The 72,089-nt window shown below is 37.6% G+C and overlaps 2 protein-coding genes and 1 long non-coding RNA gene across 7 annotated transcripts; 1 reads left to right on the top strand and 2 right to left on the bottom strand.

The window, feature by feature from the left end:
* Positions 1-11,223: 11,223 nt before the first annotated feature.
* Positions 11,224-27,988, top strand: LOC122304121 (probable galacturonosyltransferase 15). 5 transcript variants are annotated; one of them, XM_043116202.1, is made up of 7 exons: positions 11,224-11,455; positions 11,623-11,916; positions 12,136-12,179; positions 14,863-15,012; positions 25,562-26,140; positions 26,241-26,543; positions 27,418-27,587. In XM_043116202.1, exons 2-7 carry the CDS (start codon positions 11,697-11,699, stop codon positions 27,436-27,438), a joined length of 1,317 nt encoding a protein of 438 aa, XP_042972136.1. In that variant the 5' UTR covers positions 11,224-11,455; positions 11,623-11,696; the 3' UTR covers positions 27,439-27,587. The 5 variants fall into 5 exon arrangements, with proteins under 5 accessions (XP_042972136.1, XP_042972134.1, XP_042972133.1 ...); XM_043116199.1 differs by having other exon boundaries at positions 11,225-11,455; positions 11,596-11,916; positions 27,384-27,988; XM_043116198.1 differs by having other exon boundaries at positions 11,225-11,455; positions 27,384-27,988.
* On the bottom strand, positions 25,432-27,501 carry LOC122304122. Its single transcript, XR_006240918.1, has 2 exons — positions 27,372-27,501; positions 25,432-26,852 (listed from the first exon to the last, which is right to left on the bottom strand). It is a non-coding gene; the product is annotated as an uncharacterized LOC122304122 (long non-coding RNA).
* Positions 27,989-50,729: 22,741 nt separating the features above from the next.
* Positions 50,730-53,043, bottom strand: LOC122304123 (glycerol-3-phosphate acyltransferase 1). The gene is made up of 2 exons (XM_043116203.1): positions 52,218-53,043; positions 50,730-51,834 (listed from the first exon to the last, which is right to left on the bottom strand). Exons 1-2 carry the CDS (start codon positions 52,944-52,946, stop codon positions 50,947-50,949), a joined length of 1,617 nt encoding a protein of 538 aa, XP_042972137.1. The 5' UTR covers positions 52,947-53,043; the 3' UTR covers positions 50,730-50,946.
* Positions 53,044-72,089: the final 19,046 nt, after the last annotated feature.

Here is a 72,089-nt window from a genome sequence, read left to right on the forward strand (position 1 = left end):
TTTTCGGATTGTGCAGTAAATAAATTGTTTTGTCAGTATCCCAAATGCTAGGATGGGAGAATATCCTAATAGAGCTCCTCTATCCTCTCTGGAGTGTTTAAATTGGAGTATTAATTCCATAGATTATGAAGTACGGTCAATAGACTTTGAATTAATTCTTTTTAAAGGATTCCAAAGCGAAGCAACAACAAACGCTATTGGATGCAATACATTGGAAATGTAGGGAAGTAAATTGTGAACTACTATATCGCATGGTTTCTAAATTACTCACACCCAGTCAAGAAGGCTAGTAATGTGATGTGTCAACTAGCAGGGAGCCCACGGTGCATAGGGGAGTAGTGAAGTGTCCATCCACATTGTTATATAGATTAATGGTTATAAGTGATTTATATGAATTAAAAAAATGATATTCTAATTGGATTACATGGTCAACGTTTTGAAAAGAACACGCACAAGAAAGAAATAAGTTTTGATCAAGTTCATGTCCATGCATTCCTACCCATGGTTTGCCTATACATGCTCATATTATCTTTATGTATGTTATTAGTCTAACTTGTTGAGATGTCTTGAAATCTCACTACGGTTGTTTCCACTACCATTTCCTTAGAATGGTAGAAGTTGTAACAAGTCTAGGAGAAAGTGATGGGGATGCATAAGCGCCTAGATTCCCCAAAGATTAAAAATGAGTTTAGCAAGGGAAACACTGGTAAGGGCGAATGTAGTGTAGCTTGTAGCTCTTAGCATGTTGAGGGAGATAGTCTTAAAGACATGGTCATTGACTTGACAAGGCTACTTGAGCGTATCAAGGAAGTCTAGGAACTGTTGGATCAGAAAAGACAGTGTATTTGAAAAATTGAATAGCTTACAATGTCTTCCATGACTTTTAATTGATTTTGAGAATGTGATATCAAGGGTTGTGGTTTTAAACCCTTTGTTTTTATTGGGAGATATTTTTAAAAAATACTTTTGGGATTAATTTTCTTTATTTGGTACTTTACTTTAATTGCTCAATCTTTACTTAGATTTGAACTTTTTATGCTGCGATTATTGCATACTGCTAGAAACATTCTAAGTGCATTGCATATTAAATGTCATGAACGTGGGGCTGGGTGACCGTGAGTTGGGGTTTGGGGTGTCACATATTTTGCCTTAACACTGGATCAAGCCACTGTAGATTGCTTGTTACCACTCCATGAAATGTAGTTGCTACCAAAGAATATATTGAAACTTATGGTTGAATGTCGACTAGTTGGGCACCCAGCCCAATTAGTGTTTAAAAATGAATATAGGTCAAGTGTGCTTCAAGAGAGAATACAAATGCCAAGGGTGGTAGTGTCTTGAACATAACGTAAATCTCTTTGTGATAAGCTAATAATCTCTCCCCCCCCCCCCCCCCCTTCTCTAGGTGAAAACATGAATTGGTATATGTAATTCATACAATAGGACAAGTCTGATCTACTAAATGTTAAGTGCTAGAAGCCTCCAACAATATGCCTGTAGTGGGTGGGATCATCAAACATGCCATCAAATAGAGGTAGGTGACGTCCCTTGAAAGCTTGAAAGGCATAGAGGATGAAATTGTCTTGCAATTCTACATGCCAACCATAGTGAGGAGGTTAACACCGTAGTGTCCTTGAGTAAGAAACAAATATGTCCCAAGCTTATAGACTTCGATTCCAAGAAAGTGATGATAAAACTCAAGGTCCTTGATGGAGAATTGGCTGGCCAACTCTATAATAAGCCAATTAATCCAATAAGGGTCATCACTTGTAACCACCATGTCATCTACATGTAGTAACAAAGTGAGCATGCTATGGTTTGATTGACAAATGAATATATTAGAGTCAAGTTTGGTGGAAAAGAAACCAAGATGATGGAGGAAGTCACTTAGTCTACCTAACTAGACTCTCGGATCCTATTTGAGACCATATAATGCTCAGCTTAATTGGCATACATGGTTGAAACAAGCTTGATCAAGATAACCTGCCAGTTATTGCATGTAAACGTGAGTGGGCAGATGGCCATGAAGAAATGTATTTTTTTTACATCAAGTTGGTGAAGCTCCCATTGTTTACAACAACTATTATGAGTACAAGTTGAATTTTGGATGGTTTGGTTACAGGGGAGAATGTCTGAGTAAAGTGTAGCCCATCGATTTGATTAAACCCTTTGGCAACAAGTCTAACTTTTGGTCACTAAAGAGAACCATTTGGCTTAAGTTTAGCTTTGTAGACCCATTTACATTCCACTACATTCATGTGTGGGCAGTAAGGAACTGATACCCATGTTTGATTTGATTGTAGTGTGGCTCTTCATCCACAGTTGCGAACTTACCTGGATGGTATTTTACATATATTATGTTCCTTGCATCTATTGGAATATCTTGTGAATTATATAAGGCAAGCAAATATCCATATTTGGGGTTAGGCTTTCAAATACCAACCTTGGCACTAGTGATCATGTTATGTGGATGAGAGATAGAGCTGCAAGGAAAAAGTGCAGCAGCTCATCAGTCACAGGAGTCCATCAAGAAATATTTTCTCAGTCATGCATGGATACTCATGACGTAATCACTATGATTGTCTGAGTACCTAAATTGATCATTCATAAAGGTACTTCTAGTATAATCATTTTGATTGTTAGAGTATATTTACTAAAATGCTCACGTCGTAATCATTTTGATTGTGAGAGTATTTTCATTAAAGCAATTACTAGGTACTCCGTGCGTAGAATGATTATTCACCTATTTCTAACGAAATAGTTGGTGAAATTATTTTGATTGCTAGGACATTTCGTATTCATGTCAATTTTAGTTCATGTCAAGTATTTTCTATTCAAGTTCAGTTCATGTCAAGCTTCTTTCAGTTCATGTCAAGTTTAATTTAATCACGTTATTTTTCAAGTCAAGCACATGTCTTGTTATTTGCTAAATCATGTCACGCATTATTCATATTTATGTCATAGTATATTTATGTCATTTTACTATTATGCATGCATATATGTATACTGTTAGTAAATTAGTACTTTACTTGTCGAGATTTAGAAATAAATCTTACTTTATAGTGCTAACTACCTTCTCCCCAAAATCAGAGACATTGTTGTGTCAGAATATTGAGAACCTACGCTTGGATGAGGCTGACTAGTTCACAAAGAAACGATAAAGAACTAATAACTATGGTTATATACTTTTTGGATGCGATTTTAGGAGATCATAGCGGAGTTGCATGAGCAGCTCAGCAATTTAGTAGAATATATTCTATTTCCAGATTGTATTTATTGAGAATTGTCTCCAGTACTTATATTATTACATTCCTTTTGGATAAGTGCTATAACCTTTGGATATCTGTTATCATGTGAAGTTATGAAGTATGTTAATGTTTTTGGGATATATTAATTTTGGTACATAATATTGCTCAAAGAAAAAAATTATCCACTACGAATATTGCATAGTATTAGATGCATGCTAAGTGCATTACATTTTTAATTGTTATGAATGGAGATATGTAATCTTGTGATACATGACCCAACACTTCAAGCTTTATCAAATCTCAAAGTGAAATTTGAGGGCATCACATAAGCCATCAAGGTTTGTAGCTTGTACATAGTTTGATTTAAGCATATCAGTGTCTTTAGTATATGCAACATTGCACGAATATTCGTCTTATAAGTTGAATTGTTGTCCCGAATAGGATAGCGGTAACAATTCTCGATAGGAGCATTATTGCTTAAATACAAGTAAATATGGAGTGCCCTATAGAAGTAGGAAGGTAGATATGGAGAGACAATTTGATAGTGTTAAGCATAATGGAGTTTGTTTTGATTTTTAGTGTGCCTTGTTTTTCCATGCTATGTCATTATAAGCATCGATCATGAATATCTATCACATGTCACGATTACGATGTCATGAAATATTTATAAGTCAAGCATGAAAAATTTATTAAGCTAAATTGTATTATGGTCAAGGGGTATATGATTTACCTGGTACCGTGCTGAAGGCATATGTGCTGTAGGGTACTATGGCGAAGAATAAAATCTAACATAATATAAATAGTACTCAATGTGAAGGCATGCTAGCTACCTGAGTATTCCCATTCTTAGTTAGAATGCATGAATTTAGTTTACATGAGCAAGCATGCTATGTTCATGTCAAGTCATGTTGTTTCTAAGCACGTTCATGTTCATCAAGTATATATGTCATATTTAATATCATGCATACTTATTTATATTATTGGTAGCTTATTAGTTTTACTTACAAAGATTTTATAAATCACACTGTAGTAGTCTCAACTATCATTCACTTTGAAATGGTAAACGATGTGTTAGGCAATGGAGGAACAATACATACCAGATTGGACGATGCCGAATAGGCTGAGGAGGAGTGATGGACCCTAAGGCGGACCAAGTCTTAAGGATCAATTACAAGATTAAGAGCCACGAAGATCAAGAGAGCAATGCAAGAATTGGTGCAATCCAATTGGGATCAAGCTAGCAAGAGCCCAACACTCATGACGGGTTTGAAAGAAAGAGAACCAGTTTTGCTCCACTTGATCCAAGCTATAAAAGACCCGACTTGGGCCTATTGTTATGTAAGGCCATGGGTTTATTTATTTCATTAAAATGGCTTAATTTATTAGTCAAATGAATTAATCAAGAATAATTGGGCTTCGGGGATGTCCAGCCCACACGTCTTATTTCTAATGAACTAGGGTTTTGGGGAAGGCCTTGTATCTTGACCAAGGGTTTATTTGGAAAGTTATAATTTTATGTCTCACTAGGGTTTCAGAAGTTACTGTAGCGCGGTGTATGGCAATGTTCACGCTACAGTACCCGAGGCATTGTTTACTTAGGGTTTTTAGGGATTGTCTATTTAAACCACTTGTAATCTCATTTGAGAGGCAGACTATATGGAATTGTCATTGAGAGTTGAGTTATCTCCTCTTATTCTTCTTGAACTTCTGAACTTATCAAGGGTAAATCAAAACCTTTGTGGCATTCTTCCTTTGTAATTTAGGTTCTTGAGACGGGTTCTTCAATGGGTCTAGATTTTGATATAATCTAGGTTCTTTGAACGATTCTTATCGGGTCTAGATTCTCCATCCATATACCTGAGTTTGGCTTTCTTGGGGTTGTTTTTCCAGTATTGTTGTTAGGTCTCAAAGCAAGTCTATTGGGGTTCACATCATTTGGTAATCAGAGCAAGGTTTCCAATCAGGTGTAATTCTATCTTTTATCTATTGCATCTTTAATTATAGGGTTTCATTGTTCTAGGGTTGCAAAAAAAAAAAAGTGCAGAAATTCGTTTTTCCTAGGACTGCCAAATTACTCTATCATTTTGATTTCATATTTATCAACATTAGGTGGCTAAATTGCTTGTTTGTGGGCTGTCAAAATTTGCAGCTTCTGTAGGGTTGGAAATTTTTGGGCTTCTTGCATCTTTAAGTTTGTCAATTCCTTGGAGTGTCATTTCATTGATTCTCTTCTATTTCCTTACTAATTTTTATGTGTTTGAATTCAGTTGTTTGATTGTTACAATTGAATATTGCTGCTTTTGATTGAAATAGTGAGAAAAGAAAGGAAAAGAAAAGAAAAGAAAGGAAAAGAAAAGAAAAAAAAATCGAAAAAAAAATTCTGAATTTTTATTTTATTTCAAAGGGGCTGCATATATTATTATAGTTGGTATATTGTCTTGTGATTACTCTTTCCATTGTATCATTTCCTTGAGTCTTGTGTCATTTTATTCTTTCAGTGTTTTCTCTTGTTCTTGTTTCTCGGACCTAATTACTAGTTGGAATAAGACAAAGTTGTATTATCTTGATTTAGTTCAATTAGTTCTGAAAGAACTTGAGTGGGAAAACTCTTGAGGTAAAAGGCAAGAGAGTGTGACACGAGTGGAGCGCCATTATTTGAATGTAAACATGTACGATAGAGAGCGTGAGGTCGTTTTCTACTAACATTCTTTTTTGTGCAGCAAATACAATGACTCATTAAAGTGACTCATAACCAAATGAGATGACAAATAATTCATTTGTGTTGCAAACCATGCAATAACAATTTGAGCGGTTGAACATGGTGTTGGGAGAAGTAAGGGATAGGATGGATCAACGAGGTGCAGTGATTAGAAATCTACAAAGTGGGAAAGATAGGAGGAGATATGAGCCTAGTATTGAGAATATGTACAATAAGAATGAAGAGTATGGAGAGTGTCTTGTTGTTAGGCGTGCTTCCAATACAGAATTTAAGATGGATGATATAGAGCAGCAAAGAGAGAATATTTTTCATACTAGATGCCACATCAACAATAAGGTATGTAGTATGATAATTGATGGGGGAAGTTATACTAATGTTGCTAGCACTACTTTAGTTGAGAAATTGAATTTAGCTACCTTGAAACACCCTAGACCATACAAGTTGCAGTGGTTGAATGATTGTGGGGAGGTTAGGGTAAATAAGCAAGTGCTAGTTTCTTTTTCAATTGAGAAGTACAAGGATCAGGTGCTTTGTGATGTAGTGCCTATGCATGCTGGCCATATTTTGTTGGGGAGGCTGTGGCAATGTGATAGGAGAGTGATTCATGATGGGTTTAGGAACATGTACAATTTTGAAAATGATGGAAAAACAATCAAACTTGCTCCTTTAACTCCAACACAGGTCCATGAGGACCAACTCAAGTTGAAAAGTGAGGTTGATAAAAAAAGAAAGAGTAAAAGTGAGGTTGGGGAAGAAAGAAATAGTGAAACCTCAAGAAAAAGAGAGAATGAGTTGAAAAACAATTGTGAGGCTGAGAGTTCAAAAAAAGATGTTGAAAAAGGAATTGAAAGAAAGAAGAGTGTAAAGGAAAAAGAGAGTGAAAGAAATGAGGGTGATGTTAAAACCACAAGAAAAAAAGGGAGTGAAAAGAAAGATGAGAGCGAAGAAAGTGAGAGAAAAACAAAGAGAGAAGTGAGCTTTTATGCTAAGCCAAATTTTAATACTAACGGACTTAACAAATCTTTGCCTAGTGTTATTATCTCTTTGTTGCAGGGATATGAGATCATGATTCCTAGCGGTGTGTTTAGTGGATTGCCACCTATTAGAGAGATAGAGCAATACATTGATCTTGTGCCAGGTGTGACAATCCCTAACCGACTTTTATTTGAAGAGCATAAGTCCTTGACGCACTTGAAGGGACAAGTTAAGTTGGATAGAATGCATGCCAAGTGGGTTCAATTCATTGAGACCTTTCCTCATATAATTCAGTACACATATGGTAAGAGAATTCTTGTATTTGAAGCATTATCAAGAAGGTATGTCATTGTCTTCATTTTGGATGCAAAGTTATTGAGATTTGAATATGATAAGAACTTGTTTGTTAATGATGATGGCTTGGCTAGTGTGTATAAAGTACATGAGAAAGCATCATTTTCTCATTTATATAGACTAGATTGGTACTTGTTTAGGGAGAAAAGACTTTGTGTGCCTACTAGTCTTATGCGTAAGTTGCTTGTGCATAGATGTGGTCTGTTGGGTCACTTTGGTATAAAGAATATTTTCGGCATATTGCATGAACAATGGTGGGAGTATTGTTTCCCATTCATTGAGTTTGCATATAACTGGAGTGGTCACTTTGGTGTAAAGAAGAGTTTACGCGTATTACATGAAAACTTTTGGGAGTATGGTTTGCCATTCATTGAGATCACATATAATTGGAGAGGTCATTTTGGTGTAAGGAAGACTTTAGATGTGTTTGACGAACGTTTGTGGGTGTATCATTTTCCATTTATTGAATTGTTACATGAACGTTTGTCATTTATAGAGTTTGCATATAATAGGACCATGCATACTGCTACTTTATATTGTCCTTTTGAAATTATTTATGGTTTTAATCCATTTATTTCTTCTGATTTAACACATTTACTTGTTGATGACAGATGTAGCTTGGATGAACATTTCCAAATTCTTGATAAAGTTAATGATACTTCATATCTAATGGATCTTCTAGGTAAGTATCATGTGTTTGCTATTTTCAATGTTATTGATTTTTTTCCCTTTGATCCAGGTGGAGATTCGAGGTCGAATCCTTTTGAGGAGAGGGGGAATGATGGGCCCCAAGGCGGACCAAGTCTTAAGGATCAATTACAAGATTAAGAGCCATGAAGATCAAGAGAGCAATGCAAGAATTGGTGCAATCTAATTGGGATCAAGCTAGCAAGAGCCCAACACTCATGACGGGTTTGAAAGAAGGAGAACCAGTTTTGCTTCACTTGATCCAAGCTATAAAAGACACGACTTGGGCCTATTGTTATGTAAGGCCATGGGTTTATTTATTTCATTAAAATGGCTTAATTTATTAGTCAAATGAATTAATCAAGAATAATTGGGCTTCGGGGATGTCCAGCCCACACGTCTTATTTCTAATGAACTAGGGTTTTGGGGAAGGCCATGTATCTTGACCAAGGGTTTATTTGGAAAGTTATAATTTTATGTCTCACTAGGGTTTCAGAAGTTAATGTAGCGCGGCGTATGGTACTGTTCACGCTACAGTACCCGAGGCATTGTTTACTTAGGATTTTTAGGGATTGTCTATTTAAACCACTTGTAATCTCATTTGAGAGGCAGACTATATGGAATTATCATTGAGAGTTGAGTTATCTCCTCTTGTTCTTCTTGAACTTCTGAACTTATCAAGGGTAAATCAAAACCTTTGTGGCGTTCTTCCTTTGTAATTTAGGTTCTTGAGACGAGTTCTTCAATGGGTCTAGATTTTGATATAATCTAAGTTCTTTGAACGAGTTTTCATCGGGTCTAGATTCTCCATCCATATACCTGAGTTTGGTTTTTTTGGGATTGTTTTTCCAGTATTGTTGTTGGGTCTCAAAGCAAATCTATTAGAGTTCACATCAAGGAGCCTGGGCCAACTTATAGACTAAATCCTCTAGTTTTTGGATATTATATTGGGAAGTATCAATAACTGAGTTTCGTGAGCAGCTTAAGATGTAAAAAAATTAAATTATTTATTATATTTTTTATAAAAATTTAAAAAAATTATAATGATTAAGTAAAATGAAATAAGATGATTTGTATAACTAAACAAATTTTAGTTTATTAAAACAATTATACTAGGTACAAGCAGATTGATGTGCCATCCCGTGTACCAATTGTTGTTTTAATATTTTGTCAAATGTTATTTTTATTTAAAAAAATGGAAAATATGATAGAAAAGAAAGAAGACATCAAAAAGAACTAAAACACAAAGAAGAAGACTCGATAGAATAGGTGGCGTAGTTGTCCTCGGTCTTCTTCGTCGACAGTCTCTTTTGCGCCCGACAGTATCCTCTTCGTCGACGATCTCAGGGACTGCATCTTTCTCTAGCTCTGTTTCACAAATTTGAGATCTTGGGTTCTGTTTTGATTCTTGTCCTTTGACTCTCGAGAGGCAAATTAATAAAGCAGTTTTTCCCCCTTATCAGACAACTGGAAATTAAAGATTTGTTTTCATGGGTGATGCCTAAGTCAGTTGTAGAATTATTTGCTAGTTGAAAATGTAGCTTTAATGAGATCCATAGTAGCGTAATATGGAACTCAGCCCCATTATCTCTCACGTGGTGTATTTGGCATGAATAAAATGTATGGATTTATAGACATTGAACTCTCTACTGAAGCATTTTTCTCTTTGGGTCTTCATCTGTTTTCGTCTCTCTCTTGCTCCTTATTCCTTCGTCTATTTTTTTCTTTCAAAAATGAGAAATGTTCAGCGTGCGTCTCACCTTGAAGCATCCCTCATTCTCAGCTCCACAACCAAGCGACGACGCTGCAGCAGTTGGACGTAAAACCTCCATCACCAAGCATGAAACTAGCCGTGCCAACCGCTATGAACTTGCTCTAGCTTTCTGAAGCCAAGCCAACCACTCTGTGAGTCTTTACATCTGCCACCACAAAACCACCTTCATGGGAGCCTTTCTTCAATTGTTACTGAGAACCCAAATCAGCCACGAAGGAATCAACCTTAACCATTGCTCAGCCTTCATATCGCAGCTCTTCTACCCTTGAGCAATACAGTTTGTTCTATCACCATCTATTCATTGTATAGCACCCTAAGCGTATGTTTTTAGCTTCCCAAAACAGAGCATCCACCACCCACTATTTTTCCGCAACTTCTCCCTCATGCCGAGCGTAGCTAGCCTTGAAGCACCTTTTGCTACATCTCGCAGCTCTTCTACCCTCAAGCAATACGGTTTGTTCCATCACCATCTGCTCATTGTATAGCACCCTAAGCGTCTGTTTTTAGCTTCCCAAAACAGAGCATCCACCACCCACTATTTTTCCGCAACTTCTCCCTCATGCCGAGCGTAGCTAGCCTTGAAGCACCTTTCGCCATCACGCATCATCCTCCCGAGGTTAGCACTTTGACAGTTTTTTTTTTCTCCTCTTGGCCTGCTTTCTCGTTAACTCTCTCCATCTCTTACTCTAAAATCTCGCTCTCTATCTCTATGTCTTCTGTTACACTAATTTGCTGTCGCCACGCCACCCTTTGTGTTGTCACCGTTGCATTCCAACCAGCCCAATCAATCGCACAGTGTTCCTCTTTCTCTGTGCCTTTGTCTTCAAATGGGTGCACTGTTGCCACCTTTCATTTTCCTCTGTAAGTTTCTATGTAAATCCTTTGCCTTATTATTTTGTGGGTAACACTACCCATAGTCAGGGTCTGTTGGTAAGTCTCACCAAAAATAGTATTTTGGAAGATTTTAGCAGTCACCAAAACAAGTAAGTATCATCTTGAACATTTTTTTTAGTTTTTGAAGATGCTAGATGAAGCATGGCGAAGAGATAAGTGTTGTTCCAGTTTCACCAAAAAATCAAAACGCCTTGTTTTTGGAGAAGAATTTCAAATTTCATCTCCCCTTCCTCACGATAAGACGCACTGTTTTATTAAATTTTAATCCACTTCAGCCATCGGCGGTGGGCTAAAGCGCCTGAGAGAATCAATTCTCTTATTAAAATTGGATTTTACTAGAAAGGATTTAGGTTTTTTTTTTCGATATTTTTACCACGCAATGTGACGCCTGTCATTAACGGTTTTTTACGCGACAGAACTTTCTCACATGTTCTTTTTCAACTCAATTATCTGTCGGTGGAGGTCACATCAGTAGTTTCACGCAAAATGAAGGCCATATCAGACAATTTGTAAAGGTCCTTCCCAAATTATGTCTAACTAATTGCGCGTCCCTCTTCCCGCGGCTTTGGTTTTGGCTTTTCCCACTCTCACGCTGTCTCCCACTGTCTCTCTCTCTCGCCTTCAGTCTCTCTCCAATTTCATTTATTTTTATTTCCTAAACTTACTGAGTATTTATTGGGAATTGATATTGTTTTAATAGTCCGAACAAAAATATATGGGAGCGTGAACTATACCTCTTGAGTCTCTGACAAAGCTACCCAATTCTCTCGAGCTCCGCTGTTTGTCAAAAAATAGTCCTTACAGGTAAATTCTTGCTCTTCTAACCCAGTCCAATTCCAATGCTTTTCCGATTCGTTTTTGCGCTTCGCATCAACATTTCGATCTCAAGCATTCCTTTTCAGTGCGTGTATCTGTGTGTGTGTTATTTTTTTCTGTACCGACAGATCTTGCTTTGAAATGAGCATAAACAGGAATCAGCTGGAGTGAACCGACCGTTTGGAACCGTATTCATGGAATTGGAGGAAGTTCATAAAAGCTCGAGAACATGAAGTTTTACATATCAACGACGGGGATAAAGCGAGTAACGATATCGAGCTCCGGCAGCGCAGTGAAGGGATCGCCGCCGACTGCCACGGCGAGTCGTCGTATTCCGAGCCGGACTTTGCTGCCGGTGGTGCTACTGCTAGGGATCGCTCTGCCATTTCTCTTCGTGAGAATTGCGTTTTTGGTGCTCGAATCTGCCGCTGCCTGTTCCTCCCCTCTTGGTAATTATGCAATTTCGAGTAAAGTACGCTTTTGAGAATGTTGTGGAGGAATAGAGTGTGCAGTGTATAGTTGTACCTTATTCCCCAAAATGGTTATGTCTATGGATAATAACATGGACTTTCGTAGAAGGTACAACTACGCTTAGAATGACCTATGTCTACGTTAGAAGCTGACGTTTTTCTTTACTTATTTATTTATATTTTCGGTTTTATTGGCAGATTGTATAGGATGGAGGTTTTTCACGGGGGATGACGCATCTATGGTAAGTGTTCGAACTTCCAATACACACTGCTGAAAAATGAAAATTATATGCCTATAGAAAAATAAATTAATAATTGAAAATTATATAGAAAAGTAATTGAAAATTATATACCGTTTGCTCTAAATTTTCTTTAACTAGTCTTTTCCGTGCACCACACCTTTCGATGGTATCTATACTGTTTGTCTTGTGAGATGATTCGATACATTACATGCCACGTCTACTGCTTGTTATCATTTTAATGTTTTTTATTTTTTATTTATTTTTTACCTCTTAACGGGCAAAAGGTTTGAGAACTCTTTTTATTTCCGAGTGCGCCCGACTATCCTTATAGTTTAAAGATTATTTTGTAGCGGATTGATGTTATGGTAGCAGTTCATTAAAAATCTTAATTTCTTAAATTTATATGATTTTAAAATTATGTAATTATTCTTATTTTAAAAAAGTTGTAGAAAAATGTGAGTATATCGTTATTTTATTTTATATATATTTTTTAATGTTTTCAAAAGCTGTCTTTATTTAGTTATATAGATAAGTTATATAGATAAGATGAGATGAGTTAAAAAATTTAAAAATAGTAATAAGAGATAATTTATAAATAGTCTTGACTTTGAGTTAAGATTTTTATAGTATTACGAAAAATAAGAGAGAAAATAGTAAATAAAAAAATTATAAAGTTAAAAAAGAGTTAAGGAAATATTTTAATAATATTTTTATTTTGAGATTTGAAACAGTTAAATTATTTTTTGTGTTTTATTTAAAAGTTTAGAAAAATTAAAAAATTAAAAAATTAAAATTAAAAAATATTTATATTTAAATATTGAATTGAGATGAGATGAGACAAGACATAATATGATAAAAAAATTTAAAATGGTTATGAAATCATACCAGACAGTAGAGTGTCGCTGTAGAGTTGACACGATAAGGTGTCACGTGAGCTGTAATATCAATTTAAGGAACATATCATATACTCTAGGCGGTAGAGTTGACACGATAAGGTGTCACGTGAGCTGTGATATCAATTTGTGTAACATATCATATCAACTACAACTAGGTTGTACGTCCAGCATTTTCTAACGTGAATTAGAACAGTTTGCACAACTGTCTTGGATTAAATTCCCTTGAACTTTCCCATTTTTCATTGCACTTTTCTTTTCTATACGAATGAGAAGGATTTTGTTAACAATGTGACATTCACAGATCAGTTTGTTCATTCTTCTTACATCTTCCCGTGTGGCCAATTTAAGGGCCACATTTCTTTATTTTTCTTCTTGTGTTTTTTCTATGAAAGCTGCCAATTTTTCATGATTTTAATTTTGGCCTTGGTTGGCCGTTTGAAACTAACTTTTTATGAATTCCATACGCACCTTTTCCTATAATGGTTTGCCCTATGATTGTGCCGTGAATATTGCTTGATTTTTCAGCCAACTTCTTACACTAAGAAATTCTCAAACCTCTCATTTGAAAAGAAATAATAATAATTTTCAGTTAATCTGTGTTAGTAGTGTTACAGTATCTATAACCTGAGTGAAAAGGATTTACCCGTGTGGTAGCCTGCTTGGATTCACTTAGGGCTGGTTTGGGTATTAAACTATTTTGATAATATTTTATTGTTATTTATTATTTTATTATTATTATTTATTTATTTATTATTATTTTATATTTTATTATCATCTATAGAATATTTGAGGTCATTTCCGTATCCAGACCCCAACTGCTAGTGCACCCACACCTGGTCTATACAAATAGAATAATTGTGTCCTCTTTTCGTAAATTAGATTAAATGAATGGTGGCATTTTCGGTACCAAACAATATGCCGAGTATAATCCAAGGATAAGCGCATTTTGAGGCGCTGTCGGTTGCACTCTACCAGTTACTTTCTAGGACACGTGGCCAGTTGTTCTGCAATCATATTATTCCCATCCACTTGATCTTAATTTGCTTTTTTTTTTCTTTTTTTAATCTAAAACAAACCAAATAATTTGAAGAAACAAACAAAATTGTAATAATTGGTGAATTAGTTAGATGCGTCCGATGCGACGACGTCGTTATTATAAAATGTCTACGCTAAACCCTGAACAGTGAGGTGAGAAAATTTTAGATAAAAATTAAAAATTAAATAATATATTATTAAAATATTATGTTTAATATTATTATTATTTTAAAATTTAAAATAATTGAGAAGAATTAAAATCATTTTAATATTTAAAAATTTTGAATTTTGTTAAAGTTGCATTAAATTTGCATGTACCTGCCGGGAAAAAAATGGCTCGCCATTAATAATAACGCGGCTAGCACGGTTTTTCAGGGGTGGGAATCATTACATCTTTTGTCCGTTTCATTTTTTTTAAGGAAAATTCTTCTTGTCATCCTCACACTTCACACACCATATTTATTTTAATTTTTTTTTCATTTTTTCTATAATAAATATGTAGTGTGTAGATGATAAATAGAATAATTTAATTAGTTTAATAAGAATAAAATGAAATAAAAAATTAAAAAAATAAAAAATAATATTTTAATATATAAAGTGTGTGGTGTGGGATGATGTGTAGCATTCCTCTTTTTTTTAAATTGGAAAGGGACTCCGACTCCGACGTTAGTGTCATGGGAGTATTGATTGATTGAGAAATGGTCCATTGATGCGTTTGCTCCTTACCGTATGGTGATGTATGTACCGTACAGAAGCTCAGAGAAGAGCTAACTGGAGCGCTAGTTGAGGCAACGACGGGCAACGTTAACGAGGAACAAATAGAGTCGTTCAACGAGCTTGTGAAGGATATGACGTCAAAAGGACACGATATCAAGACATTCGCTTTCAAGACCAAGGCTATGGTACACGCATACCCCTCTCAACTTCTGTTCCTTTTTTTCTTTTTTCTCCTGTGCTGTTTGGTTTCCGAATAATCATAATTTTCACAGCATGAGAATAATCATAAATTGCATAATTTAGAAAACATAAGTAAAACTTTTGTAATATAAGCATGTTCCTTATTTTCAACTAACACATGCATCATGTTAACATTTGTAAAACTTTACTTGCCTAACGTTTCATATCATAAGGACATAGAAGGGGTTTACTTGAGAAGGAATGTAAACACTTCTCCTATATAGAAAATATGTAATGCTCATAAAGGATATGTTCATGCTACGTACTAACCTCATTTTCTAGCGTCCACGGTATCACTCCTTTTGCAATCTAGAAAAACGCTCATAATCATTACTACTACTTTTCATGGATGATCGATCACACAGTCACATGCGTGGTTGACTTGCTTAGCATGTAATATGCAATATCGTTTGTTTTTTATGCTCTTTGGTGTGTCAATTTAATCTTGAGTAAGCTAAAAAACCACGGTCCTATCCCACTATATATATGATAGGCCACGACGTTGGGAGAGGGGCCTTAAGCCAAATCCCAAATATTTGGGAGGAGAGTGGACGTGAAAGACTGTTGTGCTGCATGCAACGTAATGCAGCGGACTGGGCCATTAAGCACGTAAAGAAAAATGCAGGAGTACACTGGGTCATTAGCAGTTAATGAGAAGATCTCGCATGCGCCGACGACTGGGTCGCTCGTAGTAGAGAGTTTAACATTGCTTGATGTTTATTTTTCTGAGTGCATGTTATTTTAGTTAGTCATGTTTTCTGTTATTTCGAATGGTCGTGTTTCAGTTTCTAGTTATTGGCACTTGTCTTTTATTTAGGCACTATGTACGTGGCTTTTGCTTATTTAAGCAGCTAAGACTTATCAATGAGGGATCATCAAAAAAATATTATCCAAGCTGTGCGGTACTTTCTCACCCGAATAGAGAACAATTTACTTTAGCCTTTGTATATCAGAGTCAGGTTACTTATGGGAACCAATAAGGAATGTATTGAGCAGTTGGAGGCAGGGCTTGGAGGAGTGCAAGATGGGTTACACGAGAAGTAGGACACGCTCTCTTGTGGGCAAATTTTGAAGACGAACTCTGGGCTCTTTTTGGGCCTTCGAAGTGCGAAGATTTTGATGAAGCTCTTTTGAGGATAAGGTAGGATGGTTCTCTATGTGATTAATAGTGGGAATTCGAGTGCCTGGGCAATCGGGTACGTGGCTGGACGCAACGAGCTCTTGTAGGAACATTTATGGGTGGCTTAAAAACGGACATCTCGGAAGGTATCCGAATGTTTAAGCCTCAGACATTAAAGGATGCTATCAGCTTCGCGCAAATGAAAGATGATCAACTATCGAGACAAAACGTGTGTACATCCTCCACCACCAATGAGAGCCCCGTTAGCCCGTTAGCTTTTGCGCCAGCAACTCGGGCAGCACCAGCCGCACCTGCAGCTCCTATTCGGCCACTGACTTGGGATGAAATGCAGTGGAGGCGAGCTCAAGGTCCATGTTTTAATTGTAATGAGCATTTTACTGCAGATCACTGGTGTCAAGGGTCATGGCTACTCATGCTAGAAGGATACAATGGCAGCGGCAACATTATCTGTAAAGATGTCACCAAAGAGCAACCAACTATGGAGGGATGTGTCGTTCGAAATCGGCAATATTGTACCTTTGAAGTTACACCCATACCAGCAGCAAACGACCTTCAAATGGGTCCAGGTCCACCAGAAAATGGCTAGATGAAAAAACTATTGGAAATGTTCCCAACTGTGTGGGCCTTGAGGACAAGGATCCACTTGATGGGGGGAGTATTGATAGGCCACGAGGTTGGGAGAGGGGCCTTAAGCCATATTCCAAATATTTGGGGGGAGAGTGGACGTGAAAGACCGTTGTGCCGCGGACTGGGTCATTAAGCATGCAAAGAAAACGCAGGAGTAGACTGGGTCATTAGCAGTTAACGAGAAGATCTTGCATGTGCCGACTGGGTCGCTAGTACTAGAGAGTTTAACGTTGCTTGATGTTTATTTTTCTGAGTGCATGTTATTTCCGTTAGTCATATTTTTTTGTTATTTCGGATGGTCATGTTTCAGTTACTAGTTATTGGCACTTGTCTTTTATTTCAGCACTATGTACGTGGCTTTTGCTTATTTAAGTAGCCAAGACTTATCAATGAGGGATCATCAAAAAAATATTATCCAAGCTGTGCGGTACTCTCACCCGAAGAGAAAACAATTTACTTTAGCATTTGTAATATCTGTGTTGGGACCTATCAATATAATATGACACTTTTCTTAATCCTTGGATCATCATTTATATTTTTGAAAAAAAAAAAATTATAGGTAGATGAGCTGTGCCACCTCATCATAGTAGAATGGAGTGTAGTTTGTTGATTTTCCTTGTACCTTATCTCAATTGTTTCTTTATTCCTTCTATGGTCATTAGGTCCTCAAATATGACTTTCAAGTTTCTATCATGGGCTTAAGGACTTACTGCACTTAGCCTATAACTGAATCACTAACTCGTATTTGGGGTTCGTGTGGCTTTAGGTCCTAGAATGTATCTTTCAAAAGTTGTCTAGTTTGGCTTTATGATCACTGTACAGTGGAAGTCAGGTCTCGTTTTGGGCTCTACGTGTGAGCTTTAGGGCCCATTTGGGTGCTAAGATGATCTCAGATCATTTGAAATAGTTTCATACAGATGGATATACTCTCCATCCAAACACACAAAACTTCTTTCATCTAAAAAGACCTCACTTTTTTCATCTTAACTCAGCACTTTTCATTGATGGGACTTTATTATTTTTCCATCACTACCATTATAAGCCAATCATTGATGGGACCCACAAAACCCACTCAAACATCTTAACTCACTACTTTTCACAGATAAACTCAGATCTTAGCATCCAAATGGAGCCTTAGAGCTAAAAAATTGTGGAGTGCTAGTTTATGCATGCCATGAACTTGCTTGCTGAGAGTTTACCTTGCTAAAATTTCTAGGTTTGTCTCAGCTTGATCTGAGTCATTGGAAGAAAGAGTCCTCAGGAGTTAAAACCGTGGCCTTAAAGGCCTAGTGAATACCCCACCAAAAAGGACTTGATAGCAACCGTTCAAGTGCTGTTGTTCTGTTGCAGCAATGGAAAAAAGGTGGAGAGAGAGGGATGGGGGGTTATCATCATCCTCAGATTTGAAAAATAAAAGCTTGTTATATATCATGTTTTATACGTCAAATCATATGCTTAGATACAACATGGGGCCGGGGGGGGGGGGGGGGGGGGTTTAAGAGAGGTTTTTAACTAAGAAACTTTGCTACTCCAAAAGGTTAGGACTAGATGACTTACCTGTCCACCTCTTCTTTCCTTTGCCCAAAAGCTGAATCCTTGGATTCTTCTAGACCTAGAATTCTATGTTTCAACATATAAAAACTATAAGACTGTTAGGATCACAAAGCATAGGGAATTTTGAGATTTAGGTGTGATACTTGTTGAAACTTACCCTGGATTCAACTTAGAGATTGCATAAAGATTTGCAGCCTCTAGCAATCTATTAGGACTTCAAAAAGGTATTGTTAAATAAACAAAAAAAACTTAGGGTTATCATAACGATTTAGTTGCTGGAATTTAGGCAGTGACTTTCACTCAAAATTTGGAGAAGTAAACTCACCTAAATCACCAAAGGGATGCCATGTGATGGACGCCAGGGAACTGGCAATTAAAGGCTGAAGATAAAACAGGAAGTTTGGGTTAATGAAATTGGTCGATTTGATGAATGTAATGTTGCATGTAGTGTAAATGAAACGGGGTGTTTTGCATTTGTTTTTGTAAGGAAAACGATGTGTTGAGGGCCTTTGTCTTTGGGAAGGTGTTTGTAATTCAGTTGATATAAATACAGAGAGGGAAGGGGTGAGGGTCATTGAAGACTTTGGTGGTAGTTTGTAGAGGTTGGAATTACCTCGAATAATTCCATTTCTTGATTCTATAAAGTCCAAGAATGATTCTTTCTGTTATTTTCCATGTTTTTTGATCTTGATACTTAACAATTGGTATATGAGCCACTGTGAGGAGATCCAGAGGCAGTTGGATGACCAGCAATAGTCCATTCATTCCATCACGAACAGTTTAGATCAACTCATAATATGATTCATACATTAGTTGAGCATCATCGTGTGCTTCCTTCTGTGGAAGTGAACCAAAATTCTCATATGGGTAGTCAGGATGATAGATTTTCTTTATCAAGGGGGGTTAGATTGGATTTCCCTAATTTTGATGGAAATAACCCATCGGAGTGGGTTTTCAAAGTAACACAATACTTTGAATTCCATCAAACACCTCTTCATTAGAGGTTGTTAATGGTCTCTTACCATATGCAAGGGGAAGCCCTTATATGGTACCAGTAAAGATTTTAAGGAGCACTCAAGGCATATGCTGACTGTGTTGGGGGTCCTGAGACAGCACCATTTGTTTGCCAAGAGGTCAAAATGTGGGTTTACTATTACAAAAATTGATTATCTGGGACACTTGATATCTGATGGAGTTAAAGCCAATCCATCTAAGATATCAGCTATGTTGGAGTGGCCTGTGCCAGCTAATTTGAAGTCACTCAGGGGCTTTTTGGGGCTCACGGGTTACTATAGGAAGTTTATAAAGGATTATGTAATGATTGCAGCACCCCTTACATTTTTACTTGAGAAAAATTGCTTTGAGTGGACTGATGTGGCCACTTAAGCTTTTCAAAATTTAAAGAAGGCTGTTAGACAGCCTCCTGTATTGAGGTTTCAAGAGTTTTCTAAGTTATTCACAATTGAATGTGATGCAAGTGGATGTGGATTGGGAGATGTGTTAATGCAAGAGGGTCAACCTATTGCATATTACAGCAAGGCCTTCAAGAGTCAAAGGTAAAGCTTTGTTGTTATCAACTTATGAAAGGGAACTGTTAGCCCTTGTAACTGCTATACAGGAGTGGAGGCCATTCCTCCTTGGCCAGTCTTTTAAAATCAAGACTGGCCAACAAGGCCTCAACTTTTTGTTGGAGCAAAAGGTGGGTACTGAGTCACAGCAAAAGTGGGTGACTAAATTGATGGGATATGATTAAAGAGGGAAGGAGAATAAGGCTGCAGATGCCTTATCAAGGAAGTTTGAAGAGGAAGAATGAACACTGGCAGTTCTTTTATCCGATCCCACTTTGGATTGGGGAGCTTAAGCAGAGTTATGCACTTTCACAGGGAATTTAGAAGTTATGTTCAAGGCTTCAGAAAGGGGAACAAACAGACAAACATTATTCCTTGCATCAAGGGCTTTCACTAAGAAAAGGCAGAATTGTTGTGGTTCCAGATTCTGAATTCAAACAAAAAGTGCTAAACCACATCTATTCTGACCCTCAAGCTGGACATGCAGGCTACCACAAAACTCTTTAATGGGCTAAGATGGATTTCTAATCGAAAGTAATGCGTGGAGACATTAAGAAGATAGTGAGTGAGTGTGATACCTGTCAAATCACTAAGTATGAAGTTGTCCATCCTGCTGGCTTGCTATAGCGTAGGTTAGTCCATGGTCTGATATTTAGATGGACTTTATAGAGGGTTTGCCACTGTCACATGGGTTAGTGTAGTGTTTTCTGTGGTTGACTAAATATACCCTTTTTTCTCTCTGCCCCATCCTTATACTGCAACCAAGTTAGCCCAAGTGTTTTTCTCAGGGATGCCTAAAAGCATATTTTCTTACATAGATGCAGTGTTTACTAGTAAATTTTGGAAGGGACTTTTTGAGTTGCAAGACACTGCTTTAGCTTTCAGCCCTGCCTATCATCCACAAACTGATAGGCAGACTGAAGCTTTGAACAAATGCTTGGAGGGATACTTAAGGTGTTTGTAGGGTTTCAGCCCAAGCAGTGGAGTGTGTGGGTTCCTATGGCTGAGTGGTGTTATAACACCACAAATCATTCATCAACCCAGATGACTCCTTTTGAAGCCATGTATGGCTATGCTCCTCCAAAGTTGTCCTATGTTGCAGGGACAATAACTAATGCTGTTGTGGATTAGCACCTTAAGACTAGGGACCAGATTATGTCAGAATTGAAGGAGAATTTGAATAAGGCTCGAGAGAGGATGAAGTTCTTTGCAGATAAAGAAAGGAATGAAAGGAGTTTTGAGTTGGGAGACTAGGTATTTCTGAAGTTGCAACCTTATAGACAGAAGTTAGTAGCATTGAGACACAACCTTAAGCTGGCACCAAGATATTATGGTCCTTTCAAAGTTTTAGCCAAGATTGGGGCAGTGGCTGATAAACTGGACCTACCAGTTTCCTCAAGATCTCATCCAGTGTTCCATGTTTCATGTCTTGAAAAGAAGCTTGAGCAGCACATCACCTACAAACCTTGCCACCAGTGGACAAGGAAGGCTTACTTCAACCAGAACCAGAGCTGATATTGTAGAGAATATTAAAGAAATGGGAATCGACCTATCACAGAAGTTTTAATTCAGTGGAGAGGGGCATTACCAGAAGACAGTTCTTGGGAATCATTGTGGAAGCTGATGGAGTTGTATCCCCACCTTGTGGGCAAAGTGCTCTGAGTGGGAGGAATGGCAGTCACAAGCCTTGCGGTCAAGGTTTTGTTAAGTGGGGGAAATCGTCATTGATGTGGGAAGGGAACTGGCAGTTAAAAGGCTGAAGATAAAACAGGGAGTTTATATGTTAATGAATTGGGTCGTTTTGATGAATGTAAGGGTGCATGTAGTGTAAATGAAACGGGCGTTTTGTATTTGTTTGTGCAAGTATAATGGTGCGATGAGGGTCTTCTTCTTTAGGAAGGTGTTTGTAATTCAGTTGATATAAATACAAAGAGGGAAAGGGGTGAGGGTCATCGGAGACTTTGGTAGTTTGTGGAGGTTGGAATTACCTTGAATAATTCCATTTCTTGGTAGTTTGTGGAGGTAAGTCCATTTCTTGTGGAGGTTGGACTTACCTTGAATAAGTCCAAGAATGATTCTATCTCTTCTTTTCCTTGTCTATCTCTTCTTTTCCTTGTTTCTTGATCTTGATACTTAACAGATCAACAGATAGAATTTCTGTTAAGGAAGGAGAAAAGCTGCAATTTTTTGAATTTTTTTGGAGTTTTAGGGGATGAAAAAGAGCAGCATCAAAGGGGAGTTTAGGCTGAGTTGAAAAGGTTAGGGTTTTCTCGGGTTGCATACAGATTGAAGAAAAAATGGTGTTTTTAGGGCTTCCAAGAAGCTTGGCTACTTCCTTTGTTAGTAGCAAACGGGGAAGCCTTGATTTAGGACTCTTAAATGCTGGAATTTCTGGTTTAGTGCCTATCAGAAATTTGGTAAGTCTTTCTTCTCCTATACTAGAACCAATTAGGAAATTTTCGTCTACTTGCCTTCTATAACAAATCAGCACCTAAATCAATTCATTTTAAACCTTAAAACAAGCAGACAGCTGTTGGAGTTAGGGACATCAAGGCATTTTTCGAAAATTAGTCCCCAAAAATATGATCCCAAATTTGGAAGCCCTTGGGGCGTGCATATTATGACAGCGGGAAAAGATCAACTTATAACTGTTTTACAACTATCTTGCAACTCCATATTAAATTAAGGGTAGTTTTGTAAACTTAACTTATTTTTAATGGAGTGGCATGCTTGCGTAGAATGGGTTGTGAAATTACAAGATTGACACTAAATAACACCTTGAGGGGCGTGAATAGGTGTATGTCACAATTCTTTGTCCAATTTTAATTCATGTCAAATATTAGCAACAACTATTAAATATCGAATCAGCCCACACATGTATCAAATCACATTATTGAATTACATATAAATATGAATGATGAAGCAAACGAGGCCAACCATAAGACAATGATTTTTTTTGTGACTAAGGGAAACTCTTTAAAGAATTCTTTAAAGGTAAAAACCACTCCGGGTTAGCCTACCCAGAACAAATCAATTATACTATTTGAAGATTAATACAAGTTTTCTTACAAACCCTTATAACATGAAGCCCTTACTTCCACGACAAAATGACTTGGTTTGTCTCTACTGTAGTAGCAGCTGGAACTTCTGACAATCTTCAAACTTGGCTTCTTCCCCTAGTCCAATGGCTAAACTCACCTCAAATCACACTCACTGTCTTTGTATTTTGTGTGGTTTACAAAAACTCCAAGAGAGATAATTCTTGTAAAAGTCCCAAAACTCTTTTACTCTCTTGGCACACTTGGATGGATTATCACTATTGACCAAACTCTTTTCCAGTTTCCAAATCCCATTCCTGAAAATCTGCAGATGACCTGTCATGACAGGTTCCTGACTGGACACGAATTCTTCCTCAGATTTCCAGATAGCAAGGTCTTATCCAAACTTTGAATTTTGAGATGTTTAAGCCTTCATCTTCATCCAATACTAAATTTATCTATTTAAATAGACTATTTGTAGATAAATTTGATCTCATATTAGCCCTTATCTAAATCTTATCTATCAACGCAAACCAAATAACCAATGTTACCCATTGTTTTACATACAGAAAAAAATAATTTACTGATCATTTGCCTTCAATAAAAAATTTGCATGTGTTTGCATTACAAAAACTCTTTTATGGCCACAAGCTACAGATAAATAATAACAAAGAATCCAGCGACAGTAACATTGAGGCCACTAAAATGATCCATCGTGAAAAGTATAGGAATGATTAGAATAGCTGCAAAATAAACTTTGGATGAGTTTCTGGAACTGGGTAGACTTTTGATGATTGGAATACAGTAAACTTCGGATATTTCTGAGAAAACTATCTCTCGGCAGAGAATAGAGATGACGTATCAACTTATATACTAGTTTTACGGCTCATCTATACAAGGAAAGAAGGGAATGAAAGGAAGTAGAGCTACATTACTATACACTTCTGTAACATAACATTACAAACAAATATTAGACTTGATCTGTGACATGCAAGAATCATGGATGTTTTGCAAGCTAGACAACTTATTTCATTTGATGGAATTCTGTGAGGAGCTGTCTTCTGAAGATGTAGCGTTATCTTAAACTTCCTATGATTCTGTTTAAATTGATAATTGTTTTTGTCTTCGAAACATGTTGACAACTGATTGTTAATGCTAAAAGTAACATAATGATGTTGCCTAAGGCATAAAGGAAGTTGCAACAAAAAAATAAGAGGGTGTCATCATTGGAAACCTAGCTCTTGGAAATAAAAGAGATTGACAATTATAAAAGAAAACAAAAGGATCTCACCGCTAGCAAGGCATATCTTTGAAATAAAAGGCATTAGAAATAAAAGAAATGGAAAATATTGAGGGAACCACTTATTTGAAATGTTAGTATGTCATGAAGAGTTGAAGAATGAAGTGGCGGCTAAAGAGGAACATGGTGATAATTGTTGCTTGATGGTAATTGCGTTGTGAGATTGTTGTGAAAGTGAAATATTATGAAGGATAATATAAATTTTTGTACACTTTGTAATATTTTAAAAATCTGGCTGTGATAGGTAAATGGACTTGGAGATTCGAAAAAGAAGATCTTGATTAAAAGGTTGCCGCAGCTGTGACTATCAAAAGATCTATTCATAAGAGCTGGACTTAAGTTTTGAAGATGCAAGGGTGTACTTGAGGAGGCTGCTGTTAGCTGAACATAAAATCATGTTAGAATTCCGGAGCTTTGAAGAATGCTGTGGCTGCTTAAAATTTATTGAAGAGAATATAGTAGTGATGATTGTCGGTAGAGAGGGATTGGGCATGAGATTGTTGTGATGACGGCTACCATGATAGTTTTGTGGCTGCAACTGTTGGGGTAGATGGCTGGGTGATTGCGGATGCCATAGTTAAGAAGCCATGAAGGGTGCTCATAGAGATTGATTGAACTGCACCATATAAGATTTTTTACATATTTGAAGATTCATATGATGCAATGTCTGGTTCATAGAGCCTATAAATGCATAATTCAAACTCAGACTTCAAACATAAGCTTAGGGATAATTATATAGATAATATGTCACCAATGGTGATAAAATCCTATAGATTCTTGCATACCAACCTAATTTTCACTAGTTTAGATATAATGTACTGGTTATGGACCATTGCATCGTATACACTCTCTATCGTGTTGGTTTAAGCCTCTTATCCATATTTGATGTAATTCTACTGCTTTAGAAGTTTTTGTATTGCATATTGATATCATATTGTACCCTGTATCCTGGTCTTCTCTCCATGCATACCCATCCTAGTATTCTTGTATTTTGCGGAAATTATGGATCTTGATTTTTTGCTATTGATTCGCATGAAATGTGCAAAAAATGCCAGGCTGGTTGTTATTATTTTGATAATCGTAGCATGGATTGTGTATATTCAACTTTCAAACAAGAGGAAACTGTATGAGATTGGTTGAACATGTCAGATCAATGTGGATATTTGCATTAGTACTTTGAAGTATGAGATTGAATGAAAGCAAGACATATGATCATCATAATATGATGATTAAGCCTAAATCTACATTTCTTGTCTTGATATGCAGCTGCTAAGGATGGAGCATAGGGTCAAGTCAGCAAGACAGCGCGAGTCTATTTTCTGGCATTTAGCGTCACATGGTGTTCCCAAGAGCTTACATTGTCTTTGCCTAAAACTTGCTGAAGAATATGCTGTAAATTCAATGGCTCGATCTCTTCTACCTCCACCAGAATATGTTTCTCGCCTTTCTGACCCCTCATTTCACCACCTCGTTCTCCTAACTGATAATGTCCTTGCAGCGTCTGTTGTTGTCTCTTCTACGATCCAAAATTCAGCCAACCCTGGAAAATTAGTGTTCCACATAGTAACTGACAAAAAAACATACACCCCAATGCATGCATGGTTTGCAATCAATTCTCTTAAATCTGCTGTGGTTGAAGTTAAGGGATTGCACCAATATGACTGGTCTCAGGAAGTGAATGTTGGGGTTAAACAGATGCTAGAGATTCATCGCCTAATTTGGAAGCACAACTACAATAATTTGAATGAAGAAGATTTTGAATATAAAGGACACAAAAGATATCTAGAGGCATTAAGCCCTAGCTCCCTCTCCCTCTTGAATCATCTCCGAATTTATATCCCCGAGGTAGTCACCCAATATTTTCACTGAATCTTTTCTGAGTAAATGACACGTCAGATTTTCGCACTTGACAATTGACTTATCATGTGATTTTCATGGGCCACAGCTATTTCCAGATCTCAACAAGATACTATTCTTGGATGATGATATTGTTGTGCAACACGACATAGCATCTCTGTTGGAGTTGGATCTCAAAGGAAAAGTTGTTGGTGCAGTTGTTAATTCATGGTGTGGAGATGGCTGCTGCCCAGGAAGAAAATACAGGGACTATTTGAACTTCTCTCATCCAATTATATCATCCAACTTTGATCATGATCGTTGTGCATGGCTGTATGGCCTGAATGTATTTGATATAGAAGCTTGGAGAAGGACCAACATTACTGTAACTTACCATCAATGGCTAGAGCTTGTAAGTATATTCCCTCACATTTGTAGAAAAATTGTACATTCCCTCACACTTTCACAAGATGGTAACGAGAAACTGTTGTCAGAGTGATTTGCATATTGTCCTCGAGATGGATATAGCTAATGATTTTTTGGCATCATGTATTTCCTCCTGAAAAAAATTTTGTTTTGTGTTTTTCTTAGAAAATAAAACCATTCTTTTAAAGCAAGTAATATGGGAGAATCTTGCTTTTTTATTTTTATTTTATTTATTTATTTATGGTTAGAAGTGGTGGTTTGTACTTGCTTCTACTGTCCTTGGGTGATTAATGACCTGCAATTGGAAAAATATTGCTTATTCTTACTCCTTTGAAGTGGCATAGGGAAAGCAGCTAGAAACAGTGCGTAATAGATACAGAGAAGATAATGTTTGAGATTGAATTGAGGATAAGTTTTCCTTCTGATTTTTATTTTGCTTACGCTGCAGTTTATTATCCTTCCCCATCTGTTTCTTTGTGACAAATAGCATAATTAAGTTGTTCATGGCAGCTTTATTCAAACTACTGTCCTCCCTAAAGCATTTAGATTACCTTGCTGAAAAATTCAGCCATTTGCCAGTAAAATTTCCACATGGGCTAGGCATCTCCTACCTTGAAAAAAATGAAATCATCTCCTTCCGGCATGTATGGAGATTAATCATAAATTTCTTATGCTATATTGTCCAAACCCAGTTTCGAATAGATATTGTGGGGAATATCTCTCTAGGTTTCACTGGTCTGATGGATAAATATGCTTACCATGTTGATTAGAAAAGGAAATAATTTTCCCTTGTTTGTTGCTATAATATTATTACCTCATATCACAGAGCCTCAAATCTGGGTTGGCATTATGGCATCCAGGAGTCCTTCCACCTTCCTTGATAGCTTTCGAGGGTCATGTGCATCCTATTGATCCATCATGGCATGTTGCCGGATTAGGCTATCAATCAACTGAAATTCATCGAGAGATATTGAAAGATGCTGCTGTAATACATTTCAGTGGGCCTGCAAAGCCATGGCTCGAGATTGGGTTTCCGGAGGTACGAAGCATTTGGAATAAATATGTAAGTTTCTCAAACAAGTTCATTAGGGAATGTAGGCTCATGGGGTGAAGAGAGCAAAGTTCTCTCACTCATATATTCATTTTGGGCAAAACACAGAGGTACGATATGGGACCAGAGAGAAGGAGGTTTTGCCTTCAGTCTCTGCTCACACTCACCTCTGCCTTGCACAATGTTGGTTAATTCTTGTCCATGATAGATGTTAGCCGAGGGTTCCACGCATATGCAATATACCATCGGTAGGGTAATGTTATAGCTCTCTAACAATATTGTAATTACGTTTAGCAAGGTAATATGAAATCACTTACGCTGATGATGAAACTATTTTTTGTTATATATTCAATCTCTCTTCAATATAGTTGTAGTTGGTACATTGGTTTGCTGTTTGAGATTTAATGGGTTTGTAATAATTAGAGGCCGTTTGTATAGTGAGATAAGATAAGATAATTTTAGATGAAAGTTGAATAAAATATTATTAGAATATTATTTTTTAATATTATTATTTTTTAAAATTTTTTTATCATATTGTATATGAAAATTTAGAAAAATTATAATAATAAGATAGTATTTTTCAATCCAAACGGCATCTAGTAGGTTTTCTTTCTTTCTTTCTTTCCTTTTATTTTTTATTTTTTATTTTTTATTTTTTATTTTTTAAAGCACTTTGTCAAATGTTAAGGCTGGAGAAATAACCAGGAGCAACAGTAGTAACAGGAATTAGAATTTTCACTCTTTTATTGGCTCACACAAATTCCACTCCGTCTTGTTTCTTTTATTAAATTAGTCGTTTATAAATATAAAATTACATTAATTATTAAACAATATAGTCTATAAAATTCGGTCCGACTAGTATAAATTCATATAAACCCAAATAATTTGATGTTTATTATTTTATTTAGTATTATATTTTTACAACGACCATATATACTTATCAAAGTAGGTTCAATGCAAATAAAAATAATGTTACAGTTAGACTAAGCGCGAAAATTGTGAACAGACTTGAACTCTTAAAAAGAGTTGTTTCATAAACAAAAGCTATAAATTGGCGATACAATCGAGTTGGGTGCATGTTTGAATGAAAATTGAAGAGAGTTTGATCTTTCATTACTTTTTTCGAACCCAACTCATTTACAACTCTATATATTACTGAATGAATGCTGCTACGGCCACCACTGGGCTCCTGCTAGGTCAAAAAAAAATTTGTTTTATTGTTTTTTTTTCACATTATTTTTTAATACTTTTAAATATTTAAAAAAATATAAAAAATTTACAATAATATTAAATAAATTTTTCTTAATCATTAAAAAATAAAAAATAAAATAAAAAGCTGGGAGCGGTAGCTCGGGATCCCCCAGCGGGGGATCTAGTATTATTCTTACTGAATTTGTGTCAACAAATTAACACTCTTGTCGTTGAGGGAAAGTGTCCTCAGAACCCTTAGTGATTGGGGGGTGCGGCATTAGTTTCTGACAAACATTGTGCAATGTAGGTACCATTGGACAATGTTCGATACAAGGCAGTTCAACACCTAGAAATTTCTTGCTCTAAATATAATAACAGGGGCTTGCAGTTGCAGCCACTGGGAACGTAAAAAGACTTTGCGTAATTTATTGTCCAGTTTTCCTATTAACTAGTCGCATAGTGGAGAAAATTACTAAATTTACTAAGAGGAAATCTTCTGACCGCCCGTCTAATAAACCCCAAACAACACCCATCCAATGGGTGAATGACAAATAGGCTGTCCATTTTAATTATCATGTGCCAGTAGACTACATGACCCATGGAAACAAAATTCATCCTCTCTCCAGTCTCCCCCCCCCCCCCCCCCCCCACCCCGGTCTCCCATTCTCTGGCACAAAAACCAGCCCTCTCTCCACCCACTCTCTCCTTGGACTAGACCAGAAGCAAGCCTGCAACTGCAGGGAAAGATCCCAAAATAGTGTTAGGTCAATTTTCAAAGCAACGGACCACAAGAGGTTTACTTTCTTTACCCAACAGTAACATGGCCATTTGATCCCATCCAATCATACTGTTTCTAACTGTCTTAAATGCTCCAGATTCTCCACCCTTGGGTCATTATATCAGAAGGGTACCTTCTCTGCTATAAATACAGAAGCCTCCCTTCTCGGAAAACCCAAGTGAACACATTCATAGTTACATATTGGTGGGTGTCTATTATTTGGTGGCCGACGGAACAGGTGGCAAAGAAATAGGTGATGACTGAGCTGGTGGTGAAGGATGTAACGCCCCGGTCCAGTTACTTCTTGAAATTTAAAAATCATATTTCATCAAATTATTTACAGACTCTAAAATTTAAAATCATCAAAATACTACAAATTCTTTTAATAAAATCCACCAATCCTCAGAAGATATTCTATGAGTAACCCATGGTCTATAGAATATCTTCAAATAATCATCTCACCCATATTCCATAATCTTGATCCTTAATTAGCTGAACTATTCCAAAATCATCCGAAAAATATTGTGGAAATAAGGATGAACTATTAACAACTTAGTAAGCAAATAATATATATTAGTGTGCAAACATGAGCATTTACAGAATTCAAAATACCGAACAAAATATTTTTACTTTTTATTTTTAGAGTGCAGAAGCAGAAACATGTTATCAAAAAATGTCAGAGTGAAACTTCAAAAAATTCTCATTTAAAATTAATTCCTTTAGCATAGCATAACTGAACATCATCATACCAGAACATCATATCATATTAGAGATCATATGTTAACCTCTGTGGTAGGGTTGTGCAAACTTCAGTAGCTAACTGAGTAGAAACAGAATGTGAATATTCCCCTTATTATTCTCAGAACCTCGAGTGTGCACACAGGAAAGCCCACCAGAAAACCACTTAGTTTTCAAAATGGGTGCATCAAAAACAAAACGGTTGGTACCAACCCAAACAAAAGCTACTATTAGCACTTGTGGTAGGTCAAACAGATCATCATCCACAAACCACATCTCAAATTCAGAATGTCATGTCAAAATCTTTTAGGAATCACATCATATTATATCAGAGCTCAGAACACAAAAATATAATTTATGCACAAAATTTTATATTCGCTCTCTTTTGCATAGTTTAGAAACAAAATACTAGAAAATAAGCTCATGTCTACTACATCAGTCATGACAAAAATACTTTTACTTTTATATAGAATTCATGAGCAATGCTAAAACAAATAATTGAGGTTATTTTTCATATTTTTTTTCAAAAACCAAAAGATGTATATTTTAAAAGTCAACATCGTTTCATTTTTTTTTTTTATGCAAAGTCTAGTATAGAAACTCCGCTTACCTGAACTTCTTAACCTTTTGAAAATTTCCTTAACACTATTGAGTAAATATTAATCGTCACCTATAAAATAGTCACATAATTTCCATAAATTTACAATCGATTACGTATTTCAATATTTAAGCCTAAGATGCTAAAATAACCTAAGAACCTAAATTCTCAAAATTCCTCAAATACCATTTTTTTCCAAAACCATCAACTATACACTTAAAATACTTAACCTAATTCCAACTCAAACATCAGTCTCTTAAATAAATCAAGATCCAACACATTTTAAAAGAATGAAAAGTCATTTAAATAAAACTATTACCTGACTCAAAATAATTTCGAACCTAAATTCAACTAAAAAACAATTCACTTCAAAATAGTTTAACGCAACACACTAAAAAAATATAAAAAGAAACCAAGTAGAAACAAACCTAATGAAATAAATCCAATAATTTATTGGAAAAGACTTAAAAACCAACCTAATGAGTGAGTGACTGAAAAATAACCTTAAAAAATGAAAACAACCATTTCTCAGATTAATCAATATTCACTAATATAAGTACTAGCAAAATGTCATTTAATAAAAATAGACTTAAATCAAATTTAAAGTGTTCAAAATAGAACTATATTCTTACTATTTGCTTCTAAAATTCAATCTATTAAAAACAATATAATACCAAAAATATGATTTATAAACTGATTTATTTTTTAGATAAATTCTTAAATTTAAAACAAAGCCCACACAAAGTGGTTTTAATAATTAAAAACCAAATATGGCCTAGGAAAAACCAGCCTAAAGACAAGGGGGTATTCTAGGCATTAAGGCAAACAGGTATGGGTTCTTTGGAAAACAGGCCTGTAAATTTAAATGTAAACTTTTTGAACTACAAACTTCTCTTCAGACTACATGAAGATTAACAAAGATAAAACTGCAATCTACTTCAGTGCCAATACCATACCAGAAACAAAAGAGTACATCCTGAGGATTGCTAGTACAAGAGCCACTACATGCTATGAGAGGTATCTTGGCCTACCCGCATTGGTGGGAAGATCAAGGTACAATGCCTTCAAAAGCATTCTTGACAGAGTAAGAAATAGGGTGAGCAATTGGAATACAAAGTTCCTTTCATAGGCAGGGAAGGAGATTCTACTCAAAGCAGTCATTCAGGCTCTCCCTACATATTGTATGGGAGTTTTCAAACTTCCCAAGGTGTTGTTGAAGGAAATTGATAGAGTAATGCACCAATTCTGGTGGGGCCAACAAGACAAGGTGAATAAAGTGCATTGGGTCTCTTGGGGTCAAATGGGAAAATCTAAGGAAGCAGGAGGCTTAGGCTTCAGAGAGTTTGAGAGCTTCAACATAGCCTTGCTGGCTAAGCAAGCTTGGCGCATCATCCAGTTTCCTGCTTCTTTAGCTTCCCAAATTCTCAAGGTAAAATACTTCAGAAGCTCTAATTTTCTTCAAGCCAAACTGGGGGCTCGACCATCACTTATTTGGAGTAGCATCTGGGTTTCAAGAGCTCTCATTGTGAAAGGGTCTATGTGGAGAATAGGCAATGGTAAGGAGACCAGGATTTGGAAGGATAGATGGTTACCTCAACCATCATCCTTTTTGGTTCAAGGCCAAGGGCAATGCTTTGATGAGGAAGCTAAGGTAGCTGAACTGATAAATGCAGATACCAAGCAGTGGAATAGAGAGAAGATTTTAAGAATGCTTGGTCTTGAAAATGCTGCTGTCATTCAGAGGATTCATGTGAGCTCATCTGGGGCAGAGGATAGACTTATGTGGTTAGGCACCAAGGATGGAGGATTCTCAGTGAAAAGTGCATATCATCTGCAGAAGGAACTCATAGCAGATCAGAGGGGTCAGTCATCGAGTGGAGCACTAAACTTTAAAAACTGGACTTGTTTATGGAAACTTAAGGTTCCCAATGCAGTTAAAGTCTTTGTATGGAGAGCCTACTTAGAGTCATTACCAAGTATGCTAAATCTCTTTAAGAAGAAAATAGTGGACTGTCCTTTAGGCCCAATCTGTTGCACTTTAGAAGAGATAGTTGGCCATATATTGTGGAACTGTCCCTTAGCCATGGTTGTGTGGAGCAATGGGCCAATAACACTACAAAAAAGCTCTGTGAGGGCAGAGAGATTCATGGAGATAGTGGAATGGTTAAAGGACCAATGTGATTTACAAACAATGGAGGTTTTTGCTATGACAGCAAGGGGCATCTGGCAGAGAAGAAACAAATTCGTTTTTTAGGGATCATTCTTACATCCTAAAGCACTAGCACAGAATGCTGCTCATCAACTTGATGACTTCAAAGTGGCTCAGGTGGTTCCTATATCAACTTCCCGGATTCACACCAATCATGCCTCAAGTTGGATCCCACCTCCTGAGGGAGTAGTCAAGATAAACTGGGATGCAGCATTGAGTGAAGCTCATGATAGGGTGGGAATTGGATTGGTAGCTCGAGATCACGTAGGTGGTGTAGTAGCAACTAAAAAGGTGACTAAGGATGGTTTTGTTATTCCCCTACTGGCAAAGGCAATTGGAGGGCTTCAAGCTGCTATGTTTGCGTCTGAATTGAACCTATCTTCAGTGATCTTGGAGGGTGACTCTCTTCAGTTAGTCCAAGGACTTAATCTCCACAAGGAAAGGTGGGATAGTGTAGGACTGGTTATGTCAGATACTAGAGAACTTCTTGCCCGATTTGTACAAGTCCATATCTCTTTTGTTAAGAGAAGTGGCAATCAAAAAGCACATTGTCTAGCTAAGGAAGCCTTAGAACTTCCTGAGGGATCATCTACAATGGTCATTCAGCCCAATTGTAATATGTTTCCTTCTTTGTCTTTAAGTTGAATAAAATGGTAACTTTCCTTTCCAAAAAAAAAACTTCTCTTCAGACTAATCCGTGCGATCAAGGGAAGAATTTCATACTGAGAGAGAAGGAGGTGTGCGACTGAGCAGGGGCTGGGCAGCGGTTGAAGGAGGTCAACGCGGCAGCACAGCTTGGTAGCATAACATTGGGCAAAAGGGAACGTGATGGGAGGCAGGGAGAGGACGTGGAAGGAAGAGAAATCGAGAGGGAAAAATGGTAGACCTGGGGTGGCACGCATGTACTATCGTGGGCTTCGAGGTTGAGCAGTCGAACGACAGTGGAGGAGCTGCACACAACGGCTGTAGTGCTCTGTTTTGGTGAGGGAAAATAGGGGCTGACATGGCTTGAGATGGATCACGGGAGGGCTGGGTTGTTCAGCTGGGTCACACGGCGATGATCTGAGGGAGGAGACGCGACATAGTTGGCCTGACTATGGTTTTGCATGGCTGGACAAAGGCTACCTCAAGGTGGTGTAGCGGTAGTGGGTTGCAGTGGTTGGCAAAAGGAGAGGTGGATGCTCAGTTTCGGGTGCTAAAAATAGGAGACAATGGGCTGAGTTTTCGTGGCTTTGTCTCGGTCTGAATGTCATGGTGCAGCAGCAGAAGGCTGAAAGGATCATGGCATCTTACTAAGGTGTAGGTCAGGTTCGATCCTGGGATGGTGGCTGCTACGCGGAGGGAGGTTGTGGCTTGAGGTTTCTTCATGCAAGAACATCTACCCGTAGTATAAATAGGGAACCGAAAAAAATAAACCTTAGGGAAAGAGACGTGTGTGAAGAGGAAACCGGACATGATTGAAGCGTGCATGAAGTGGAGTCTATGGGGCTGTGCGTGATCTTGACCAACAGGTGGAAATAAAGTGATGAAAATAATAAATAAATAAATAGTCTCCATTATGAATTTTGGACCTCGACTCAAAGTTAAAAAAAACAAAATCCAACTTGTTCAAAAATCATATCAGCCTATAAAAGAATTTTAACTTAAAAGAATTTTACCAAAAGAGAGATTTTAGGCCCATAGTCTAGAAAAAAAATTAAAAAAAAATATTTGAAAACTCAAATAGGTTTTTTGCACATATAATAAAAATTCAATTTTTTTTTTAAAAATAGCCTCACACAAGATCTGGGTGTTACAACAGAATTGGTGGGCGATGCAAAACGTAGGGGCGGGCGACGAATCTTGTAGCCAGCGGTGGTGGTCTGAAATTTGTGAGGGGCTATTTCAACTGAGGTTATGGTTTTTATGTTTTCTACAACAATATTAATTTTATCCGGTGTTGATCCTTATGATTTTTGTATGGAATTGCTGACATGGAAGACTTCTATTGGATGCTATTAATGGCTTAGCAACAGACAGATCGTTGCAAAGCAGACCTGATTTACTAATAATTTATAAGAGTTATGGTATAAATTATAGTATATGTATAAATTTATAATAGTATTAATATAGTTAACTTAATATGTTAGTATTAAATCACTATAACTATATAGAGTATTATTTAATATACTATTACCAATTTATCACTAACATATAGTATATTAGTAATACTACTTGTATAATTATTAGTTATAGTATTGGTACTAAGTCTATAACTATATATATTTAGATCAATGTATTATTATATTCTTTAATGTATAACTATAATATATAGTATTAGTATATATTAATAATTGTATAATTTATTATGTAATTCTCATTTAATAAATCACTTAATTTTAATTCATTATTTTAAATAATTCTTTTTTATTAATCAATTTTAAAAAAAATGGGTTGGGCCTACTGAACCAGACTGGATCGGACCTATAACTATCGGTCCGATCCTTAGGGATGTCCGATCCGGTCTAGTTAGGGAAAATGATGGATGTCCATCACCTGGACCTGACCGTGCTTGTCCCTAGAGGGGAGGATAGAAATAGAGAAATGACTTCTTTTGGTTTTAGCTTTTCCTTGTAGGATGAAGACCAGAGAGCTCTAGAGAAGAAATCGAGGACTAGAGATAGCTCCACGAGAGCACTTATAGAGAGCTTTATGAGGATGGAGAGCTTGTATGAAAATATGCTTATAGTGAATTTACACCTCAAATCCATAGACGTAAGCCCCAGTGCTAAAACCTTGTAAACACCACCCTCCTTTATTTTTGGTTATTTATGATTAAGCAAGCTATGAATGAGAGAGTCTTGAGTGCATCACCACTACAGACTATTGCATGAGATGAGAGAGTCATTTGACCATGCTATGGGCATTTAACCGTGATCGAAAAATGCATTAACAATTTTGCATTGTTCTGGAGATCAAGTCATTGTTCTCTGAACCAAAGGTTGCATGACCCCCACATGAACATGTGAAAGGAGATGAAGCCACCAAAGAAAGGATAGGAGTTTCCAAGAAAGACCATGTTAAAAGTAGAGGCTATTTCTATACAGAGGAAGCATAGCGCTCAAAAGACTATTACAATAGAGGAACTTGATATTTCAGAAGTGTGGAGCTTGAGATACCAGAAGTGTGGAGCTTGTAACCTTGGGAAGGAAAGTCTTGGAGACCTCGAAAGAACCTCAAAACCAACATGTTGGAAACTTTTTGATGCAGAGTACTCTTCAAGCTTGGGATGTAGAGGAGCATGTGAGCTCACACACAAATGCTTGCCAAGCTTAACATGTAGACCATCTCACAACCTTGGAAGAGAAGTTTCCGCAAACCTCAGGGGAAGAGGAGCTCATGACCCTAGAAATTCAAGGAGCTCAAAACCTTAGGAAGATATATCTTGTAGACTTGGTGAGTGAAGGGCTCATAACTTTGGGAAGTAATTGCTTGCAACCACTAGAAGCAAAAAGCTCAAAAATCTTGATGCATAGTTGAGCTTGCAACCTTGGCGCCAAATTGCTTGTAAAGCTCGGGATGTAGAGGAGCTCCTACCTCAGCATCGAAATACATGCAAACCAAGGAAGAACGGCTCACAACCTACTCTCAAATCCAAGAAGTCTCATTTCTACAGGATGTCAAACTACTCGCTATCTCGGTAGGAAGAGGAACTAGCCACCTCAAGATGTCAAATGCATATTGGACGTCAAACCAAAGTGCTCATGAGCTTAGGAAATTTAGCGCTCACAACCTCCGTTAGCAGCAGAGCTTGCAGTCTTTGAACCAAAGTGCTTGGGAGCTTATAGTGCTCACCAAACCCCATCAGCAAGGCCAAAGATGAATTGAGCAAAAGCACCGAGATCAAGCCACAAGACTTAGAAGTTTGGATCCACGATGTCCTTGCTCTGGACAATGAAGAACATCTTCACCCTTCCTCCACCAAACAGCTCAAGACTATGTATCCTTCCCTCGAGTTTGCCTTGGGAAGACTGTAGCTACCATGCCCTTCTTCCCTTGAGGTTGTCTCCAGAAGATGGCTAAAGCCTACGCATCCTTCCCTTGAGTTTGCCTTGAGAAGACTATGGCAAGCATGCCCTCCTTCCATCAATTTTAACTTGGGAAGATGGCTCAAGCTCACGCATCCTTCCCTTGGGTTTGCCTTCAGAAGACCATGGAAATCACACCATCATTCCCTTAACTTTGCATTGGGAAGACGACTCCAGCTCAAAACTCCTTCCCTCAAGGTTACCTTAGGAAGACCATGAGGACCACACGCTCCTTCTATCTAGTTTGCCTTGGGAAGACTGTAGGAACTGCGCCCACCCTTCTCTCGAGTTTGCCTTGGCAAGATAGGTACAAGCTTCTAGACCCTTCCCTCGAGTTTGCATTAGGAAGATTTCAGCAACCACACCCTCTTTTTTCGGGAGGCTATGGCCATCTTTGCCCTATAAACCATGATAATCATTGACATCACAGCCCTGCAAGGATGCACCAAGACTGGGAGGTACATCCCGAAGCTCACAACCCTTAAGAATGCACCAAGGCTTGTGGGGTGCACCCCAAAACTTGGAACCCACAAGGATGCAACAAGACTTGGAGGTACGTCCCAAGGCTCCAACCCTCAAAGATGCACCAAGAGATGGGGATGTACATCTCAAAGCTCACAACTAGTAAAGATGCACCAGATTGGGGGTACATCCTAAAGCTCACGAATCATAAGGATTCACCAAAATTGGTGGCACCTCCCAGAGCTTGCTTTGTTAAGGCTTCCTTAAAAACACCAAGAATACTTCTTGCTAGGGGGTTTGAAGTTACAAGGTGGGTCAAGCCTAAACAACATGAAGAAAATCAAGGGATGCGTGGAACCATAGGCAGTGTGAAATGGTGAATTGGAAAAAAATGAAGGGAGAGGAGAAGATGAAGATGACAGGTGAGACTAATTTTTGGATTCTCAATGCTTTCCTAGCAAGATAAGTCAACCTTGAGAGTGTGGGGGCACTGTTGGGGATAAAAATGAATGCAAGAGTTAATGCCACCAAATAGCCTATGGTGTGGCACCCCAACCCCCTGAACCTCGATTGTGGCTTGATGAGGAATCGCGGTGCCCAAGATACCTACCACACAGGTTGTATCCCTTAATGCAACATGGAAGTCTTGTGTGCTCGTATGTTAAGCACACAGGTGTATAAAATCACAGTAGAAAAAATGTTACTAATAAAAAACTAGAATTGTGAGTATTAGAGATTTGAAAAAAACTCACCCAACAAAAGTAATATACATAAGTCACGACGTATCCCACATGGCTTACATTTATATCAAAATCTATGGTTCCGATGAGCAAAACCTTAGTGACACTATCATGGTGTAACACCCCACCTAAAGGCAACAAGTATTAGACAATAGTATCCCATGACCATAGTCAAGTGGAATTTAGGATCATTAAAGAAAAACAACTTTTGGATCATGATTTGACAAAATAACTTCCACCATTGGTTTAGTAAGTATTTTCCTTAGAACTTTAGAGCAATGTAGATTTTTTAGGAAATAAGTGCCAAGAGGCCAATAGTAGGATGACAAGTGGCATGAAGGAAACTTGCTACCTTAATGGGCTTGGAATTTGGTCCATAGGAAGCTAAGTGAATTAGATGGATTTGAAGAAGGCCCACAGTTGATTATAATAAGCGTTTGAGCTTAATAAGATAGAGGGCCAAGGATAGGTCCAAGACTATAGGCCCAACTTAGGGAGACCCAAGACTAAGGCTCAACTTAGTGAGCTATTGAGGACAAAGGAAAGGACCATTTCAAGGCCCACATAATGGTTTAAATCCTTAGAAATATGTGGCCCAAAGAGATTTCAACACTTGAAGACAAAGCTTAGGACTCTTATTTCACTATTGCAAATAGGGCATATTGACATCAAACCATTGGTTTTCACTCTCTTGAAACCATCCCAAATTCCCCTAGGGTTGTTTTCCGACCATGGTTAGATCTCCAACTTGGGTTTAGGTTTATATTTACAAAACCCCTCATAATTGACATGAATAGTAACTTAAACATGATGACTTACCAAGCTTTCTTCTAGTTCTCTTCTTCATGATTTTTTATTTGAAATTTTCTTCTTTTCCTCCTATGTTGCGTCACTCTTAGGCAACCCAAGAATATTAAAAAAATCCAGCCGATGTCATTTGAAGAAAAGGCATGTCAATGCCATTGAAGCTCACCAATCGGCACAACAAGTGCAACCAATGCACCCATAGAACAAGCCATTGAAACCTTGGCTTTTCAACAACTTTCTCAAGAACTTTTCTGCAACCCATTCAATCCTTATCACATCACCTAAACCTATAGAATCCAGACCTAATGTGGAGCCAAGAACAGCTCTCATAATCACTTAAAGTAGGAAACTATTCCACTTAGGAAGTGAAGCATGTAGCTAAAACCTCCAATGGTTTTTCCAAACATTTTCTATAACAAAATCAGCCCTCTTCACATGCCATTAGCATCATCTCTATCTCTGGAAACATTTCATAAAACCACCCTCATGACACCTTAGAATTCTGCCCAAACAATGATCAAAACCGATGGACACTTTGGTGGCAAACCATGTGCTCATTTTGGCTGAACTTATGCCCATTCAACCCTCTCTTCACTTTCTTCTCAAGCTAAACCAAATGGAAACCATTCATACCTTAATACACACATGGAAAAGCTACTTAAATAGTGTTTACTATTTGATCAAAACAGACCACAAAGGTATGACAAATGATCATCAAAATTGGATAGCTTTGGAAAGCCAAAACCGCCAGCCATGCATTCAATTTATATTGAAGAAATTATGTGGTTCCTGTTCCAACTCTAGAAATCATTCAACCTCTACACCAATGGCCTTCATATTGTCATTTTCCGTGGGATAAGCAAGCGAGTTGTTCAATTATTCAAGCTAGAAACCCAAGCATGCACTCCACCAATCACACTCACCTCACTTTAGCAAAACTGTGTAGCCTTCCATCCATTTGCACCTCCACCTTCTTCAACTGAAGCCTATAAATACCACTCTTCATCCCTCACTTCTTGCCACACCTTCCTCAAGCATTTCCTTAGTCTTCTTGACAGCAAAACACTCTTAGTGTGAGAGAGGAGTAAAACCATGAAGCTAGAGTGAGCACCTTGGAGGGAATTGACTCTTGAGTATCTCAAAGGCTACGGTTTGGTGAGTAACCCTACCTTATCTTTTTATTGGGTGATAGGCTAACATGTTAGGCTTTCATTTATGGCATGATAATGAAGATTTGATTGATTTATATGAGGTTGAACTTAAGAATGTGCAATTCGGTTTAGATTTGAATGCATGTCTTGAAAGTAGTCTCGATTGCAGATCTATTAATAATCTCGAATGGTGTGATGCCCCCAGCCCCCGCCTAAGATTAGACGATGACTGAAGTGTTGGGACATATAATTCAAGGCTATATACATGACTGTTAAGATGCAATGCACCTATTGTACTCTAGCAGTATATAATAAATCATAGCAGAAATTCATGTAAATCTAAGTAAGATTTAGAGCAATTTTGCAAAATACCATGATACCATAAAAGCTAAACATGCCAAAAGATTTCATTGTTCAGATTTCCTCAAAATAAAGAGTGTTGTGATATCTCCCAAAAACATTAGGGATCTCCAAAAGTAAAGCATAATTCCTTTTTTACTACAAATTTTTAAGATCCATCTCAAAATTCTACAAGGCCTTCTCTCGTTGCCTTGCCCTTGTTGATTATCTTTCTTAGCTCCTCAAAGAGCTGCATCACTTTAGTTATGAACTGATCAGTGGCTTTTAGCCTCTCCACTAAGAATGGCTTCATCGAGGGCTCAAGGCTCTTCAAGGCCTCCTTGACTCTCTAGGGTGCTGGCTTCTTGCGCTTCCCTATATCTAGTCTCCTGTCTTGTAACAACTTCTACAATTCTGGGTTGGGAGTGGTAGTGGAACTACCATGGTGATATTTTGAGAAATTTTACTAAGTAAACAGACAACATAAATAGATAACATAGGCATATAAAGGCAAACCATGAAATGAATGCATGGACATGTACTTGACACAAAACTTGGTTCTTGCAATTTGACATTTCCATAAAACATCTTTTCATTTTTTCACATTTAAAATATACATGTAACACATCTTTAATTCATTGCTTTGTTCACTTCTTGTAACATGTAGTTTGGATACCTCAAGACTCCTCTATGCACCTTTGGTTCCCCATTAATTACTGCATCATCCAATGGTCTACTTGACTGAGATGACTATGTCATAGTCCTTACCATGCAACAGCTCACCATTTTTCCTTCACCACATATAAATACATGTGGTACCCACTAGCTTTAGGTGCCATCCTGCTCCGATATCCTTTTCACAAGGATCTATTTGAGGTACACTGACAATACTTTGTCAACCTAGGGGCTACCACTTAAATCTATAAAAAGATTGATTTAACTAATTAGAAAAAAGAAAACAAAATCCTAATGCAACATGTGTGAAGTTGCTAGGGTTTTTCTTGCTCGTGGAGGCACTCCAAGCATTTAGCCTAGAAGCCCTTGGTTGAAAGGTGGTCATGTTTCCCCTTAACCTTGGCTAGGTCTTGGGCATGTGAGTGTGTGCATGGCATAGGTATGATGTGCATAATGTGGATCATGGCCGAGATTCCTTGGAAATAGGATAAAGATTATTAACTTCTAATTTTCGGCCTCTCCCTAGGGAAAACCCTAGTTTCTTCCAAGAAAACATGTAAGAGTAAGATCAAATTTTTTTGTGTGATGGTGGTGTCTCCCTTGAAATGGAGCTCCTTGAGACCCCATCACCCCTTGTGTTTGAGTGTGTGCATGTCTATGTGGGTAGTGGGAGTTAGGGTTGTACCGTGTGGCTCCTTCCTTGAAAACATGGCTCTTAACTTCTTTCCTTGCTTGTGACAAGAGAGAAGAGAGATGGGAATGACATTTGTTTGAAGAGAAAGTGTGGGAAAGTATATTTGAAAATGTGAGAAAGTGAAGAGACAAGTCCCTCCTAGGTTGGTTGTGTAAGAGAGAATGGAGAGATGCAAGTGTAAAACCAAAATGGCTCCCAAAAGAAAAGACCCTTGGGATTTGGCTTCTACCCCATTTATATGCCCCTCAATTTCCACACAAACCCTTCATTGGCTGCTAAAGAGCCTAAACATGTGCGCCATGTAGCGTGCTCTCTTCCTTTGGCCAAAGCCCTTCACTTCCCTTATGATCATGGCCTTGCTTTGTGAAAACTAAAAGATTCTTCATCATGCATGACAAGTGGCATCTTCTTGCCCCCATTTGAAGCCCTAAAAGTCTCTTTGCATCCTCCTTTTGTGTCTTGGTTCAATGAACTTTTGGGGCATGTATGTCATTTTACAAAATCCCTAAACCAAAACCTAGGGTTAGGTGTGTGCATGGTTATCAAGTGGCAAGTGGCATGTGAGTGGCTCTAGCCCTAGCCACCCACTTGTTCTTCCTCTTCCCACAGAGATTCTTCTAGAATCTTGGTGTTTGCGCCCCTTTACCATGCAAATCCTTCATCTTCATCATCATCACATTCTTCTAGAAAAGCCCCATTCCTAGTGCATGCATGACACTTAGGGGTGGACTTGAACCCTGCTTTTGGTTATGTCTTAATTCAAAAAGGTTATTGTTGCTATGACCCTGTCACCAAACGTCTTCAAGTCTCTTTGTAACAACCGGCTCCTTTCTCTCTCTAATGGTCACAAGTCTCATTCTACTAGCTGAACCTTGATGGCGTGTTTTTAAAGATATCAAGTAATTTGTAAAGTTATTCTAGTGTTTTAAAGCCCTTGTGTATTTTAAATGTCCTAAAAATATTTTAAGTGCTCTGCTACAGGTACCCGCTCTTGGGTACCTTTTGGGGACTCGCTGACGTGGGTCAGTAAATATATTATTAAAATAATAATAATATTAATATTATTTAGAAGAAGAAGAAGAAGGAAAAAAAAAAAAACAATTTGGAAACCGATTTCAAAACGAAAGAGAAATCAAAGGAACCCAAGCATTACCAAATGGCCCAATTTCAACCCTTCGTCATTCAACTTCTTAAAAGCACTAAAGCCCAAAATCCATTTTCATGGTCCCTGACAGTCCCTAATAGAAATCTTCACAAAAAGCTCGCAAACATTTTACCGTCAAATTCCTTTAGATTTAAGTTTGCACAGTAATGTCTAAACTAAAGAACCTTGGGGAAAAAGGAGGAGAGGGGGTTTCCATGGAAGATGAAAATGAAGAGGTTCTCTCAGCTTCCAATCGTAGCAATTCAAGTACGGAGTGTTGGTGGACCACGAAGAAGAAGAGCTCAAAGACGCTATCAAAGAAGATGAATCATCTGTGGGTCATTCTGCTCCCTTGAGGTACCGTCTGATTTGTTTTAAATGGTGGGGCAACTTGTTTGACCAGAAAAAGATGAGAAGCACTTGTAGTCATTAGTGGGGCATTTGGGAAGCTTGCTGTAGGGGTGTTCTATGGGTTTCGCTTCTTTCACATTTCATAAACCAAAAATCAAACGCACCGTTTCACTTTTATATAAGTTGACGCTCGGGTACGCAGGGGGTTCCCAACTCCGGGTGCAAGTAGATTTTCTCATATTTTAAATGGGGTATTTCCAGTATTATTGAACCAAGTCTGATTTTAAGAAAGACAATTATAACATTTTTTAAAGCTCTAAAAATATTATAATAATAGCAAGTCATTTTATCTAAATGATTTTAGTTTCTAAAAATTATTATGAGATTTAAATTATGTTGAAAACTCCAATTAATTAGATAGTTTTATTCTCTTAAACATATTTAGCAAAACTTCATCATTTATTTAATGATGAAAGATTATATTTTATAAGCTAAAGTTCAGTTTAAATTATATTTCTATTTAATTTCTCTCAATTTACTTAGTTTAAATCAGTGTTAATTGTCCATCATTGGATCTAGCTTAGGGATCCTAGATGAGGGGCTGGGATTAAATACCCAAGCCTCTAGCTTTTTCTCCCTCACTTTCCCTTGCACCCGACGGAAACCCTCTCTCCTTTTCAACCAAGTTCTTCTCTAGCCCAGCCCTGCCATGCGTCACATTACAGCATGATCGATTACCACACCAGCTTCCCTTCACTCCGACGACCACCCCACGATAGCTCCCTTGCTCTCTCACACGAGCAGCCTCTCTCACGGTTTCTCCTCCATCTGCTGCCATACGCCATCCCTCATGCCACAAAACCACCTCCCAGCAACCTTCGGCGAACCCAACCACCGAATCCAACCATCCTCTCCCTGATCTACCCCTCAAGCCTCTCTCACTCTTTCATGGGTTCTCTCTTACACGGCTAGATCCATTGCCGTGCCCACACTGTGCACCACCACAATGCCACTACAGCTCCACCGCACCTTTCCCAAGTTCCTCCATGCCCAGCCAAGTCCCTTAGCTCTCCCTCTCCCTTTCTTTAGTTTAGAGACCCATGGCCAAGCCCCTTGAACGCATGGTGCTACCATGCTACACCTCACACTGCCACCAAAGGACTACTATAAGCATCCCCATGGCCACCCCTTCCAGATCCACCAACCCGCATGCCCAAACAGCCCCTAACCACACTAAATAGCCATTGTACGTGGCTAACCGCCACCGTACACTGTGTTAGCCGCCACCCATGAACTATCCACTATGTCAACCACCCTCCAGAATCATGTTGAACCTGCCAAAGCCTAGATCTACTTGAGAAACCCTAGATCCAATTTCCTAAATAGCCTCATTTTGAGGTCACAAAAGTGACCACGATGGAGCATTTGCCTCCCAAGCTAGTGGCTTTCGATGCCCCTGGCCGTGTCGGATAGCGAGCAATGTATGGGTTAGCCTCAACGATGGTATAACCCTCCCTCCATTTCCTCATTATTTATGTGAAGTTATTTAGTTGGATGTTATGGACTATATTGTGTCATGGAGTTCACTGTGTAGTTGTAATGTGAAGTGTGGGTGTGAAGTATACGCTATAGTGGTGGTATGATGTAGTGTGTTGTGAAAGGAGTACATGTGGAGTGTACTCTACATGATGTAGAATGGAGTGTAAATTGAAAGGAGTACCCATGGCATATATTTTGTGTGAAGTAGTCGTGATGCACCATGTGGTGTGTCACGAAGGTTCGGATGATTGCGTAGTTGAGAAGTGTAAAGCATGTTGTGTAGTGTAAAAAACTGTGGAATAGTGTTCCAAAGTAGTTGTGATGTAACCCTGCCATAGGACTAGTGTCACGGTGTAGTTGGGTATGGCAGAGAGTACTGTGGAGTCATGGAATGGTGTAAGAGTGATGTAGAGGAAACTTGATGGGATGTCACGTAGTGGCATGAGCACGTGATGAGTTAGAAGTTGGTGTAAAAGTGATATGGCGTGATGCTAGGTGAAGTGGTGGATAACACGAATGTAGCTTGGGATTAGTCTTGAGCTATGTGACATGATGGAGATGTAGCTTGAATGGAGTCTTGTCTTGTTAAGTGTTGGGATGAACTATGAGTTGGACGGTTAGCATGAAGAGTTATGCTAGCCGGGTTGAGTAGAAAGTTGGTATTCGAGAATAGAGCTTGTTTATACAAGCAAGTGATCAACGTGTCGTATGTTGATCTTAGGTGATAAGAAGATAGAGTACATGTGTATCTAGTGAGACACGTGTGCTGGACGAATTTACTATATGTAATGGGTAATTTGTCTGAGCATGGGTACATGATATTTAAGCCTAAGAGTTGGCTTAAAGCTGTGTGGCATGCATGGATGAGAATGAGGATGAAGTGTGGGCTAGGATGTAGCGAGGAAGTGACGCGTGTATTGTCTAGGATTGAGATGCATGACTTGGTCTGAGTCAGGCATCGAAATGAGGTTGATAGGAAAGGTAAGATGAAGATACTAGTGTCTTAACCCTAAGGTGAATCGTGGAGGTTCACTTTAAAGGATAAGACGTTGAAGTAGAACGCCGAGTTTGAAAAATGTGACTCAAGTGGGTCCTAAAAAGAGGAAATGTGATAAGGAAGACATGGAAGACGGGATAGAAGGAGAGTGTGTCTAAGTGAAGTGTAGTCTGTGTTTTCTAGTTTAGTTGCTTATGCACTAGATGAAGAATGACGTTGAGGTTGTGTATGCATGTAGGTTGCCATCTGACATGCACATGAATGGACTGCATTAAATGAGTATGCATGGAGTCCAAGTAAGTATTATATTCATACCCTTCTAGAGTTTTTTTAAAAGATATGAAAATGAAAATGAAAATGAAATGCTTTTCCCTTATGATATTTTACAAAATGACACGAATGATGTTTTGTGAAAGTATGCTAAGTATAACATTTAAAGGTCTATGTATGCAACGACCCTTCTTGGCAACCCCTTTTTATCCACCCCAAGTATGTAATTGTATGCATGCGAATGGATGATCATATGTAGTAAGTATTGGATGCATTTTTACAAAATAAAATGTGAGGCTTATTTATGCCTTATGCTTTAAGCGATGCTTTAAATGACGCGAAGAAAATGTTTTAAATGTCCCTATGAACTGATGTTTTATATGATGCCATGAATTGATGTTTTAAATGATGCCTTGAAATATGATGTTTAAGCTCATGCTTTTAAATGACGTTTATGAATGAATGGATTGAAAAGAATAAAGGAAAAGAAAAGGAACTGTAGGGATGGTGGTAAGTTCTGCTTGTGATTTTCACATACAATGTGAGTTGTAGGGATGGTGGTAAGCAGTGATGGTGATAAGTCCCACTTGTGATTCTCGCCTACAGTAACTGAATGAATGAAAGTTTTAATGTATGAAAATACGTAACAATCATATGATTTAATAAATGGGTACCCAACGAATGGGTAGATTGTAATGTCTAGCTAAAGGAAAGTGATAAGAAAATGTATGTGTACTTAGACTCTTTAAGAAATGAAGGCATGAGGCATGGGAAAATGTTTTACGAAAGAAAACCCTTTTTAAGAAAAGCCCCACCTTGTAACATTTTAAGTAAACGCAGGTCTTATGTATAGTATGTATGGAGTGACGAATGCATGAATGAAAACCTATGTGGGTATATTTTGACTGTATGAAGTAATGCTTAAGAGTTATCGACTCATTTTAGTTTTTATGTTTGCCTCTCCCAGGAACGAACTGAGGAGAAGGCATTAGGACGGACATGGTTTAAGGGGAAGTAGGAAGGACTTTTAAATTTTAAAATTTAATGTTTTCCGCTGTAACTCTCTTTAATTTAAGAAGTCTGTTTTATTTTTAAACACTGAGTCTTTTGTATCTTGGGTAGGAAAAGAAAAAGTTTTAAAACGAACAATAATTCCTGTCTCTTTCTTAAAATCATTTTTTAAAACTCTTATCACAAGGAAGGGTGTTACACTCTCGTCACGTGGAGGTTTGGGAACACAAACCGTTTACTAGCCTATCCACACTCTCCCATTCTTCCTCCACCCACCTACTCATATTCACTAATCCCTCTATTGCTCTATTTCTTGACTCTTCTGCAAAGATTTTGAACTCTTCAAATAGTTCTTCCATTACTACTCCCAATCTAGTTGATGCGTTTAATGGGCCTCCTACAACACCATCCATTTCTGAGCCTTCTCCACTCCCTGAACCTCGTCGTTCCAGTCGGGTAAGTGTTCCTCCTACTCATCTTCATAATTATCACTGTTTCTTTGTTCCTGTCACCCTCCACGAACCTAACAATTATCGTGAATCTCATTTTGACCCTTTTTGGCAGCAAACTATGTTTGATGAATTTGATGCTCTTGTCAAAACCCATACTTGGGATCTGTTGGACTTGCCTCTTTGTAAAGTTGCAGTGGGATACAAGTGGATTTATAAAATTAAGACTCAGGCAGATGGATTAGTTGAATGCTACAAGGCTCGACTTGTTGCAAAGGGATTTATACAAGAGTATGACATTGACTATGAGGAGACTTTTGCTTCTATTGCTAGACTTATATCTGTCAGATCTTTACTTGTAGTTACTATTGTCTGGTGTTGGGAACTCTTTCAAATGGATGTTAAAAACATCTTTCTTGATGGTGATCTTACTAAAGAAGTTTACTTGCAGCCTCCACTTGGCTATGCGTATCCACCACATAAAGTTTGTCATCTTCGTCGAGCACTTTATAGGCTTAAACAGACTCCTCCGGCTTGGTTTGATAAATTTCAGTTAGTAGTTTCTCAACAAGGCTAATTTCTTTCTAGCTCATATGATTATGCACTCTTTCTTCGTACTACTAGGGCAGGTACTATCCTTCTTCTTTTCTATGTGGATGATATGATTATTATTTGTGATAATATTGCTAGTATTCGAGATTTTCAAATTTTTCTTAGTCAGAATTTTGAGATGAAGGATTTGGGACACCTTAACTATTTCCTCAACCTTGAAGTTACTTCAAGTCAGGATGTTTATTATTTCACTCAAGCTAAATATGCCTCTGATTTACTTTCTAAAACTAGGTTGATAGATAGCAAGATAGCCACTTGTCCACTTGAGTATAATATTAAACTCCTGGCCATTGATGGTTCCCACTTTCCGATGCAACACTTTATTGACAGTTAGTGAGTAGTCTAATTTATCTTCTTGGCACCAAACCTAACATTTCATATGCTGTTAATCTGGTCAATCAATTTATGAGTATACTTCGATCTACCCATTTTGCAACCGTTCTTCAAATTTTACGCTATATCAAGGGCACTCTGTTTCATGGCCTGCACTTCTTATCACACTCCTCTCTTGAGCTACAGGCCTATTTTGATGCATATTGGGCTGGTGATTCCATTGATCGTAGCTCCACCACTAGTTATTGTTTATTAATTGACACTTCTTTGATTTCATGGTGTAGTAAGAAATAGTCCTTTGTTGCCAGTTCTAGAACTGAGGCCGAGTATCATGCTCTTGCTGATATGATATCTAAACTTTTGTGGTTATGCTGGCTTTTGAAAGATGTGAGTGTTCCTCAATCAATAAATTATCCTATTCACTGTGGTAATCGTAGTGTCATCCAGATTGCGCACAATGATGTGTTCCACGAGCGTACTAAGTATATTAAGATTGATTGTCACTTCATCCGCCATCATCTCCAGCATAGTGTCCTCCAGTTACACTCAATCCCCTCTGAATATAATCTTGCTGACATTTTTACGACATCATATCCATTTGGTCGGCTTGGTAATCATCTTGTTTCCAAACTCTAGTTGACTTAAGCACCATGAGTTTGAGGGAGAATGTTAGTACTGTATATATATGTATCTTATATTATACCTAATATTCTTAGAATATTGTGATAATATTCTTAATTTCTTGTAATTATGTTAGGTTAGAATCTTTCCTTCTTCATTGTATTTTCTACTTTCTATAGTTTTACACAAAGAAATATATACTCATATGATTCTCCAAAACCCTCTCTATTTCAACAAGCGTGAAGATGAATTTGCAGGCGCAAATTATTAAGCCATTACTTACAAACACTACAAGTACTGCTCAAGTACCAATTAAGGCCGGCCATGATCTTCTGCTAATATCATACCAACTTATAAATTAATAATAAAGCAGCTTGTAAATTAAATTATATTTTTTAAGATTATCACATTAATGAACATAAGAGAAGTACCTACCCGGAACCATGAAAGTTTTTCTGTGGGCATCCAACAGGAAAACAGATCAGATGTCGACTATGTACATTAAATTTCATGACTTGGCATTTATCGTATCATTCATTGCATGTCCAGAAGACTTGATCACACCACCGCTAGAATATCAAATATTGCATGCACTCATCTCTATGCATGTATACGTAAAAGTAGAGAAATTAATTAAAGTCCCATGAGTAATAATTAAAGAAAAGAATATATAGCGGCCGTCAATTGCCATATATCCACATTTAATAGTATCCCTAATATCATATTTTCAAATAAATAGGCCGTGGATCAGAAGAAAACCTTTATGACTGAGCATGCATGCGCAGACACAGTTTTATATGTACTGTTAATCTTTTACTACTTCAAGATAAACAAAAAAGTTCACTCTACTGATCAACACGTACAGGTTCTTTTGTCTGTAAGTGGTTTGGTTCGAGACTAGATAACAACCGTGACGAAGCTAATGAAATAATTATTCTGGCCTTTACGTTAAAAGATTCCAATAAATGCGTTTATAATTCTCCCACAAAGCAGGTTTCACCTAATCTCCTTTGCAACGTTTGCATTAATAGAAGTGGAAACGGTGATGTATCTTAAATATTCTGTGGTCATGATTTCTAAAAGAAATTTTCACGCATGCATGCATGCATTATACCGACCGGCCAGGCTCCCCACCTCGGCGCGCAGCGAAGGGAAGTGTCTATGTGAGCTCCAAAACATCGAAGTGAATTATGCCTATATATTATATATGGGTAAAGTACGGCGCCAATTATCCCACAACTACTTACGTACCAGAAAATGGCATTCGTAGGTCTTTTATTTGATTGGAAGAGTCGGACCATTCATTTTTCCAATTGAAGTCCATTCTATAATAGGGCTCCAGATATATATAGATATACTGATGAATCATTATGCAACAATATTACTAACATATATTAATCTCTCACAACGTCTTACGTACTGCGCAGTAAGACGAAACAAAAAATTGTCAGCCATATACTTCAGAAAAAATGGTTCCCTAGGAATAAAAAAACAAGAAATTCGAAGCAAAATTAACAGAAAGGAAGAAGATCTCTGTAGACGAGTAAGAGCTAGCTTTTAAACTAGGGTTTCGGCCTCTTGTGATCGTGGACAACCCCTTCATTCCCTGCCAGCATCATGTACTTGTCCCTCCTTGTAAGCGTTGTGCACTCAAATCCTAAAGCGTCAGCAAGTTGTCTTTGAATATAATTTGCCACTTCAAAGCTTGATATCCCCCCAGCACATGTCAGCTCTCTCGGTACCATTGGAAGGATTTCAACATAATAGCTTGGTCTAGGGTTCATTAAAAAGAAAATTGGATCCAGGCACTTGAGCCCACTGGCTGTGGTCCCATAAAACATACTGACATGCGTGTTTATCGCCACCGGAACAATCTCATCAGCCAACTCGGCAAACAAAGAGCTAAACCTTAACAAGTATGGCTCTCTACAAGTTGTTCCTTCAGGGCATACCACCAAATCGCCTTCACTGAGCAATCTTTGCATGGTATCTCCATCTTGTTTTCTGTCTCTGGTCAATCTTACAGTTTTCATGGGTGATATGAATTCAGACATTTTACTTAGGCTATATGTAACAGCAGTCAAAGGCTTACCTAAAGACGTGCTGAGAAAAACTGGGTCCAATAGTGTTCTGTGGCTACAAACATATAGAACTCCTTTCTTGTGATTTGACCTCGGAGGATCGCTACCTCTTGCCTCGAGGTGAACACCACTCCAAGTGCCCAACAAGAGAGCTAACTTGTAAGGAAGATAGATACCAACTAAGAGTCTAAAGATGGCTAAAATTATTCCTAGTGGAATCCACATGAACATGCAGAGAGTTGCTAATGGGGTCGGAAAAAAAGCGAGCCTTCCATCATGGAATATCACAGGCTTTGGGCACTTTTCCCTTCTCATAAACGTGTTTGCGCAGCTGATCTTGCTGTCCTCCTTGTGCACAACAAAAGCTTCCTGTTACAACAGAAAGAGCGAAACACTCATCGATAGGCATATTCTATGCACCATTAATCTAATAAATATAAAAGTTGTTATACCTAACAATATATGAAGTGGAATGTTTGCACAAAGCCTTGCCTTCAAGGCCCTAGTGTATCAGACAGTGTTTTGAGGCAATTTATTAGTTATATAAAAGAAAATAAGAGTAGGGTAAACTCAGGGAAAAAAGTAACGCAATCAGTTACCGGGAAGAGAAATTACAAGTACATAGGTCAAATGGTAGAAGATTTCCAAAAATTCTCTACATCTGTACGTTTTCCTTATATATATATATTATGTTTTAACTTTGTTCAAAACTAATAATTGAATGAGCATAAGACCTGGAAGGTTTAGAATACCTTGCAAAGTGAGATGAAGAGATGGTCATGGAGGCTTAAACTTCCAAGACCAATATCAGGCTTTTTGTCCCCAAAATACTCTCTAAGGGCTCTGTGCTTTACAAGCAAACCAGACCCAGATAACAAGCCTGTGTAGTAGTGCCCAACAGTATGTAACTCAGACCCCACAACATTCGAAACACCCAAATATTCGTTTAGAAATCCTTCCACCATTACTCTGGGGACGCTTGTGAAGACAATCCTTGATCCTGCTGAAGCTAAAACTTCGTAAGCCTGGAGGTTAAGATTCTCATGATAAAACTTGGGCAAAACAGCCCTTGAAATACTTTCCATATCCTTCAACCTTAGCCCACAGAAAGATATAAATATCATGACCCTTAATTTAAGTTCATAGTCGAGAAGAAACAAAATTGGGCATGATAATAGCAACGCAAGTGCTCTTACAATGCTACCACCTTCAAAAGCAACCAACATGAAATATGGGAAAAAGGACTGGGACCTTAGGAGGGTTCCTTGAATGTCACAAACCAAAGTATCGGAACCCCTACCCTCCAAACTGCATTTGGCCACGCTAGGAAATAAAGAGGGCTGCTGTGATGATATAAGAGATGGGTTGCTTAAAAGGAAACAATAGTTTCTCATTTTCCTAGCAGCTTTGTAACACGAGTTGGCTAAGAGCTGGTACAGGACCCAGTTTGAAAGCTTGAGACTTACCATTGCAAACACCATGGTTTTTGTTCTTTCAATGATGTTTAGAACGGAAAGAAGCGTAAGAGTAAGAAAGAAATAAGCTAGGGCGATTGAGAACGGCTTTGGAGAAGAGAAGAAGCTGCAGGGGCTATTTATAGGCGTCACAAGGGATGGGAAGTTGACTAGAGCATTCGGTTAGCCACACCGCCAGCATTAACAATGACCCCGGGCCTCAAGATGTGTTTTCTTTTCTGTCTCTTTACAGAAAATAAAAAAAATTAGAACTTTTTCTTTTTTTACACAATTGCCATGCACCCTTTCTTTCTTCCTCAGCTACTGATAAATGTTTTGCTTTTTTAACAATTATTATTTTTGCAGTGGCCAGAACTTGGTCGCTGATAAGTAAGTGGGATTGTTGGTGACCGTCTTATCTGTTTAATATTTGAATCTCTCTCTCTCCCCCCACGATGTGTCCAATGGCATTGGAATGTGTGCACATCCTATATACCCATTTATGATGCGTGCGTTCTGTTTTATCAGTAGGCCTGGAGATAGAAACATGGGGACCTTCGGTGGAATTCAATTTTTTCAAACTGTTATGTCTGGCAAGAAGGACCAATCCTGAGTTAGATCACCCAAACCATCCGACTCATTGACTTTTACAATCCATTTTAAAGATTACTGGTCAAACTCTTATCAATAAATTACCAACCTTGTTTCGGCCATTGACTTCTTTTTCGTATTCCTTGTGTTTTCCCGAGACTGAAGGTTTTATATTGAGACCATCTACGTGTTTAATTTCATTATTCAATGAATCTGACGGTATTAAATAATCAGATCAGGCATTGCTACTGTTTTAATCGAATAAAAGAATATTACTTTGTTCCATTTTACGAGACGTACAGCTTCAAGCCTGAGCTAGGCCAGGTAGCATGGTAGATGCATAAGTAGAACAACTAGAAAAGAAAGAGAAAATAGAAAAAAGAAAAGAAAAGGTAAAGAACAACATGGTGTTCTTACAAAATCTATGAATTGCAATATACCTTCATTCAAATACTGTGGGCATGGCAATTGAGATATAATATCATGCAATTCTCGTTAATATTTTGGTGAACTTCTAATCATTTTATTTGGACGACGTTTCAGTCTCATGCATGGTGTTCGCGTGGACGAGTAGAAGACTTGTGAATCTTAACCGGCCAATCTGTTTTGGTTTCATTTTTTCCTTTTTATTTTTTCCGTCGTTCTTTTAATGTATTTGTTTTTTTAAAGAGACATTTGGTATATATAATCTATATGTAATGAAATTTATATACTGACATAATTTAAGGTAATTTATTAAATTTTAAATTTCTTTTTATTATAAAATCTATATAACGTATTAAATTAAGTTAAATCAATATATAATTTTTTTTATATAATATTTTTGTATAGATCTACTATTGATTTTAAATCATAATTTATATATAGGCAAAATTATAATGACCGAGAAATGACAAGAAGTGTGGAGAAGCTTTGATAGTGCACAATCTTTCAGTGGATGATACTAGCTGAGTAACAACTTGCGAAGTTGACCATGTAATTGAGGCCAAAAGTATAAAAAGCTAAAACAGTAAGCCGCGCTATGGAGAGAAATTGCGTAGGTGAGTCACGTAGAAAATAAGGAATCGTGTTCATCATCTAAGTTGCAGCATAATTTACTTTAATGTTGCTTGTTTCAGAAAGCTCATGGGCCATGGGGCAGGGCTTAGATCCAGTAATTGTTAGAATTTTATTTGTTGGGTGTAGGTCAAGTGTCCCATATGTCTAATTATTATGATACGGGCGTTTCACATTCTACTAATCAATTCTGGTAAGATGAAAATGCACCCAAACGAAGTCTAACGCCAATATCTATATAGCATATGCGACATCTGTAGGTTTCAATTGGGATTTGATGAAGTTTAAAGTGTCTGGATATGTAACACAAAGTCACATGATACTCTCGTTACTGACATTTAAAAATGCAGTGTGCACCTATCATGCATCTAAAAGTATTTAGTATGTAGTTATTTAATGTGAAACTGCGGATGCTCCATGACTCCCCAGTGGTCATGTCCTCCAGCTGGTACAACATCACATAACAAGTATTTGCACTACTGTGAGTATGTCATGATAACTGAATTGATTTAAAAATGATAAACATGTAGTTGACACCATTGGCATTGGGTTCCTGACTTTGATCCAACAACCATGCTCTGCCAACCAGTTAAGTCCCACTAGAAACCTATTGACTTTACTTTGTTAACCCAGGAAATTCAACAAAACTAATTTAAACACTCTAGCGTAGACAAAATAGTTTTACTAGGATAAATATCCATCCTATCACTGGTCATGATAAAATAAACAACTCATGCATGACTTAGACTTAACTCATGACATACACATGTAACAAATGACATGACATTTGTTGACATGTAATAGATAATGTGTAACAGATGACATGACATTTGTGCAACAGATAAACATGCAACAGATAATCATGCAACAGATAAAAGATGATAGATTATTGATGACTTGAAATAGAATATTATGAAAATTATAGTAAGCATAAATGACATGAATATAAACAATGGTAGTCTTTCCACTGTGGTCCGTACATAAAGAAATATTCTAAGAGTAGGTTAGAGGGTAACTTAAACTTTTAGAAGAGCCGGTAGCCACACACATAAAAGCTTCATCCCAAGTTTATTAAAAGAACCTCACTTATGGTGGAGGAAAACCGTGGTAACAACCTGCACTTGGGAGGTTTACAAGAAAGAGCGCTAAACGTAGCCCAAAACCAAGTGTAAAACAATCCAACTAAAGAAACAACTAGCCTCTAACAAGCCTAAAAAACCAAAACAAAAAAACCACAAACAACCAACCTTAAAAGAGCACCTATATTGCTTAGAGACGGATAGTCGGTAGACCAATTTTATCAATTTTGAGAATCCCTTTGAGTAAATGCGGTGGCACTTCATTGTAAGTATTCCACGTACCATTATTCTGATCTGAGGCCCAGCATGCCAAGAAATCTGCTCCTGCGTTACCTTCATTGTAAATATGCCAAAACTTGACTTCCAAGGTGGCAAGAAAGGTTTGTATCTTTTCCCAATAATCTTCAAGATACTATATACCACATCGCCCTTTTTCTAGCCAATGAACTACTAATACAGAGTCTAACTCAATCTCCACTCTTTGAATTGCCAAGTCCTTACAATATTGAATACCATAAAAAAGTGCAGTGAGCTTAGCTTCATTGTTGGAACCATTCCCTAGTTCTTTAGCAAAGGCCCAAATAATATTCCCCTCATTATTTCTAATTAAACCACCTGCACCCATAAGACCCGGATTTCCCTAAGAGCTCTCATCCACATTTAATTTAAACCAGCCTGAGACTGGCTTCATCCATTTCACAAGACACGTCTTTGCCTCTTAATAGGCTTAATCGGAATAGAGAAAAACTTCAGAACTTTTTCATCTCCATCCTTCTTCTTTTTAGTAGCACGCAATCGAAGACCCACCCAGGCAATGGCCGCCTTGATCGCAGCCCACAAAGATCCCATAGAGGTCCTTTTACCTTTCATACGTGCTTTACATCTTCAAACCCAAAGAGACCAAGTCACAATAATAGGAACAAGAGCAAGTAAAATACCTTTTCAAGTCGAATGAGCAGCTCGCCGGAACCATAATTCCATAGTTGCTTTCCATGGTCTACTAGGGTCATAGGGCATCCCCAGCTGTAGAGAGACACGTCTCCAAATCTCTATTGCAACCATCCAGTTTGCAAGGACATGATCTTGGTCTTCCACACACCCCTGGGTGCAACATTCACACTTAGAAGTCAAAGGATTGCCCAGAGAACTAATTTGACTATCAACCGTGACGCCAAAGTTCAAAGCCTTCCAAGTGGTAACCGAATACTTCTTAGGAAGTGGAGAATGCCAAATCCAAGAAGCCCACTCATATTTGGGAGCCCGAACACGAACACAGTCCCAAGCTGACTTCAATGAAAATTCCCCATTCAGATTTGGCTTCCAAATCAACAAGTCATCTCCATCTTTTTGTTCCCCTAGGCAATTAATTATTTCTTCCATTTTGGATTCCCCCACCAATCTCTGCAACATGTCCACATCCCACCCATTTTGAAGCCTGCATTCCTTAACTTTAAGAAGGGGACGATTAGATATCTCACAAGAGTTTAAGAGAGCACCTGATTTCAGCCAAGGATCTCACCAAAAAGAGACATTTCCATCCCGAACCCGCCACTAGGAGTGGGCTAAAATCTTCGGAACCAAACCCAAAACATGTCTTCAGAATAAAGTTCCTTTCTAATGATCCACCAAAGTCACATGTTTATCTTTTAGATACTTGGTCTTGAAAAAATTTGCCCATATAGAGTTTCCTGTCAGTAAATTCCAAGCAAGCTTCATGAATAAAGAATCTTGAACTTCATCTAGTTTTCGGATACCCAAACCCCCTTATTGGATCGGAGAGCAAATTCTATGCCAAGCAACCCACTTACGCTTTTGTTTTTCATTAGAGGAGCCCCAGAAAAAATTAGTCATGGTTTGGTTTAAAGCCACCATAACCGCCTTAGGAGCATGCAATACAGAGAGTAAATGAAGAGGAATACTAGCAACAACATGTCTCAATAAAAGCAACCAAGCACCAGAAGATAAAACCGATTCTGCCAACCTTCCAACTTCTGACGAATGCAATTCAAAATATCATTAAAGTGGGACACTTTGAGCTGGCCTACCATAAGAGGCACACCCAAATATTTCACCGGAAAGAAACCCTCAAAAAAAGATGTCAACATCAATGATCTCCTCTTCCGAGCAGCAGTGTCATGTTTAGAGAAAAAAATAGAAGATTTTTGTTTACTAACCACCTGCTGAGACCAATCTTCATATAAAATGAAAGTATATCTAATTGTCTAGAGAGAAGATCTTCCTCCATTTGCAAAAAGAACAATATCATCAGCATATAATAAATGAGAAATAAGAGGGATACCTCGAGGGTGTAAGAAAGGAGCAATAGTGCCAAGAGCAAAGTTATGCTTCAACAATCTTGAGAGCACCTCTTCAACTAGAATAAATAAATAGGGCAAAAGAGGATCACCCTACCTCAAGCCATGCCCACTAGAGAAAAAACCTTTTACAGAACCGTTCATAACCACTAAGAACCAAGGATTTGAAATACAGTTCCTGATCAAATTACAAAAACACAAAGAGAACCCGAAGGAAGCCATAACATGAATTAAGAAATCTCAATCTATACTATCATAAGCCTTGGTCATGTCAACTTTAACAACGACGTTACCCCCCCCAACCTTCTTATTAATCAAATGTATCATTTCCTGGGCCGAAGAAATATTCTCAAAAATACTTCTCCTAGGAAGAAATGCACCTTGTTCTGGAGAGATAATTCTGTTTAAGATGGGAGCCAATCGTCGAATCAAGATTTTAGATAAAACCTTGTACACTACAGAACAAAAGCTTATAGGGCGAAATTTATCAAAACCAGTAGGCTTCTGCATTTTCGGAATGAGAACAATGTAAGAAGTTGAATAAAATCTAGGCATTGGGGTTCCAAGAAAAAACTCCCGAATAGCAGCGACCACATCATTTTCAACAATATCCCAACATGATTTATAGAATCCAGACCCAAATCCATTTGGGCCCGGGCTACTATCAACAGGGATCGAGAACATGGCCTCTTTAACCTCTTGGATCGAAGGGAGTTGAAGGAGGTTGGCATTTTCCTCCTCAAGAACTGAGTTTTGCACCAGACTCGACAAATTTGGTAAATCTCTACGGTCTCTAGCCCGAAGAAAAGAACTGAAATACTCCACAACACCTGAATGAATAGCTTCTGGGGTGGCCAAACAAGTCCCATCTCGAAGTTTCATTTCATGTACTATAGGCTTGGTTAAAGAAGCAAAGGTTTTAAAGAAATGTGCCGAGGCTTCTCCTTTTCCATCCAACTAAGCTTCGCACGTTGTGCCAGTATAATTTCTTCTCTTTGCATCCAGATAGCCAGATCTTCCTTGGCCACCAATAAATCCCTCTCCGTACGTTCAAAAAAACCATCCTGGAGATTGCTTTCTAGTTGTTCAACTTGATTCTCCAAATCTTGAATATTCTTTTCCGTGCACCCAAAAGTACAATGGTTCCAATCTTTCAATGCCACTTTTAATCTTTTCAACTTAGAAGCCAGGCCAAAAAGCCCCATGTTACTAGTCTCATTCCAGTTAGACTTAACCACATCCCTAAAGTGAGGATGGGACAACCACATTTGCTGGAACTTAAAGGAGGAAGGACCATAACAAGTGGTCCAGGCCTTTAAAACAAGAGATAAAGGGGCATGGTCTGAAGTTGATCTTGCCATACACTTTCAAAAAGCATCTGGCAATAGACCTACAGCCACGACATTCATCAAACAACGGTCGAGTTTTGACAAGCTTCTAGCTAAACCCCTCTGACCATTACACCAAGAGAATTTACTCCCAATAGATTTCATGTCAATGAGTCCACAACTATCAATAAACTCATTGAATTCATCCATGACAATCCTCAACCTCGGTCTCCCACCACGATACTCCTCCTCCCCACGAATAACATTGAAATCACCTATGCATAACCATGATGCATCTTGGACTGCATCTAGTTGCAGCAATCTCCAAAGATCTCTTCTTTCTAAGTGATTGCATTTAGCATACACCACAGACACAAATATATGCTGCGAATCCATACCCAAAGAAACAGTCACATGTTAGGCACTTTAATTAACAACTGACACCTGCAATCCTTCTTTCCATAAAAGTCAAATTTTACCACCAACACAGAGATTAGAAAAAAAATTCTCAAAAGCTAAAAAAATTTTCAAACTAGCCAGTTGATGGTCATCTGCAAATGGTTCAGGCAACATAATAAAGTTCAAACACAACTTTCTAACCAACTTGCACAATCTTCTCTGATACAATCTGAAACTAGATGTTTTCTAAAGTTAGAATATGTCACTAATTTCTTATAAATATAGAACTTAATAACTTAGGGTTAAATTTACAAAGTTACCGCTTTACATGTAGGAAATTACAAGTTTGTCACTAAAATAATAGTTTTGCATACAAATTCCAAATCTTACCAAAATTTACATTCATTATGTAAATCTTGTCCTAAATCTAAATATTAACTCGACAAAATTTAAAGTGAAACACAACTATGAGAACGACTCCTTGGCCAATTCACTTGTAGACCAACAAAATTATTTTTGATGCAACTTGACCTTCTAACATACTAACGTACATAAACCAAATTTATCAAATCTAAAAATCACATAATTAGTTCTAAAATCATGCTAGGACATCAATTTACATATTTCACAAAAATCTTAAACTCACTATATCAACAAAAATGTCAAAACACCAAGTTTAGGCCAAATGGAACCAACACTTGATGTTCTTGGTCTAAGACTCTCCGAATCAACCTTAAGGACTCCAGAAGTCCATAAATTCTCATTTAACATGTTCATCATTCAAATCTAAGTAATAGCATGCTTGACTAACTTAAAAAAAAAAAAATAGTGACGAAACAAAATGAAGAAAAAATATAATCAGCAAATGATATTGATTTATAAAAGAAAAACTCACCCAACCTAAGCCGAACATTGTCCTCAATGTGAAGATTATATACTCAAATAGATGTCTTCAATGTGCACAACCAAAGAATAGTAGGGATTTGAGAATTTAGAATGATAAAAGAGGGCAAGAAAAGAGTTGCCTGATCAATATGATTATTGAAAATCTATACCCTGCAAAATATTAGCTAGTAAAAAGAAAGAAAAAAACTAGGTACTAAAATAAAGATCAATTGAAAATAAAAAATAGATAGAAAGAAGAAAAAAAATGCAATTTTTAAAATTTGGTTTTTGCACTAATCTATAACACAATTGCAATTAATTTGATAAGTAGGATCCTCTAATTTCTCTTATTCAACTTTTGGACTCTCAATTCTAAAAACAGTTTCAAACGTTCAACATTAACTTTAAAAATAACACTATTTTTAGGATTTTCAATCTCAACTGCGCCATGTGGATATATTGTACGCATTATGAATGGCCCAATTCATCTAGATTAATGTAAGTTTTCTGGGAAAAGATGTAAACAAGAATTATAAAAAAGAACTTTTTAACCTAGTTCAAAATATTTTCTCAAAATATTTTGATCATGAACCATTTTCGTTCATTCCTTATATGATATGGCACAAATGTATGAATCATTGTGGATCTCCACTAACTCATTCAGTTGTGGTTTTTTATGGGCACTTGCTTTGCAAGGTCAAAGTTTAGCTACTTAATAGTCCAATACGCTCTATGGTTTAGCTCAATTGGGAGATGACAGGCCTTACTGAAAATTCTTTGGTATGGATACATTCCAATGTGAGTCTTAAATGCAGGATGGTATACCCATAATGCATCATTGAGTCTTAGTGACTGATCCTTTCGAGTTGGGTTAACCGTTTTCTATAATATCCTTTTGATATTCCTGTTAGATATCTCCACTTGACCGCATGCCTATGGGTGATAAGGGATGACAACTTTATGGCTTATACCATATTTTATCATTAACTGCTCAAAAATTCTATTGCAAAAGTGCTTTCCTCCATCACTAATAATAGCATGTGGTGTGCCAAAGCATGCAAAAGTATTTTCCCTTAAGAACTTGAGGACAACTTTATGATCATTAGTTCTAGAAGCAACAACCTCTACCCACTTAGACGTATACTCCACTACAATAAGGATGTAAAGGTTTCCAAATGAATTAGGGAAGGGACCCATTAAATCAATACCCCAAACATCAAATATTTCAACAATCAATGTAACACCCCACCTAAAAATCTCCTTAGGACTTTGTTTTAGCACCCATAATCCTAGCTAGTATAAGTTGTGATTTTTGAAGAGACAAAATTTTTGGAGTTTGAATTTAGTTAGTATTTTAAGATTTTAGTGCTTTATTAATTTTGAGGTACGATGCGAAAAGGCCAATGGAAGAATGACACATGGCATGTTGATGGTTTAATAAGGGTCCTAGTTTACTAAGATGAGATGGGTTAAGGATAGACACAAAGACCTTATGCCTAACTTGAGAGAAATAAGACTTTACGTCCTACTTGATGGACATAAAACTTTAGGGGCCTAATTCACTAAGGATGTGATGGGCTAAGGATAAGATGTTTAAAAGCCTTAGGCTCAGCCCAGCTTGGGAGATATAAAGTGATGGGCCCCAAGGCCCCATGGTGTTAAGTCACTATTGTGAGACATAGTACGTGCTGCACAAAAAAGAATGATGGTGGAAAAACCCTCACACGCTCTCTTACGTGTTTACACGAATAATGACACTCCACTGCTCTTAATTGGCTTTTTTTTTTTCAATAATGATCTCTCACTCTCTTGCCTTTTACCTCGAGTTTTCTCACTCAAGCTCTTTAATAACTAATTGAACTAAATCAAGACAATACAACCTTGTTTTATTTCAACTAGTAATTAGGTCCAAGAAAACATGAACAAGAGAAAACACGGAAGGAATAAAATCACACGAGACTCAAGGAATTTATACGATGGAAAGAGTAATTACGAAATAAGATACCAACTAGAAAGATGTATTCAACCCATTTAAGGATAAGGCTCAATCAATAAAATAAAAATTTGGATTTTTATTTTTATTTTTTTTTCCTTTCCTTTCTTTTCTTTTCTTTTCTTTTCTCTTCTTTTATCAACAATTCAACTACAAACAAAAATATTCAATTGTGATAATCAGGTAATTGAATTTAAACACATAAAAATTGACAAGAAAATAAAAGAGAATCAATGAAACCCTAGAAATTCCAAACTCTAGATGGTGCAAATTTTTGCAACCTAAGGAAAAATGAATTTCTACACTTTTTTTTGGGAACCCTAGAACATTGAAGCCCTAGAATTTACAATACAATAAATAAAAGATAGAATCATACTTGATTGGAAACCTTGCTTTGATACCAAATAATGTGAACCCCAATCGACTCGCTTAGAGACCCAATAACAATATTGAAAAAAAAAATCCAAGAAAGCCAAACTCAAGTCTATGGATGGAGAATCTAGACCCGTTAAGAACTCGTTTAAAAAATCTAGATTATATTAAAATTTAGACCCGTTGAAGAACCCGTCTCAAGAACCCAAATTACAAAGGAGGAACACCACAAAGGTCGTAATTTACCTTTGATAAGTTCAGACATTCAATCAAGAACAAGAGGAGATAAACTCAACTCATAATGAATAAAATTCATCAATTTTAATAATGTCTAATCTACTCAAATGAGACTACAAGTGATTTAAATAAAAAATTCTTTAAAACCTTAGTGAATAGTGCAGTAGTACTGTAGTGTGAACAGTGACTCGCTACAGTACTTTTAAAACCCTAGTTTAAATAAAATAATAACTTTCCAAATAAGTCATTGGCCAAAAAACAAGGCCTTCCCAAAAACCCTAGTTCATTAGACATAAGGCATGTGGGCTGGACATCCCCAAGCCCAATTATTCTAGATTAATTCCTATGACTAATAAAATAAACCATTTTAATGAAATAAATAAGTCTATGGCCTTCAATAACAATAGGCCCAAGTCTTGTCTTCCATAGTTTGGATCAAGTGGATCAAAACTGGTTCTCCTTCTTTCAAGCCCATCATGAGTGTTGGGCTCTTGCTAGCTTCATCCCAATTAGATTGCATCAATTCTTGCATTGCTTCCTTGATCTTCATGGCTCTTAATCTTGTAATTGATCCTTAAGACTTGGTCCGCCTTGGGGCCCATCACTATAGCTTTGAGAACCTAGCATGCCTCTTCATCATGTAGTTCATGGCCACCAAAAGGAGAAGGTACGAGCCAGCTTATCTCCTATGTAACACCTACTTAAAAATACCTTAGGACTTGGCCTTAGCACCCATAATCCTTATTAGTGTAAGTTGTGATTTTTGGAGAAAGGAAAGTTTTAGAACTTGGATTGGCATAAGTGCTCGCACCTTGGGATTGGTTAAAATTATTAAAACTTTATTAAATTTGAGGGTAAATGCCAAGAAGCCAATGGAAGAAGGACACATGGCATATTGATGGGTTAGACAATTGGATAAAAATCTGGACGGATTTAGAAGAGCCCAAGTGTGGTTTTTATCAAGGACCACAGTTTACTAAGATGAGATGGGCTAAGGATAGACATTAAAAGCCTTATGCCCAGCTGGGAGGTATAACACTTTAGGTTTAATACCCAGGCCCAACACTGTGCTCAGGCCAAGCCCATGTATTATAAATTTTTATTTTTAATTTATTAGGAAGCCCCAAAAAAAATTTACTTAAAAATCCCAAACCTATCTACTCAAACCTCACGTTCTCTCTCTCCTTTTCCTCTTTAGGGTTTCTATCTATCTATCTATATATATACACATGTATACCCTTATGTACGTTGAAACTTCCTAGATTATGGTTGCCGCACCTTTTCCATAATTTACCATCAAGCACTATGTGGCCACACCATCCTCAGGGGCCTCCACCTTCTCTCTCCATTTCCCCACATCCGAGCAGTGCTCATTAAGCATGGCAACAACTAGCAACCGCTGCCCTCCATGCACGTGCATTCGCAACATGCATACACCTCCCTCCACACTGCAACCTCCCCTCCACGCCAATCCAAATCACAAGCCAACACACACACACACACACACACACACACATATATATATATAGACTCATATAGTCATCAACTTGACACCACCACAAACTTGATGTGAAGTGCATTACTCCTCCACAGCCACTACCTTACACAACAACTTGCACCGAGAACCCAACAAGCCTCTGTCTTTAGCAACCACCCTATCACATCAATGCCATCGCAGACAAGAGCCATGGAAATCACCCCAAATGCCACACTTACGGTCTTTATTTCCTCCACCATAGCCTAGCCACCAAACTAGTTGCACCGATCCTCCCCGAAACACGCACACCTCAGCCCTTGTGACGCAGCAAACTGTAGTAAAACCAACACCACCACCCTTGTAGAAACTGTAAGCCAACCACCAGAAACCACATCCCACAACCCACGAGAAATAGCAACCCCATAGCCCCTTGGCACCCTATCGCATTGTTAAACTGCCACAGTCAAGCCACTGCATCTCCCCACACCACCACCCCATCCCATGAAGAACCACTTAGCCACAACTCAGCCTTCTTGCACCCAAAGCCACAACAACCACCAAGTGGCACGACCATGCCCACTTCCAAACAGTCCACTGTTTCAAGCACCTAAAACAGAGCATAATTTCTCTTCCCCACCTTGCACGACAGTTCCACCCAAGTGACTCAGCCATTGCCTTGCACCACCATGCACCCATTCCAACCGCATTCTCCTCTACGTCAAATCCATAGTGAACTACGACGGGAAACAACCAATGGAAAACTACGATAACCACCTCTTATTTTTACACCACCGAAACATAGCAAACTCCTCTGTTGTCGCCCAGTTAGTTTAGACTTGAGGCCCAAGATGAATTAGGTGTGGGACATGAAAGAAGAACCATGGGATCTGCCTTACATGCCACCTCTAGTCACCCCGTACTGTTGAGCTGGTAAGCCCATGCCGATCCTCCCTCACGGTCTCCTCTCCATCTCTCTCTCTTTCTCACAGAAACTTCTGCCACTACCATAGCTCTTGGACAGCCTAGCCTCCTGCTCCATCACATTTCCCCTTCTCTCTTGATAAGGATCAGGGGAGGAACTAGAATTTGGTGTTTGGGGGTGACAAAGAAAGTGTGTAGTATGTGTAAGTATAAGTAATACGTGTTTTTTGCACATGACTATGTAACAAACAATAATCATATGTCATAAAATTGTGTACAAAAAATACATGTCTATAGATCATCTTATAAGATAATTTTCCTTAGGATTTTCATAGTTTGGTAGAGACCATTACAAAACTAAAGAAAATGAAATATCAACTTAGGATTATCCCTTCAAATTTGTTCGATAATGATCTTTCATGGAATAAAATTCATCTATTATTATCTCTGAAGTGAAATTTTTGGCAATTTCTTTCTCAATATAAACTAGCAAATGATTTACAAGAAACTCATCTTCCATGACAGAAAATGCTTGCTCAGTAGTAGCAGTAGAAACAAGAAGAGTTAATACTAGACGAATTAACCTGTCAATCAAATAATAAATCTTTGACTTTTCTGAAATTGCTAATCCTCTGCATAGCTCAGATAATGTAGACATATCTTGAAAATCTAAATGTGTTAGCACATCAATCTCATAATGCTGCAATTGAATTCTCAAAATGAATTTTTCTTGCTCAGTAAAATCCTGTGGATGAAACTTCTCAACCAATTTACATATATCATCAATTTTAAATGATTTGTATACGCTTTTAGGGTTTAAAGCAACACTAAGAATAGAAAGTTCTATTGTATTGTCGTTAAATCTATTGTTCAATTCTTGCAACTGGAAGTCTATTGTAGCTGTAAATATATCAATCCTAAAATGAAGCTCCATTGTTGTCAACGACTTGTTAACATGATGACAAGATTTGCCTCAAGCTCTAGTATATTGGCCATTCATATCAAGAATATCAATTTGGTGTTTTTCACAAAATGATTTAACATCAGTAAGCAAAGACTCTCACCCATCAATTTATCAATACCCAACCTCATCCTTGTCATTGGGTGGCAGAGCTGGTCGATCTCCTCTATTTTTGCCAATGGCTAGTCTACACCTGTTGTGGGCAACTACAAAATCTCAGGAATGTGCTGGTTCATTTTCCAATGAAGAGGACTTTATCAGTGTCATGTCGCGTGGTAATGTAGAGATTGATGGAGTGTTGTATAGGGTTTTTCATTGGACTCCTAAGTTCAATGAGGAAACTAATTCGACTTTGGTTCCCCTGTGGATTACCCTTTCAGGTTTGCTTCCAAATTTCTTTCATGCTTCTATTTTGAAAAGTATTGGGGGTGGTTTTGGGTGTTTTCTTAAAAGGGATAATGTTGTGGCATGTGTGACTTAGCCGAAAGTGGCAAATATATGTCTGGAAATGGATGTATCAATGCCATTGAAACACTCTTTCTAGCTTGGGGTCCCTAGATTGGAAACTAATAATTTTCAGGAAGTGGTGTATGAGTCTGTACCAGCATACAGTAATCATGTTGAGCAGTGTTGTGCTCGTAATAGTAAAGTGGATAAAGGTAAGGCAGGGAGTTTGAAGTATGCGGGAGGAAGTAATTAGGTTAAAAAAGTTTGGAAGTCTGTGAGGGTCAAAGAACCAGTGAAAGAGCAATCTACTGTTGTCCAAGGATGGTCTTTGAGGATTTGTCACAACAACATGAATCTCTTTTAAAGGACATTAAGAGGAATTCGTCTGCATTTGAAAATAATTCTCGGCCTATTTTGTATGTCAATCTTGAAGGGGCAGTTTTGAACCATGTCCAGTAGGATGATAAAGAGGTGTTTGTAGAGAAGAGGCATCCTTCTGGGGCTAAGGAAATTGTTTTGGGTGCTGATATTGCTAGTAGTAGTAGATTGGGGGAGTTGAATGTTGATAGGGGTAGAAGTTGTTATGAAAAATCGGTTTCTAGGGAGGACCTTGATGAAATTCCAATTTTGGCTTCACCAAGAACCTCTTTGAAATTGATTGATGAGGCACTAGTGTGTGAACTAGTGCATAGGGAAGAATTTGAAATGGATTTGTCAATGGGGGTTCTTTGTCTAACGAGGAACGGGATAAAGAGGTGGAAGAATTTCCTTTGAAGTGCTATGAATTTGATCTAGAAATGCACATGCCATTGAAAAAGCTTTAGGCAATGAAAAAGAAAAATTCTCAAGTTGCCATTTGCAGGACAACTAGGTCTCATAAACTCGATTAATTTTAATGAATATTCTTACTTGGAATATTAAAGGAATTCTTTCGTCAAAAAGTAGACTTCGCTGTCTTTTGAATAAAAACCGTCCTTCAATGGTGGCTCTTTTAGAATCGCTCCTTTTACCTAATAAATGTGAGACATGAGAAAAATGGATGCATCTTCCTAATAATGCTGCAGTTGGTGGCAAAGTTTGAATTTTTTCAGTGGAGGATATTATTTTTGAGGTGGTTTTTATTTCAGAATAGGCTATTACATGATGGTTTTCTCGAGAGGATTTTCATGTTCTGGTAACTATAGTATATGCAACTTGTTTCTAGTGTGTTCAATTGGAATTGTGGGATTATTTGACAAATATGGATGTAGGAAGTTGGCCTTGGTTTGTAGCAAGTGATTTAATATTATTCATTGTGATAATGAAAATGTTGGAGACTTGTTTTGGGCTACTCATGCAAAGCTGGATTTTAATAACTGTATCCATGATTGTGGTCTCCTTAAGCTCCCTAGTGATGGTTAAAAAATGTCTTGGTGCAATGGTAAATTGGGTGGTTGATATATATGTGCTAAATTGGATAGGGTGTTAGTCAACACTACCTTTTTGAGTGCCTATGGGGATGCTCGGGTGATGCACTTGTCTTGTACGTCATCAGATCATTGTCCTATGGTAACTTCCTTGATGTGTGTCAGCCGAAAGGGAGTTAGGCCTTTCCACTTCCAGCGCATGTGGGGTACTCATGAGGATTTTTTGCAAGTGGTTAAAAGGTGTTGGATGGAACCGGTGGAGTGCTGTGCTATGGTTCGACTAACTAAAAAATTGAAAGCCTTAAAAAAAGTGTTGCAAAAGTGGAATGTGGAAGTTTTTGGAAGGGTGGAATATGAAATAAAAAATCTAGAGGCTCGGCTATTTGAGTTGGAAGATTCACTTCTCCCTAATTATTCCCAAGAAGTAGAGCAAGAGTTACTGGGTTGTAAGTAGCAGAATGTGTAGTGGTTACATCATGAGGAAATTCTGGGATGTCAAAAGTCATGGATTAAATGGCTTACAGAGGGAGATCCAAATACGTCCTTTTTTCATGCCTCTTCGTGTGTCAAAAAGAAGAATAAGTTGATTGAGCAAATGTCATTGGATGATGACCATGTTTTGAGTTCTGCTGAAGAGGTGCATCAGGGGCAGTAAATTTTTTCCAAGATATGCTTTCGATGTTGCCTGTTGAGTGAGATGAGGATGCATTAAATTTAATTATTCTAGATATTTTATATTATGAGAATGTGTTGTTTTGTGGGGAACCGAATTTGGAGGAAATTAAGGCAGCATTGTGGTCGATTCCGCAAGATAGCAACCTGGGTCCAGATGGTTTCTCAGCTAGTTTCTTTATTCTAGCTTGGGAAATTGTCAAGGAGGATCTTTAAACTTGGCGGGTGATTTTTTTGGTGGAATGCCATTTACAAATTTTATAAGGCTACAAATATTATGTTAATCCCAAAGGTGGATGCACCGAATTCTTTCTCACAATTCCGACCCATTATCTTATGATCGGTGGCTTATAAAATTTTGACTAAGATATTGGTGGCAAGGTTGGCATTGATGTTGGAAAAAAATTATTTCGTTGGAGCAGGCTGCATTTGTGAGAGGAAGGAGTATTTTTTACAACATTACTCTTGCTTATGAACTTGTATAGGAAATGTGTAGAAGATGTAGAGAGGGAAGAGTTATGATAAAATTTGACATGGCGAATGCTTATGATTGAGTGAGCTGGAAATTTCTTATGGAAGTCTGTGCCAGTTGGGATTCTTGGAGAAAAGTAGAACTCTTATTTTTAATTGTGTTTCTTCTCCTTGTTTTTCAGTTATGCTAAATGGGAGTTCCAAATGCTTTTTCAAATCATATCGCGGCCTTCGACAAGGTGACCCATTATCTCTCGATTTGTTTATCTTGATAGAAGAAGTATTTTCTTGGATGCTTTGAAAAGAATTTTTAGGTGACGACATTCAGCTTTTTAATCCATGCAATGGTATGGTGATCAGGCATCTTCTATATGTTGATGACTTGTTGTTGTTCTCAAATGTGGGAAGAAGTCTATTAGAGGATTGATGAGAATTCTTCATGTCTTTCGAAGAATATCTGGACAGCTAGTGAATTCGAGTAAGTCCTCTATTTATTTTTCTTTGCATTTTCCATTGGCTTGTAAGGAAGAAGTTTTGGGTCTTATGGGTTTTTTGGAAGGTGCTTGGCCTTGTATTTATCGGGGTGTGCCTTTACATGTGGGGAGAGTCATGTTGAGAATGTTTGATCCCTTATTAGCCGAAGTTTAAAAAAAAAACTTGTGGGATGGAAGAGTAGGATTTTTTCATTTGGGGGAAAAATTATTCTTTTAAAGCATTTTTTGAATAGCATGCCGATTCATATGATTTCGGTGATGAATTTACCCAAAGGGGTGATTAAAGGTTTGACGAGAATTTTCTCAACTTTTCTATGGGGCTCTAATGATCGCAAAAAGAAAAGGAATTGGGTGTTTCGAAGTTTGATTTGCTTGGGCATTCGTAAGAGGGAGGCTTGGGCATTCGTGATTTAATGGAAATCCAAGTTTCTCTATTAATGAAATTTGCTTGAAAAATGTTGGTTGGTGGTCTTTATGGTCTGATTTTTTTAAAGCTAAATATATTGGAGATTTACATATTGCGGCATTGATCAACTCTACTCATGGCACTCAATTTTGGAAAGGTGTCTTAAAGATTGTCCCACATGTGTTAAATAACTCTAGATTTCTAGTACAGAATGGAGAGGTTAATTTTTGGTATGATAATTGGATGGGAGATGGGGTAGTCGCCGATGAAGCTCCAGTAGTAGGTGATCTAGCCTTGAAGTTTTGAGAGGTTTTTTCAACACATGGATGGGACTTATGTAAATTGCGGGAGCTTCTTGTTAAGGGTATGGTTGTAAAAATTAGTAGCAGGCATCTACACTTGTGTGAGACAACAGATATTCTTGTGTGGCAACTTGAAGAAAGTAGCAAATTTAGTACCAAATCCACTTGGAACTTAATATGACATCATAGAAATTTTTTCATTTGGTGAAAATGGCTATGGCAGCATTAGGTTTAAAAAAAAAAATGCCTTTAGTGTGTTGACAGGCTCGGTGGAATGCACTTCATATGGATGAGGCTATTATGGAGTTGGGGGTGCCATTATCATCTAAGTGTAATTGTTGTTCAAATTTTCAAGCTGAAACTCTTGACCATGTGTTAAGAGATGGTGAAGGAGCATGTAAGGTATGGGATTTCTTTTCTGGAATTTTTGGAATTCGCCTCCCATAAATCAGAACTTGGAAGGAAATAATGAATATCGGGTGGTTAAGTGTCAAGTGGGTTGGTTACAGGGTATTACACCCATTATTATTACTTGGCTAATTTGGAAGGGTAGATGTGCTGCACGTATGGACGGAGTTGTGTTTAATTGGAAGCTATTAATTTGAATGGTGAAAGGTTTTATTATGGAGATCTCTAGCATCCTTCAACAATTTCAAAAATTGAATGAAAGAGATATGCTTGTACTGTAGGAATGATGAGAATGCAAAATGTGATATTTTTCTCCCTTAATGTTTAGTCTTTTATACTTATTTGGTGCCCAAATGTACTCATTATTCTTATATTTTGATTTAGGATGCAAATGGAGTCGTTAAATGCAAAACAAAGCTAATTGGGCGATTCCAGACAGTTTCGACATTGCTTCATAATATGGGTATAACTCTCATCCGAACTCGGATTTTGAGATGATTCAAAAAGATATGGAACACTAAGAAAAAGCTCTACAACTTTCATGTTTTGAGTGTTGATAGATACTCACTGCATCAAAATCTAAATCGGGCTTGAAGTTGATACACCTACACTGCTAACATTCCGGAACGTTCCGTATCATGCAATTCCAGCTAGAAAATTCACTTTCCTAATTATATTACGACTCTATTTTATTTTCAATATTTTTCATTAATTAGTCAAATTTGGATATTGTTATTTGAGGATAATATTGAGAATATTTCTAGGAGATTGGGTAGGCTTCCAAAAAACTGAATTCAACGGGCTAAGAGGGGAAAAAATTAGAAGACATCCAGACACCTCTCTCTTCCCTCTTCTCCAACTTTTCCTTTGAGTTTTCATCATGGCCTTATGTGGCTAAACTTTCATAATTGGTCGAAGAAAATGAAAGCCTTGGAGTTAATAAAACTGTG

The sequence above is a fragment of the Carya illinoinensis genome, chromosome 3 (genome assembly GCF_018687715.1).
Source record: "Carya illinoinensis cultivar Pawnee chromosome 3, C.illinoinensisPawnee_v1, whole genome shotgun sequence".
NCBI lineage: Eukaryota > Viridiplantae > Streptophyta > Magnoliopsida > Fagales > Juglandaceae > Carya > Carya illinoinensis.

Bases quoted from the DNA above. Each gene is read 5' to 3' on its own strand.
- LOC122304121 (XM_043116199.1), top strand. From the start codon at position 11,697: ATGAAGTTTTACATATCAACGACGGGGATAAAGCGAGTAACGATATCG. The intron at 15,013-25,561 runs GTACACGCATAC...CTTGATATGCAG, and splicing joins CTTTCAAGACCAAGGCTATG to CTGCTAAGGATGGAGCATAG. The intron at 26,544-27,383 runs GTAAGTATATTC...CTCATATCACAG, and splicing joins ACCATCAATGGCTAGAGCTT to AGCCTCAAATCTGGGTTGGC.
- LOC122304123 (XM_043116203.1), bottom strand. From the start codon at position 52,946: ATGGTGTTTGCAATGGTAAGTCTCAAGCTTTCAAACTGGGTCCTGTAC. The intron at 51,835-52,217 runs GTATTCTAAACC...CTGTTGTAACAG, and splicing joins TCTTCATCTCACTTTGCAAG to GAAGCTTTTGTTGTGCACAA.